Source organism: Chamaea fasciata, unplaced genomic scaffold, assembly GCF_029207755.1.
Source record: "Chamaea fasciata isolate MVZ Bird 193981 ecotype frontalis unplaced genomic scaffold, bChaFas1.0.hap1 SCAF_15, whole genome shotgun sequence".
Classification (NCBI taxonomy): domain Eukaryota; kingdom Metazoa; phylum Chordata; class Aves; order Passeriformes; family Sylviidae; genus Chamaea; species Chamaea fasciata.
Genome location: NW_027094100.1, coordinates 16,550,686 through 16,620,292, shown reverse-complemented (window position 1 = coordinate 16,620,292; position 69,607 = coordinate 16,550,686). Strand labels below are relative to the sequence as shown.

Here is a 69,607-nt window from a genome sequence, read left to right as displayed (position 1 = left end):
CCAGCCCAGCATGCAGGACCCCACAGAGCCCTTCCCTTCCCTTCCCTTCCCTTCCCTTCCCTTCCCTTCCCTTCCCTTCCCTTCCCTTCCCTTCCCTTCCCTTCCCTTCCCTTCCCTTCCCTTCCCTTCCCTTCCCTTCCCTTCCCTTCCCTTCCCTTCCCTTCCCTTCCCTTCCCTTCCCTTCCCTTCCCTTCCCTTCCCTTCCCTTCCCTTCCCTTCCCTTCCCTTCCCTTCCCTTCCCTTCCCTTCCCTTCCCTTCCCTTCCCTTCCCTTCCCTTCCCTTCCCTTCCCTTCCCTTCCCTTCCCTTCCCTTCCCATGGATCCCATCCCATCCTTTCCTGCAGTGGCTCTGCAGGTGCCCCCCGGGCTCACCTCTCCACGTGTGGCTGCTCCTGGCATTGTTTCCCTGCTCCTGTTCCAGCCCGGGCTGCTGAGGGATTGTGGACAAGCCCTCGCTGCTCCTCCCTCTCCACAGCATCCCCTGTGCTCCCCTCGTTCCCAGCCCTTCTCCGCCCCCCCTGTGCCCAGGGCCAGGCCCCTGAGCTGTCCCCAGAGGGGCTGGAGGTCACCTCAGCCCCAGCACTCTCAGCTGTCTCCTGCAAGGTTAAACAAGGGGAGGATTTCTCCCGGAAAAATGTCCCTGCTGCAACACCAACCTGCCCCCACCAACAGGAAAACTGCAGGGGGTGCCCAGCTCCAGGCAGGGAGAGGCTGGATGAAGGGAGTCCAGCTCTGTGTCACTGGTGTTGGCTCGGGCCACTGGAATGGCTGAGATCAGTCTGGAGGCAAAGGACAGGGATGGGGACAGACCTCAGGCCAGGCTCCGGCTGGTGACACGTCCTGTCACCAGGGCTGGGGACACCCTGCCAAGACAACCAGGACATCTCCAGGTGCCAGACAGGCTCTGAGGGTCCCAAGGAGGGGAGGGGATGGGAAGAGGATGGGAGGACAAGCACGAGGGGTGAAAGGCAGAAGGGACAAAGCTGGAGGTGACGTCCCACAGTTCCAGCGTGAGCACTGTGGGATTTGGCGTTTCCTGGTGTGCCCCAGGCAGGTGAGGATCTCAAGGAGTTCACTTTCCCCTGGACAGGGGAAAACCAGCGCCCCAAAAGCTCAGGAGGGGCTGATTTTCCATCACATTTGTGACATGTTTGAGATCCCACCGTGTCCCCAAGGCTACCTGAGGGCCAGTGAAGGTCCCTGTGTTGCCTCCTGCTGCACCAGCCCCGGCTGTGCCAGAGCAGATTCCAGCATCCATCGGCCACAGGCGGAGCCCTGGAACAGTGAGTGGGATTTGATCATCTCCTCATCTCCTGCACATTCGAGTCATGAGCGTAATTCAGCAGCTTCCAGGCTATGGGGAGGCCGGGGAAAACTGCCCCTCCCCGGCTTTTCCTCCTGGGAAATTGCCTGTCCTTCCCCACCCGCCTCACCCCAAGCAAAGACTTTTGGGGTGCAGAGGATGCCCTCACCTTTGGGATGAGCTCGTCCACACAGCGAGGGAGCTGTGCCATGGCAGAGCTACCCTGGCAGCCAGAGAGGCCCTGGGAAAGGTGCTGTCCTCTCCAGCAAGCTGGGAAAGGGCTGGGATGTGCAGAGATTTCCCAGGAAAGGATTGTCCTGCCCTGACACAAATTGGTGCTTATATAAATCCTGCAGGACCCACACATGGGTCTGCTCTCAGGGAGCTGGGGGAGCTGGGATCTGTGTGTGGGTGGCGGACCCGGACTTACCACGGTCCCAGAGAACCAGAAGAGCAGGGCAGTGACTGGGATGGGCTGGAGAGCACGGGGAAGGATTTAGGGATGAGGAGGGGAAGAACGCTCCTTCCCTCCTGACACTTTCCCCGTGCTCCCCCACAGCCCTGCCCTGCACACCGGCCCTTCCCAGTGCTTTGCAGATCCATCTCCACTCTCCTGGCTCCATTACAGCCAAGTCTCTCTGGCACAGAGCCCTCTGCTTCCTTCCAGGCTTTCCTTGAAGGCTTTGTGTTCCTTTTTGCTGGCCTCATATCTGGAGCACCCAGGATGCTCAGGGTGCTTGGCCAGGCTAAGGTGGCCTCTGTTGTCCATTCCCCAGGGATGCACATCCTCCTTTGGCAACCCGCTGCTCTGTTTGGGCAGAAAGAACTGAATTTTAGGGCTTTTCCTGGATTTGTGGGCGTTTTTTGTTGGAGTTCTCCTGGGTGAAAGAGGTGCCACTGGCATGTGGTGCCACCATGCAGGCAAAGAGTTGTGAGTGGGCAGAGCAGCCCTTCCTGATGGATCCTCCAGATCAGATCCATGCAGGGAAACTGAGGAATGATTCAAGCCACTTGATTCCAGAGCTATTTCCCAAAGACCACACAAAGCCCTGGGACCACTTCCAGCTCTGTCTCATTCCACAGGATCAGAGAACATGGAATGATTTGGAGGCAACCTTAAAAATCAGTTTGTTCTACCCCCTGCCATGCCCAGGGACCCCTCCCACTGTCCCAGGCTGCTTCAAGCCCCAGTGTCCAACCTGGCCTTGGACACTGCCAGGGATCCAGGGGCAGCCACAGCTGCTCTGGGCACCCTGTGCCCGGGCCTGCCCACCCTCCCAGGGAACAATTCCTGCCCAACATCCCACGTGTGGCAGTGCCAGAGAAACAGAAATCTCTGTCCTGTGCTTGCAGGATATCACCACAGTGGGTTATGGGGCATTCCTCGATGTTATTACAACACTAATTAATCACTGGGCCCGGTAGTTTTCCCCTGGGATCCTCCCCGTGCTTCCCAAACTGAGCCTCACGGGTCTGCAGAGCATCCCTGCAGCGCTGGAGCTGCGACAAGACTGCTGCAAAGAGGGAGCTGATGAGAGCTTGGATGTCCAACCCCTTTTAAAACCTCCTTTTTAAAGGCTTTGGGAAAGAATGTTCTTTCTCTGGGGTCAAACTTTGCAATCTGAGGCCGTTTCAGGAGCGCAGGGGGGACTCAGCTGTGTCCGTAACGAGATCAGAGCGGCGGGATGGGCTCAGGGAGCCGGGAGATCGCATCCATCGCAGGCGTTAATTTGGAGTTTCCCAAAGCTGCCTTTCCCCAGGAATGTGGGTGCTGGGATGTGATTGGCACCTGCGGGGCTGATGGACGGGCGGGGAGGGAGCCGGGGAGGGAGGGCAGGCACAGTTCCCTCTGCCGGCTCCCATTGCCGCTAATCCCATTAGGGCCGCTCGCACTAAGCCCCCGGAGCCCCGCCTGCCCCAGGAGCGGCTGGGCAGGGACGGGGACAGGCTGGGGAGAGAGATCTGGGGATGGGGACACGGGGACATTGTGGGGAGAGGGCTCTGGGGGTGAGGGCACGGGGACAGCAGTGTGGGGGATGATCTGCCGGCCATGGAGACTCTCCCTGTGTTGGAGGATGACAATTCCCCGCTGGCAGAGGAGCAGAGCTCCTGCCCGTGATTAGCTGCTGGTGGCAGCACCCCAGCCTTGTCCCCATCAATCTGCCTGTGGGAATGAGCGGAGCCGTGCGTTCTGCTGGGGCTCCAGCTCCGGAGCCCCCCGGAGAGGGGGCTGGGCTGCCTCTAAATCTCCTAATCCCCTTCATCAGAGTGCCAGACAAGCAGAGACACCGAGCAAACTGCCTGGGGCTGGGCCCCCTGCCTCCTCTGAGCTGCTGCAAATCCCAATCATCCTGCGGGCGATTACAGGGGCTTCTCCTGGAGCACAATATCCAATCTCCCCCAGAGGCCACCACAACATATGCAGGGCCAGGCTCCGCGGCCACCGCGGACTTGTCTCTCGCTCATCCTATTACCGGAGTGCCTGGCAGGGATGTGCGGGGCCGGCCACCTCCCGGGGCCAGCGGGGGAAGGAGGGAGAGGCTCCCCTGAGCCGTGGTCCCGCTCCTCCGGCGCTCCGGGCTCTGTTCCCAGCCCCGATCGGGCCGCTGCAGCTTCTCCCTGCCCTCTCCATGGTCCTGCTCGGAGGTTTCACAGCTGCCCGTGGGAATGATGGAATAAAACACATCTCGTGATAAAAAAAAAAAAAAAGGTGGTGTCAGCTCTTTGGTTCTTTTGGAACCTCTGCCCTGAGCACTAGGCTGGCTCAGTGGTGATCCAGAGCCCTGCTTCCATGCCAGGAGAGATTTGTGGCCATCATCACAGCAGAAAGAGCTGTCCCATCCCTCATCCAAGGAAAAGTCCACCCTGCTGGGCACTCCCTGCTCAGGCAGCTCTGGGCAGGGTCTGCTTGGCCCAGGAACCACCTCAGCATCTTTGAAATTCTTCAAGGATTCAGTGAGGATAGATCAGGCTGTTCTGAGGTTCCACCTGGCTCCGTTCCCAGCTGCCAGGAATGCCCATTGCTCTGGGAGCGAGGAACTTGGAGAAGGGAACACCAAAGCACAGATGGTGATGGGGGTGGGGAGGCCCTGAGGGTTCCCAGAGCAGCTGTGGCTGCCCCTGGATCCCTGGAAGTGTCCAAGGCCAGGCTGGACAGGGCTTGGAGCAGCCTGGGATGGTGGAAGATGTCCCTGCCATTGCAGGTGTGGAACTGGATTAAGTTCCAAGGTCCCTTCCAACCCAAACCCTCCTGTGCTTCTGTGATCCTCTGGCCACTGAAAACACAGCTTTAAACCTCCCAGTGCTTGGGGCTGAGCAAAGTCCTGCTGGGAAAACCCTCAGGAAAGGCAGGCTGGGAGGAAATGGTGCCACTGCACTGCTGGAGCCAGCCAGAGATCCCAAACCTCATCCCCATTATCATGCGAGCCCTGGGAATGACCCTGCCAGGTCTGCGCAGGCAGCTGGACAGCTGGGGCTGCAGGGTCAGGCCCTGGGCCAGCACAGGAATTATATTTCCCATCAAAATGGATGTCCCTGGCCTGGCATATTCCCAGCTCCTGCTGTAAGCCAGGACCCAATTAAACCAGATGTACCTGGAAAAGGCAGGTCACAACAGAGCCCTGGCACCAGCCCAGCCCATCACGTCCCCTGTCACATGCTGCCCCCACCAGCCACCCCTCACCCCTCTCTGCAGTGCCCCAACACCAGGGGAGCCACCATCTCCTCCAGCTCCAGCCAGGAATGAATCCCCACGGCCCGAGCAGGGACACATCACCCCACCCCAGGGAGCCCAGGCAGGTGGGACAATCCTGGGGTGGAACATTCCCATTTCCCACCCCTGCAGGGCTCCCTGGGCACCAGATCCCATGGCCAGGGTGGTGCTGATGGGATCCCTGTGCCCCGAGCCCGCCGTGCTGGGCAGCTGCAGCACCGGCAGCATCGGCAGGCCCCTTCCCAGCCGGTAATTGATGTGTGCTGCCATGGAAACTGGAGGGTTCCAGCCCGGCTGGATGCGAGCTCAGGGCTGTGCCGGAGGAGCGGGAAGGCTCCGTGTGCCGATGTGGGGTGAGGGGAGAGCACAGGAACGGGGAGGAGAGGCAAGGGGGGGACGAGGAGGGGAGGGAGCGGGTGGGATGGGTGGGAAAGGGCCAGCAGAGAGGGGCAGGTGGCACAGATGGAGTCAGCGAGTGATCTGGAGAGGCTGAGGAGGAGTGTGAGGAGCATGGAATGTTCAGGAAGGACAGGGAGGGCCTGGGACTGTCTCTGCTCAGGAAAACACCCTTTGGTCACCTGTCCTGGGGGCAGGAGAGTGCTGGCAGCTCTGCCCTCTGTGCTAGCTGAGCCAGCCCGGCACCACCCTCAGCATCCCAATCCTCCTTCCTTGGGATGGCAGCGAAGGGCACTGGGCTCCCCAGGATGCCTGGAGACACCTCCCTGCTCCCAGCTGGCCTGGGCTGCCCAAGGGACAGCTGGGACCCGCCAGCCCTCACCACGAAGGGAGATCCCTCAGGAATGGGGCCGTCGGATCTCCTCTCATGGCCCTGCAGAGCCCTGGGCAGGGGATGGCTCCAGGGAAGTCTCTGCAAAGGGGATGGGAGGCTGAGCTTTGTCTTCACATGGGAACTCTTCCTTCCTGGAGTCTTCCAAGCTGGGAAGGAGTCTTTGCCTGGTGGTCCCACCACAGCAAGCCCAGAGCTGAGCAGGAACAGGTGCAAGGCTGTGTGTGAGGCCAGCACAGCCCAGATGTGCCACACCTGGATGGAACCCACCAGAGAGGGGAGCAACTCTACCCCAAGGCAGGAAACCTCGGGATCATGGGATCCTGTGCAAAGGCAGGCAGGGAAACCCCACAGCCATGGCTGGAGGAGCTCCCTGCAGCTGGGGTGGGAAGAGCCACATATGTGCCCTGGTCTGGAGTGGCCCAGATGTTTCCAGAGGGTCTGAAAGACCCAAAAACCCGCAGCCATGCCTGGGAAAGGAGATGGTGAAGTGGTGGGAACGGGAGCAAGTCTCCAGGGAGAGGTGGTGGAGGTGGGAGGGGATCTGGAGAGCTTTGGTGGGATTTTCCCTGATTCCCACCTTGGCTGGTGACAGGCAGGTGGCCTTGGGGCTGGAGGTGTTTTTTGTTGAAATATTTGGGTTTCAACCATAGAATCAGTCACAAAATAATGAAATGGCGCGGCTTGGAAGGGGCCTGGAAGCTCATCCAGCTCCCACCAGCTGCCATGGACAGGAACACCTTCCCCTGGATGATCCAAACCCCCATCCAACCTGGCCTTGAAGGAGTCTGGCCTGTGGGAAAGTGCTCTGAGGGCTTATCCTCCTTGTCCCTGTGCAGGAACATCCTCAGGCTGCAAAACAGGGAGCCAAGAGCGGGGCAGGACGGCAGGCAGATCCCAAAGCCTTCCCCAGCCCTTTCCTCCCCTGAGGATGCTCAGAGGGATGGCAGGCAGATCCCAAAGCCTCCCCAGCCCTTTCCTCCCCTGAGGATGCTCAGAGGGTCGGCAGGCAGATCCCAAAGCCTCCCCAGCCCTTTCCTCCCCTGAGGATGCCCAGAGGGTCGGCAGGCAGATCCCAAAGACTCCCCAGCCCTTTCCTCCCCCGAGGATGGTCAGAGGGATGGCAGGCAGATCCCAAAGCCTCCCCAGCCCTTTCCTCCCCCGAGGATGCTCAGAGGGATGGCAGGCAGATCCCAAAGCCTTCCCCAGCCCTTTCCTTCCCTGAGGATGCTCAGAGGGTCGGCAGGCAGATCCCAAAGCCTCCCCAGCCCTTTCCTCCCCCGAGGATGGTCAGAGGGATGGCAGGCAGATCCCAAAGCCTCCCCAGCCCTTTCCTTCCCTGAGGATGCCCAGAGGATGCCTGGGAAGAAGCAGGCAGGCCCAGGCAGCCGGGTTTTCACACTTTTATTGTAAAGCTTTAGGAAGGGCTAATTACAATGGACTTGGTCATCTTGACAGCTCAGCAAACGAACGGAACAGGGGAGAACGGAAAGGGGCTCACGACGGTGTCATGCTCACGGCTCCGAACAGAAAGAGTTACAAGGGAATCAATTGTGCTCACAGCGCCCGGGGAAAACCAAGCCCAAGGCCCAGGGGCTTCCCCGCACAGGGAAATGCATCACACATTGAGCAGTACAACCTTAGCAAGAGGCGTCGCCTTAGACATAGGGCACCATCTGAAAAATAGTGGGGGTACTTTACTCTGCCATAGGATTTCTCCTTTTAGAAAAGCTACACCTGCATGTACATAAAACTGTACAAAAAACAAGGCATCACAAGCAAGGAAATGAAATCTCGTATAAATAGAACCAACACTGAAGAGCTACAAAGGGGTCGCTTAGATCCTTCCCACGCAGCCCGCCTGCTCCCTGGCTCCCACCTTTGGTTTTCCCCCTGGCTTGTCCTAGTGCAGTGTGAGATACAGTGAACCCTCCTCCTCCCTGTGCTTGTCTAGACCGGAGCCCGTGGGGAGCTGTCCTCCCCCCACGTGCACAGAGGCTTGATCCTTCTGGCTTATAATTGTGCAAATGAGCTTCTTCTTCCCACAGCACCTCTTCCTCGCCCTCCCCCAGGACTGATCCCCAGCGACACTGGCAGCTTCCCCCCGGGACAAATCCCCTCAAACCCCTCTCCCAGGACTGATGCCCAGCGCCCTCTGCCCCCCAGGGACCCATCCCCCTGCACCCCTGGCACCCCACTGAGGCCCCACCGTCCCCTCTGGCCTTCCCCACACATCTACCCAGTGCCCCGAGACCCCCAAGCCCTCTGCACCCCCCAACACCCAACCCTGGCCCCACCGTGCTCCCCTTCAACCCCTCACCAGCCCTCTGTGGGCACCCCCACCCCCAAAGCCACCCCCAAATCCCTCCCCACCCCCATCCCTGGGGGACCCCTCTGCACTCCCCCCTCCCCCCGCACCGTGCTCGCACTGAGGACATCGCCAGGTGCTCCAGGAGACAACACAGCAATTCCAGCCACAGGAATTCCAGCCTCGGCATCCCTCCGGAGACCCCGGCACAAAGCAGGGACCCCACCCGCCGGAATAAGGTGGTCTTGGACAAGCCCCCCTCGCACGTGGCTCTCCCGGGGGTCCCCAGGAGGGGCACTGGACACTGCCACTGCCTGAGCCCAGGGGAGGCGTGAGCAGCCGAGTTGGCAGTGGAGTCAAAGATCGTGGCCAGCACGGCCAAATTGCACATTCTGCCCAGTTTGGCCCTGAAACTACAGAGCTACAATAAAAACAGGTCAGGAGCGGCACCTGCTCCGGCAGCCAGGCCCGGGGGACGCGGCCCCGCAGGGCAGAGCAGGAATCCCGGCCGACATCCACCGGGAGCATCCCGCCCGCCTGCAGGGACGCCCGGCCGGGCCGGAGCAGCAGCGGGAGGCCGGGAGGAGGGTCCTGCCTCCTCCGGGGGGCACCGCCGGGTGCCGGGGCCATGCGGGGTGGCAGCGGTGCCACCCGGGGAAGGCAGGGCTGGGGCACGGGGGACACGGGGGACACGAGCAGCGGGAGCGAGCAGGCGCCTTCTGCCGCTCTTCCTTTGCCGCCCGGGCTCGGCTGGCACCGCGTCCCCTCCGGGGAGGGGGCTGCGTCCTGCCACCGCCCCACGAGAGGGAGAGGAGCTGCTCAGGGCGGGGAGGAGGCTGGGCAGGGGGTCCCGACAGGCACTACAGCTATGGCCTGGCCCCGCGGGGTCCCCGTGGCCCCGGAGCCCGGCACAGCCCCGCGCCAGCCCCGCGGGGACGGGCCGTGCGCTCCGGGGATGCGCCGCCGCAGGACACGCATCCTGCCGGCCTCGCTCCCTGGGGAAGATGCCAGAGCTGGAGACGGGAAGCACAAGGGTGCAGCACGGCCCCTCCCGCAGCCCGGCGGGCGAGGACTGGGAAGGGCTACCCAGGAATGAGGCGCGAGTGGCCCGGAGCCCTCCTGCCAGGGCTGCACCCCAAAGCCAGGAGCGTGCCCCAGCTGCCGAGGGAACAGGGACAGAGCCAGGGGACCCCTCTGGGGAGCCCTGGGAGGGGCAGGGGCTCCTCTCCCCTCTGCACGGGAGCTGAGGACGCCGGGGCAGCGGGGACGTGCCGGGGAGGCCGGTGGACCTTTGACAATGGAAGAGAAAGCTGGACCCCGCGAGAGTGGCCCTGGGGCCTAAGGGCAGCGGAGTCCAGCGGGCAGGGGCTCGGCGGCCCCCGGTGTGACCCTGAGACAAAGCTCCTCCTCACAAAGGCAATGGTGGCTTTACAGGCGGATGGACGGAGGTGGAGGGCACGGCACAGCCCGGCCTCGTGGGCATCCCCTGCCCCGGAGGAGGCCCGAGGCGATGGGCCGAGAGCCGGAGCCGCTGCCGACCTCCCTGCCGGCAGAGGCGGACTGAGGGCTTCTCCGGACCCAGCCGGTCCCTTCCTGGGGACATCCCCTCCCCGGACCCAGCCGGTCCCTTGACTGGGGGCTTCCCCAGCCCTCCTCCACCCGCCAGGCGCAGGGCCACCACCGGGGACCCCCCCGCCCCCCCAGAGCAGCCCCCACCTATGGCACCGGGCAGTCCCTAGGGACCCTGCAGCTTGTGGGCACAGTGACAACGTTCAGAAAGAGATCCGGGCTGAAAAATAGCGAAGTCCCTACCGTCCAGCCAGGATGCTGCCCCTCTCCTCCAGCTCCCCAGCTGCTGTTTCAGGGACTGATCACATCTCTATTTACAATATAGAACATGAGTGCGGGCTGGACGCTGCGCTCCCAGGGGCTCTTCCACGCAGGAAACCATTCAAAGCTGGAACTTGCTCCCTGTGGTTTGTTTTTTTTTTTGTGTGTTTTGTTTTTTTTTTCTCTCTCTCTTTTTTTTTTTGTTTTGTTTTTCCTCTTTTTTTGTCTAGTTTTTTTTTTTTTTCATTTTGCTTTGTTTTGTTTTCTCTTTAAACGTCTTTTTTGTTTTGTTTTGTTTTGTTTCAAGGACAATAAAAAGTTGCGATCAGGCAGGACTTGAATGTCATTCCTATAAGATTCGTATTTACAGGAGTCTACAGCAAAGAGACAGGCAGCTGGCTCCCCGTGCTCGGGGACACTCCTCGTCCTATGCCCCAGGAACTCCACCAGCTCTGCGTGGACCTTTGGTACGTAAGCCCTTCTCTCCCTTCTCCGTGCCCTCCGCACCTGGAGCCTGCCCAGCCCTCCCCGGCAGCAGTTCGGGATGCTCGGCAATCAGGGTCGGGATGCTTTTCATCCTCCCCACCCACCCCCGGCCCCGGGCAACACGGGGTTAAAAAGGCGCTCCTCTCATCCCTGCCTCGCCTTGCCCTGCTCCCCGCAGAGCGCCCAGCCTGGAGAAGCGGCCGGAGCCATAAAGCATCGAAGTGGGAAACGTTCCTCTGGCCTCTGCTCCCTGCCCCTCACGCCCAGCCTCACAGGTAGATCTCCCTCTTGGTGGTCTGGGCCGAGGGGGTGGTGGCCGGCTGGAAGTCCGAGGTCTGGGTGAGAGGAATTTCCTCCATGGGAGAGTCCTTGCAGGGCTCATGGCTACTATTGGAGAAGGCACTGTACGTGGGGAGCAGGCGGAGGTTGGCCATTTTGGTGCTGCGCTCTTCCGACAGTCTGGGGCTGCCGTTCCCGACTTGCTCTTGGCTCCCTCGGTCTTGGTAAGGCACAAAAGTGGAGAGTTTGAGGGCGTTCTTGGGCCTGCGGCTGGGGGAGGACTGCCCAGGCATCCAGCAGGTGTCGGAGTGGCCGAACTCTGTGCACTCCCGGGTGCAGGTCCCAGTCATGGCTACATCGGGCAGAGGCCGGAGATCTGCGGGGAACAAGGGACAGCGGCGTCACCCCGGGAACCGCCTCGGGATGGGCATGGAGCGCAGGGAGCAGCGGCAGGGACTGGACAGCTCTGTCCTGCCCACACTGGGAGGGACAGCTGGACCCACAGACACTCTGGGAGCAGGACCCACGGACAGCCAGGGAGCCACACCCATGGACACCTTGGGACCAGACCCACGGAGAGCCAGGGAGCTGCACCCATGGACAACCCTGGGATCAGACCCACGGACAGCCAGGGAGCTGCACCATGGACACCCTGGGACCAGACCCATGGACAGCCAGGGAGCTGCACCATGGACACCCTGGGACCAGACCCATGGACAGCCAGGGAGCTGCACCATGGACACCCTGGGAGCTGGGCCCATGGACAGCCAGGGAGCAAAGCAGAGCTGGGAGGAAAACCCAAAGCCACAGAGAGACAGGAGGCAGAGCACGGGGCAGAGCTCCCTGAGCCCCTTTGGAGACCAGGACTGCACAGGGAGGCTCCACAGCTTGCATTTGCACAGCAGCACACACGCTGCCACACCAGGCTTGTGATCCCAGAATTTTGAGCACCACCTGGAACCTGCTAAGCTCCAGGAATTCCCACTGGGCACCACCGATGGCTTCACAGAGACAGAACTGCCCTGGACTCAGCCCCGAGGCACAGCCATGTGTCCTGGGCAGCATCCTCGGGCATCCCTGCCCCGCTCCCACCAGGCATCCCAGGCCACATTCCAGCCTCCCCTGGCACCCTCAGCAGGAGCCACGAGCCCAGCCAGAAGTCCTGGTCTCCTGTGGAGCCTGAAATCCCTGAGCACATGGAGGCACAGCCATGCCTCCCTCCAGAGAGACTGGAGATGCCGGGGGTGCCCTGTGGAGATGCCGGGGTGTCCTGTGCACCAAACCCCTGCCTCTGAGGGAGCCCAGCACCCGAGGGCACCACAGCTCCCCACACAGCTGGGACACTGAGCACCAGTTAGACCAGTCCACACCCTGGTGTCCTCACACACCAGCCGCCCCCTGCCCCAGGTGTCCCTGAGCCTTGGCCAGGTGTCCTCGGCACAGGCAGCACCTGTCATGAGGCTACTGTGGCCGGAATTTGGCACTTCCACGCAGAGCTGAATGTCCCTCCCAGAGTCATCCCAGTCACGAGCCATTCCTTGATTTCTGCCCCAGTGTGGGACACCATGTGGTGTTGATGCTGCTCATGACCTTGAGGCTGCTCAGACTTCCAGATGTCCCGGTGGTTCCCAAAAATCCTTCCCATGCCTCCACCACCGTGGAGCTCTCTCCACTGACAGACCGATGGAGGGAGATGCTAAGGAGCTCTGGGGGCCTGAGACGTGTGGGGCACCCCTTTCCCACTGGGGACACACTGGTGCACACAATTCCCTCATCCCAAAAGCAGGGCAGACCCACGGGCAGTGCCTGAGCCCTGGGCAGAAGCAAACCTGGTGGGGTTTCTGCCCTGGCCAACGCTCCCTCCTGCCACCAGTCTGGGGCCGCCACACACCCGAGTCACCCTGGCACAGCTCTCACACACAGGATGCAGGAGAAGGCTTCAGACAATGCTGGGAATGCTTGACACCGGCATGGATGAAGGGGCAAAGTCAGCAGCCAACCACTGTGTGAGCACATCTTGCCCTAAAACAGCCCCCAGTGACTGTCTCCGGAGGCAGCCCCATTTCCCCCTGGGGTCTGTGCCCGCGTTCCATCCCTGGCACCCACAGGAGCTCCCCTTGGAAGCTGGGATACCCTGGCAGGAGGCACACGGACATACCTGCTGGCAGCCCCCCTTCACAGCCTGCTCCGCTCAGGGGACTCTGATGAGGGGCAGAAAAAGGACGACAGCGTCACGTCAGTGCACAGCCCCGGCCTCCACACCCCCTTCAGCCTCTGCCACCCCTGTCCCCACGCTCCCCACTGCCTCCTCAGCCCTTCCTGGGCCTGTCCAGCCTCCTGGAGGCCGCTCGGCCACCGCTGCTCCTCCCTCACTCCCTGCTCCAGCCTCACCCTGATCCCTGATCCTGATCCCTGGAGCCCGGCGGCCTTCACGGGACCCACACGGGGACACTCAGAGCCACCTGGGTGGTGACAGCAGAAGCTGAGGGGTTGGGGCTGTGCACAGGGGACACACACAGGGACACACACATGGACACTCACGTGGATGCACACACGGATACATCCCAGCAGGATGCCGAGCCATGCTCACACCGCGGGGACAAAAAGCAGCAGCACAGAAGCAGCTCAGGGGACACGGCCGTGGCACGGGCAGCACGAGAGCACAGCTTGGCAGGGCACGTCCCTGGGGCTGGCCGTGCACCAGCTGCCCTGCCGCCCTGGGGAACTGCCTCGATTCTCTCTCCCATGTGAGATACAAAACCAGAGGCACAACAGCTCCGTTTTCATCTCTGCTCTGGGCAAGTCCAAGCAGAGAATGGAATGTGAATCCAAGAGGATCCATCAGGTTTTCCTCTCAGGAGCACAGGACGCTCCAGTGGCCACGCAATGGCTTGGTCACTTTGAGGTCCAAGAGGAATTATTGCCATCCTTTCCTGCTTTCCTCCTGGCCATCCTTTCCTCTCCCAGAAAGGCCCTGGTGCTCTGTGCTCCCAGGGGGTGGATGGGAGCCATCCCCTCTTCCTGGGGCAGGAGGAGCTTTGCCGAGCCCACAGAGGGGACTGGCAGGGCTGAAATAAAATCCACCTCTGCAGGGAACAAAGCGACGGAGATCTCCTCGTGCCAGCAGCGGCTTGGGAATGGCAGGATCAAGCAGGAACGCTGTGTTCAGGGTCTTTTATTCTGCTTTACCCATTGTCTGCTCCTGGCACTGAAGCCTTTTTCCAGCATTGTCCCCTCGCTCGCAGAGCCACTGAGCAGCGGATTCTGTGCCATGAGCCCGGAACGGGGCAGGGTGGAATTCCTGAATAGCTGGGACTGAGGGAAAACACGACCCCATGGCCTAATTCCCAGCACACGCTGGTGCCTCAGGGACTCCCAAGTGCCACCAGACGAGCACAAATCCCTCTTTGATGGGAGTTTTGCCCATCGGTTTTCCCCAGTTGTGTGGGGTGCTGAGGAGGCAGGCCCACACCTCGGGGTGCACTAAGGGGACTTAGGATTTCGGATCCCTCCTCCGCCCAAAATGCACTCCTGTGCCTCTGCGGCCCTGGAATGTGACAGCATTCCCAGGGCATGGAGAGGATGGCCACGCCCTCTGGGCTATCAGGGTGTCCTGGGCACGCCAAGTAAAGCTTTGTGCAGTTGCCGTGTTTTCCTGAGCTTTGGCCCATCCCGGTTATTCCAGGCCCCCTGACTGTGCTCCCCAGGCAGGGAAGTGGTGGCTTGGGCATTCACAGCCCTCACATCCTCCTGGCTGCCCCCTTCCTGCAGCTTTGCCTCTCTCTGGCATCCCCTTGTCAGCTGCCTCGGGGCTCTCCTCCTTAGGGATGAACCCGGCGCTGGACAAGTTGGATCCCTTTGGCTTCTTGAGGGGCACGGTTGGGGTTTTACACCAGGATTTTTACACCCTCAGAGATGCCAGGTTGGCTCCTCTGGGAAGAGGCACTAGTTGGTGCTGCTGCTAATTATTCCTGTCTCACCCCCTCCCCACCCGGGGCAGGAGCTCATCCCATCACAGGGCTCCTCCAAAACCTTCCTGGAGATTCCAGCAAAGCTCTGGGGCACTTTGGGAACGAGACAAAAGCAGCAGCCCCAGCCAGCAGCGCTTCCCTCGCCCTCTGCAAGCCTGGGAGCTCCAAACAGAGGCTGAGCCAGCCCCCAGCACGTTCTATATGCTGCCTTCTGCCACATCCCCGGGCTGGTTTGGTCCTGTTGTGTCTTCCACTTGTGTCAGTGCAGGGAGAGCAGGGATGGATGATGCAGCACAGAAGTCCGGGAAGGGAGGGGATGTGCTGGAGCAGCTCTGGGAGGGGAGGCAGTGGGGCTGTGACAGAGCAGAGCGTGGCAGAGGATGCAGAGAAGCCCAGGAAAGGGGAGGAGGGAAGCACAGCATGCCAGGAGGGGCTGGAGAGGCTCGGTGGTGTGGGGAGATGGGGAATGGGAGTGTGGGGAGAGCAGCTGGGAGGAAAACCAGGTGCTTTCCCAAAGCTGGGATCAGAAAGAGCCTTCTTCCCTCCCTGGGGAGAACTCATCCCAGCCAGCTGCCCCAAAAGCAGAGCCCCAGAGCCCTGACCTGTGCTGGGCCTGGGGACAGAGGGACAGAGCAGGGCCCACGCTGCACCCTGGGGTGCCAGGCATCCCAAAGGTCAGTCCTCAGCCAGGGAAAGGGGCAGTGCTCCCAGGAGAGGCAGCTCGGCCTCTGTGCTCTGGACACCTGGAAATGCCCTTCTCCCATTCCAGGCCCTCAGGGCTCTGCAGGCCCCTCTGGGATGTCCCTGACAGTGGTGGCCTCCCACGCCATCCCCTCCCAGCAGCACTGTCCCCCCTCCCTGTGCCACAAGGGCTCCCTTCCTGCCCCACAGCTCCTGGCAGCCGGCACCATTCTCTATTCCAGCATTCCTGGCGCCATTCTCCTGCACCATTGCTCCTCCAGGAGCCATTCCCAGGAATCCTGCTCCCCTCCACCCAGGGCAGAGCTGCTGGCAGGTCCCATCCTGCCATGTCAGTGTTCTCCACAGGCGCCAATTTCCCGCAGGGCCACTCCCCACGGGTGTGTCCCCCACGGGGGTGTCCCCCACAGGGGTGTCCCCACAGGTGTGTCCCCCACAGGTGTGTCCCCCACGGGTGTGTCCCCACAGGGCTGTCCCCATGGCGCACTCCCCAAGGTAAGGCTCTCCCACGGCGCTGCTCCCTCCAGGTGCCGTTTCCCGCAGCGCCGTTCCCGGGAAACGCCGTCCCCCACGGTGCCGCTGCCTCCAGGTACGGCTCCCCCACGGTGCCACGTCCTGCAGGTGCCACGTTCTGTGCTGCTGCCGCCTCCAGGTGCTGCCTCCCCCCGCTGCTGCCTTCCCTGCAGGCAGCGCTGCTGCAGTGCAGCCATTTCCTCCAGGTGCCATGTTTTACAGCGCTGCTCCCTCCAGATACCACTTCCCTGCCGAGCTGCTTCCTCCAGGCGCCTGTGCTGCTGCTCCCCTCCCTCCTCAGACACCCTAAGGAGCAGCTGGGATTGTGCAGCCCAACATCCCATGGTCTTACATTGGTTCCGTTCCTTTCCTATCCTATCCTATCCTATCCTATCCTATCCTATCCTATCCTATCCTATCCTATCCTATCCTATCCTATCCTATCCTATCCTATCCTATCCTATCCTATCCTATCCTATCCTATCCTATCCTATCCTATCCTATCCTATCCTATCCCATCCCATCCCATCCCATCCCATCCCATCCCATCCCATCCCATCCCATCCCATCCCATCCCATCCTGCACACCTGTGAATGAATGTCCTGCATTATCCCACCCCTTCAGTCCCACGTCTCCATACGAGGCCCCAGTCGCCTGGAGAAGTCCCCCACACTGGCACAAGAGATGCTCATCATCCCAGCCCAGCCCATCTCAGCCCATCCCATCTCATCCCATCCCAGCTCAGGAGGAGCTCCCTGCAGGGAACGGGAGCTCTGTGGCTCATTCCCACCGCGTTTTCCCCTTGCCAGGGCTGTTGGGAGAGGAGAGCTGTGCTGCAGGTGGCTCTGGAGCCGAGATCTCCTTCACAAGGCTAAGAGACAAGGTTCCCCTTCACAGTCCCCAAATGAGGGGGGCACAGGCAGTGCAATATCCCAGCAGGGAATCATGGAATATCCTGAGCTGAAGGGACCCCAAAGGATCATCCAGTCCCACCCGTGGCCCTGCTGACACCCCAACAATCCCCCCGTCCATCCCTGGAGCGCTGTCCAAAGGCTCCTGGAGCTCTGGCAGCCTCGGGGCCGTGCCCATTCCCTGGGGAGCCTGGGCAGTGCCAGCACCTCTGGGGGAAGAGCCTTTCCCGGCTCTCCATCCCAAACCTCCCCCTCCAGCCGTCCCCTCCTTCCCTGAGCTCTGCCCTCAGCTCCTCCTGCAGCTGAACCAGCCCAGTGCCCTCAGCCGCTCCTCGGGTGGCCCCTCCAGACCCTTCCCCAGCCCCGGCTCCCTCCTTCGGACACTCGGGAGCAGCTTTGGATCTCTCTGATCGTGTGGCACCCAAACCGCCCCAGCACTGGAGGTGAGGCTGCCCCAGCCCAGAGCAGAGTGGGACAATCCCTCCCTGGGTGATCCCCCAGGACACCCTTTGGATCCTCACCCATTCCTGGCCCATATTCCCACGTGGACAACCCAGAGCTCACCGACGTCCCTGCGGGAGCTGCTGAGCCCGGCCCGTGCCCTCGGCGCTGCTGCAGGGATGGACGGGCACGGGAAGCCTGGGAGGGGGGAGCACAGGCACGGAGCTCCCCGCAGCCCCCGGCAGCCCCAGCTTTTCCCGGCCGCGGCTCCCTCAGCCCCTCCCCGCTCGCAGACGGTTTGCAGGACCATTCCTAGCACTACAACACCCAGCCAGACGGCTGCGGGACCAATTCTAGCACTACAACACCCAGACAGATGGCTCCCCAAACTTCCCACCCTCGCTCCAGATGGCTCCCGGTATCGGAGCCCGACCCGGCACTGCCCACCGAGGTGCTGACTGCGGCTCCGAGCCACACCTCCGGCTCCCGGGGCAAGAACGAGCAACACCCGCTCTTCTAGCGCATCCCCAGGGCTCCCCAGGCTGCGGCACAGACGGGTTTCTCCCGGGCTCCGGGGATGGAGCACACCCCCGGCGTCTCCCCCGGCCCCTCCAGCCCCGCTGGATCTGCAGAACAGCAGCAGCCCCGAGCAGCACAGACAGCCCGCCCTCAAGTGCCCGGGCCGGCAGCCCCTGCAGGATATCCCAACACTCCACAACTGTACGTGCCTTCCCAGCTCCTCCGAGGGGATCCCAGCACAGCCCAGGAATGGATGGGGACAGATGCACCCACCGGGCTCAGCAAAGCCGGCACAGCTGGGGCTGGAGTGCTTCGCCTGGCTCCCAGGGGGTGTGTTCTTCCCTTCTGGCTCCCAGGAGATGTGTTTTCCCTTCTCCCATCTCCCAGGAGATGTGTTTTCCCTTGCCCACTCCCACGGGATCTCTTCTTCCCTTGCCCAGCTCCCAGGGAGTGTGTTCCTCCCTTCTGCCTCCCAGGAAATGTGTTTTCCCTTTCCTCACTCCCAGGGGATGTGTTTTTCCCTTTCCCAGCTCCCAGGGGATGTGTTTTCCCTTTCCCCATGTCCCAGGGGATGTGTTTTCCCTTTCCCCATCTCCCAGTGGATGCGTTTTCCCCTTTCCCAGCTCCCAGGGGATCTGTTTTCCCTTTCTCCATGTCCCAGGGGATGTGTTCTTCCCTTCTGGCTCCCAGGAGATGTGTTTTCCCTTGCCCACTCCCAGGGGATCTCTTCTTCCAGGGAGTGTGTTCCTCCCTTCTGCCTCCCAGGGGATGTGTTTTCCCTTTCCTCACACCCAGGGGATCTGTTTTCCCTTTCCCCACGTCCCAGGGGATGTGTTTTCCCTTTCCCCACGTCCCAGGGGATGTGTTTTCCCTTTTCCCATCTCCCAGGGGATGTGTTTTCCCTTTTCCCGGCTCCCAGGGGATCTGTTTTCCCCCTTTTCCCATCTCTCAGGGGATGTGTTTTCCTGTGTGTGCCAGAGGAGCCGCCTCCATGCTGCGGTCACCCCACGGGCACCGTGTGACAGCGGCCACATCGCCACAGCAACGGTAGGCAGAGCACCCAGATGGATGTTCCCGGACACTGAGCGTGTCCCTGCAGGGCTCAGCAACACACTGAGCGCTCCCAAAATCCCCCTCACCCCAGAGCCTCCTTGTGATACCCAGGGAACAAATTCCACCCCCCTAGAACAGATTTTGTGCTCGTAGTGCCACCCCCATGATCCCCTACCCTGGCACAGAGGGGCTTCAACCTCCACTGGACTATAAAAGGCAGAATTATTACATTAAACTACTGAATAATTGTGTTAAGAAGCACCTTAATAGGATTACAGGGTTCAAAGGTTAGGAAATGCCAAAATTAGGATTGTCCAGGCAGCCTTAATTGTCCTCCTGAAAGTGCTTTGTGATGCAGACCAGAGTCACACTCTGGTGGGAAATATTTCCCCTGGGGTCCCTTTGTGGCTTCCAGGGAGAGCACAGAACCACCCGGGAGGTTTAACAGGGAAGGAGCTGCCTTGCCAGTGAGACTCTGCCCCAGAGGCTGCAGAAACTGGGGAAGGTACAAGGAAAGGCTCGAGAGATCACAGAAAATTCCTCCTCTAAAAAGGAGATGGAGAATGGGGGGCGTGATGCTCTCCTAATGAGAAAAGACAGCAATTTTCTCCCGTCCTTCAGGAAATAAAATATCTGTGCACGTTTCACTGGCACTTCTCAAAACATTTTGTACCTGGCACATGCCCTGTATGAAAAATCGGGTCCTTGCAGCTAAAACCCACAGCAGACAAAAGCAAAGGCAAGGAATGAGCATTGCTGGGCAATCCTCCTCCCTCACGTTGCATAAAACAACCCAATCCAGCTCCAGAATGAAATCCTGGATCCATTAATATCCCAGCATTATCCTCTGGCCGTCCTACAGACGAAAGACTCCACAAATATCCACCAGAAAGGCTGAGGAGTCCAAATCAATCCACGGAATCACCAAACCCTCTTCCCGGCGTTCGCTCCTGCAGCATCCAGGTGAGCAACAACGCCTGAGGTTCCTTTAGGAGTGCACAAAGATCCTAAACCCATGGAATTTCGGGCAGTGGAGCTGCCCTCCTTCCTTCCCTGCCCCAGGAGCTGGGACAGGTGGGAACACAGGGCTCGGCACGGTCTAATGATGGTTATGTAAATCCCGCGGGAGCGCGGCACCACCTGCCATCCCCGGGGGCTGCCGGCTCATGCATGCCTCGGATGCGCATTCCTGCTGCCCAAATTCCTCCGCGATGGCTCCTGCCCGCATCCTGCATTCCCACCTCGGCTCTGCCGATGGATGCACGGGATTCCGCCCCTGGGGGGCTCAGGGGATGGCCTGCCCCCCCTCCAGGCAGAGGCTCACTAGAAACATGGGAATGGCCATCCCAGAGCTCCCTGGGGACTCGGGAATGGCCATCCCAGAGCTCCTTGGGGACAAGGGAATGACCATCCCAGAGCTTCCTGGGGACACGGGAATGGCCATCCCAGAGCTGGGAATGCCCAACCCAGAGCTCCCTGGCACACTCTGGGTACCCTGTGCCACCAGCCAGTGTGACCACAAGGGGCCAGGCCACCAGGAGCAGTGTCACCAGTGCCACTCTGACCACCCACTGACCTGGTGACACAGGGCCCACAGCCCAGGTGCCCTCCCCAGCCCTCTCAGCTGGACCTGGGTGAGGGACAGGTGGTGGCACTGGTGGCACCAGGTCCTGGGGAGCTTCCAGTCCATATTTTCATGGGTTGATGACACAGAGTCACTCTTACCCCGTGTCCCCAAGTCCCCAGCACACAGAGCATCACTGCTCGTGGTTCCAGAGGGGCTGGAGACCTGAGCCATGGCAGGATTGTGCCCTGTGGGGCTGGGAATGCTTCTCCCAGGAGGAACCTGAGCACATAATCCTTGAGCTCTGCCTTGTGCCTGAGCCTGGGAAGGGCCAGGTCTGATCCTCCCTGACCTGTCCCCTCTGCCCCGAGCTGGGGGGGGGGGGACACAGAGGGTCCCCTGCAGCCCCATCCCACCCAAACCACGGCATTGCACCATGGCACCCCTGGGGCTGGCCTGGGCACCCTCCTCCCGCTGCATCCCAGCGCTCGTGCGGCACCTGCAAGGGTTAATCTGCCTCTCCAGAGCTTCTCAGAGCTAATTAGAAAGAGCCTGGGCAAGTGTGGTGGCAGACACCAGTGCACTTATCTCCCCACTTCCGGGGCTCTGCCCTTATCATTTAATTAAAGCTGCAGCCCTGCTCCCCTGGCTGGCAGCAGCTCATCACGGAGGGCACTGGAGCTTGAGGCAGCCTCTGCCAGCTCGCCAGGAAGGGCAGGAGAAGGGAGGGAACAGGCCCCAGGAAGGACAATCAAAGGCAGAAGAAGATAAAGGAAGAATCCCTTTGTGCTGGCTGAGGACAGCGAAGGCAGCGAGTGACCCCAGTGTGCCACCCCTGTGCCACGTGTGGGGGGACTTGGGGACAGCTCTGCTCCAGGGGGACCTGGAAGAGGTCACAGCATGGAATGAGCCAAGGAAAGGCCTTGGTGGGAGGCACTTCAGGCTGGCTCCATCTCCCAGAACCCCCAAAGCAGCTCTCTCACAGAATCCCAGGATCACTGAGGCTGGAAAAGTTCTCCGAGGTCATCCAGTCCCAGCTGTGCCCCATCCCCACCTTGTCCCCAGCCCAGAGCACTCAGTGCCACCTCCAGCCCTTCCTTGGACACCTCCAGGGATGGGCACTCCAAACCTCCCTGGGTAGTTCCCATCCCTGAGCACCCTTTTCATGGGGAAATTCCTGCTGCTGTCCACCCTGAGCCTCCCCTGGCCCAGCCTGAGGCCGTTCCTTCTCCTCCTGTCCCTGTTCCCTGGGAGCAGAGCCCGACCCCCCCGGCTGTCCCCTCCTGTCAGGGAGTTGTGCAGAGCCACCAGGTCCCCCCTGAGCCTCCTTTTCTCCAGGCTCAGCCCCTTTCCCAGCTCCCTCAGCCTCTCCTGGGGCTCCAGCCCCTTCCCAGCTCCGTTCCCTGCCCTGGACACGCTCCAGCCCCTCCAGGTCTCTCTGGCCAGGAGGGCCCCGAACAGGACACAGCCCTCGAGGTCCCCCAGCAGTGCCAGCACAGGGGACAGGCCCTGCCCTGGTCCTGCTGTCACACTGGCTTTGATCCAGGCCAGGTGCCCATGGTCCCCTTGCCCACCTGGGCACACACCTGGGCTCCCAGCAAGGCATCCTCAGGTGCACCCTGACGCCAGAGTCCCAGAGCAGAGCCAGCCATGCTCAACCCTCCCAGAGGAAAAGGACAATCCCTGCCATGCTGTACCCAGCATTCCAAAGAAAACTGGGGAGCACAGAGCACTGTGAAATGTCCAGAAGGGAGGCCACCAAGCAACCGGATGGATGTAAATCAAGGAACAGGACAGATGTAAATCAAGGAACAGGATGGATATCCATGAAGCAATGGCAGCAAACCTTGCTGGTGTCCAAAAGAGAACATGGATCACAGGATCATGGAATCACAGAATAGTTTGGGATGGAAGGAACCTCAAAGCTCATCTTGTTCCCTGCCATGGGCAGGGACACCTTTTACTCTCCCAGGCTGCTCCAAGCCCTCCAAGCCTGGCCTTGGACACTGCCAGGGATCCAGGGGCAGCCATAGCTTCTCTGGGCAACCTCAGGGCCTCACCACCCTCAGAGGAAAAGATTTTTTTTTCCTGATATCCAGTCTAAACCTCCTCTCTGTCAGTCGGAATCCATTTCCCCATGGAAGAACTCTGGGAATGCTGTTGTGTGAGGGCCACCCAGGGCAGTGTGGGCGCAGCCCCCCAGGGATGTGTTCTGCTCCACATTTAGAGCACATTTTGGGACAAGCAGCCCCCAGCCGCTGCTGGCAGCTCCCATGCCAAATTCCACACCTCCCTCTCAAAGCGTGGTTAAGCTAATGGGTCTTGAAAGGAAATTTTCATAATCACTTTGTTAGCAGGGCTGAGGCAGCACGGCATGTTCTCCAAAACCAGCTGAAACAGCTCCGCTAAAATTTAGGGAAAACAGAAAAAAGAAATCAACCTGAGGGAAACCCAGCATGGAAAATTGAAGCCTGGTGGTGCCTGAAAGCAGCTGAGGCGATCAGCGATGGGAGAGGAGCCCGAGCAGTACGAAATGTCAGAGCCTGAGGCTGGGCAGGGCAGGGAATGATCCTCACTGCAGGCTCAGAGCTGCTCCCAAGACACAGCCAGCCTGGAGCAGCCCGGGAATGGGAACACCGTCCTGGGGAGCAGCTGGGAAAGGGGCTCAGCTGCAGAAAAGGAGGTTCAGGGGGCTCTTTGTGGCTCTGCACATGTCCCTGCCAGGACAGGGCAGACAGGGGAAATCAGGAGCTGCTCCCAGGGGACAAGGATAGGATGAGTGGCCTCAAGTTGCACCAGGAGAGGTTCAAGTTGGACATCAGGGAAAATTTCTTCCCACAAGGATGGTCAAGGCCTGGCAGAGCTGTCAGGGCAGTGGTGGAGTCACCCTGGAGCCATGTGGATGGCTTTGTCACCCCCAAAGCCACATGGATGTGGCACTTGGGGACAGGGGTTAGTGGTGGCCTTGGCAGTGCTGGGGGAATGGTTGGACTGGATGATCTCTGAGGTTTTTTCCAACCTTAATTCCATGATTCTGTGCAAAGGGTGGTCTTCTCCCGCTCCCTGCTCATGCCCTAATCACACAAGCCAGGGTTAACGGGCAATATTTGGATTATTTTTAATTACTTTTCAGCGGGGCCAGTTCTCTCACCTCACCTACAGCCACGGGGCGCACTCCAAGGAGCACCAGTTCATGTGCACAGGGATTTGGGAACACCGGCCTGGCTTTGTGAATCCTCTCCAGTGTTTGCTCCTTGGTGGCTGCCTCTCATTGTTCCCGGGTATTAAAGCTCTTGTGTCAAGGAGAAAAGAAGTGGCATTCGCATGTCTGCCTTTGAACAAAACCATTGTTCAGCTCCATCAACAATTTAATAATCCTTCCCCGGCAGGACAATGGCTGGGGGGAAATCGTTGGTGCAGGGGGGCCGGGAGCCACAGAGCCAAGGGCTGTTCCCGGCCTTTGAAGTCAGGGAGGTGTTTAAGTGACAAAAGAAACCACAAGTTTATGAAAAGGGCTCGTCTCAAGGAGGGGATCTGCAAACAAAGGGAACCGAGACCACTCGGAGGGAAGCAGAGCAGGGAGAAGGAAGAGCCCTTGGAAGAGAGTCAAGCCAAACCCCAAGGAAACCGGGAGAGGAAATGACAGTATGGATTTGCATGTGGACGCTTTGTTTCCTTGCCACGGATCTTTCCTGGGCTGCTTCCGAGGAAAGGGAGCACCCTCACATCATTCCAGCTCTTTTACAGCCTGTCCTGAGTCCGCCTGAGCTGTCCTGCAGACACCGAGGGGGAAGAGGCAGATCCGTGCTGGAATTTGTGGTGGCTGTGAGAAGGATCAGGGGACGGGCGCTAAATGCAGGGTGAGGCTCTTGAGCTGTGCTGAGCGGGAAATGTCTGTCCCCGATGGAGACACACAGAGCCCTGGATCCCAAACCCAGCCCTAGGGAACAAAACCCGCCTGAAATCCAACATACAGCAGTCCTGGGAGCGTTAGGGCAGCGACACAGCCAGGGAACTGTGCAGGAAGGGTCCCACAGCAAACGGGGCCGTTTCCCTGCTGATTGCTCGGAGACGCAGAGCCCGAGCCCCTGGACTGCCGAGCCCCTTTCTCTGCAGTGCAGCCGTGCCACAAAGCAGCTGAAAACGCTCCTTATTGACGCCTCCAACGCCCACAGACTGCCAGGCAGAAAATCTGCAGTGGGAGCGCCACGGGGAGAGGTTTTGTGGCTGGCACGTGGCAGGAGCAGCGCCGGTCACATCCTCCCGTGGTGCAGGCAAAATTCACCCCAAGAAATCAAGCCTGCTGCTGGAATTGGACCATCTGCCTTCCTGCTGTGATTCCTCACCAAGCACTTAAAGGATCTGCCGCCCTGATGGCCAGGACTGGGGAGAAATCCCCAATCCTGGAAAAGCGGGAGGGATCAGCACCAAGGCTGAAGGAGCAAACACGGGATATGGGGAAGTTTAGGAACGGGGCAGCTTGCTGATGGTTCGTTTGGCAAAAAAAAAAAACAAAAAAAACCCACAAACAACACAATCCTGATGAATTTTGCTGTGCCCTGTGTTTGTTTTTAGGATGGCAGCAAGAAGCCCTCGCAGGAAAGCAGGGAAAAGACGGCTAATCGCTTCCGATAGGGAATATCAACTTCCAGCAACCCCTGGGTGCTGCAGTTTACAGGCTGCTGGAGGAGAGATGCAATAAAGTTTGTACCACTCGAGGGAGGCCTGCCAGAGGCAGTCCTAAAGGCTGCCATGAATAAAACACACTTTAAAGGGCCAGCGAGGATTACAAAATCCTAAAATCCAGGCGGGACAACTGGGATACATCATGCCCCCCCCCTCACACATCAGAGGCAGGTTGGCAAAGGGGATTTGCCCGGAGCACAGCACCAGGGAGCAGCAGGATGATCACGAGAAGATTTGGATTTCACGGTCCAACAGAGATGGATGCAAATTCCCAGAATCGGTCCAAGGGCATCGTTTTTAGCAGTTATTTTTCCAAAGGGAGGAGACTGGCAAGAGCAGGTCTGCTCCTCATGCGAGGGAAAATCCGTGTGCAGCACGGAGGAGTCTGTGCCCAGGTAGGGAGCTCCGAGGGATCCGCGACTGGAGAGGTCCAGGCCAGCAATTGACCCTTTGAAGGAAGCCGTACATCATCATTAAAGAGCTTCGCGTCCCGGGGGAGCCGGAGGCAAAACAACCCCGGCGCTGCTGTCCCGGTGCGGGAGAAAGCAGGGCTCTGGGAATGACAAATGGAATGCGCGTGGGCGGCGGGGTTTACCTGGAGCCCCGAGCACGGGAAAGGCTCGGGATCTGCTCCTCAGGGAAGCTGATAGGGGAACAATAGCCTGCAAGTGGTATTGTTTGCAGGAAAGGCGAGATATTTGCCTTTTCTCACTGATGTTGCTGCATCTCTGTGGGGGCCCCTTCCTGCGTGGCTAATAAGCAGCAAGACGCCAGACGTGGAATACAAAAAATTCCTTTGGCTTTGATTCGTTTTCTTTCTGGATGGAGTCAGCCTTACTTTTGTCAAGATCCCTGTTGTCTGGGTAATTTCATCTAGAGATCCTCAAGGAGCAGAGATCTCTGCATCACTCCAAGCTTAATATCTCAGTTTGAGCTGGCATATATTCCAGCAATAATTTATACAGCTGAAGAAGGGGGAGAAGAAAAAATTACTTCTGTCTAATTGGCATTACACTAATTACCAGCAAAATACATCAGGCAAATATCACATCTCCTCAGTCTCTGTCATTTTGCATTCCCTGCTCCATTTTCTCTTTCCTCGGCAGCGATAAAACAACACAAACGCCATTCCGACATCCCTGAGCAGGGATCACATCCTGACCCCCTCCTCCTTTTCCTGCTGCCTCCTTGTTTCCTCACGGCCAGGCAGGTTGTTCTAACCCAGACACACACAGCTGACAGAGAACTGCTGCTCCCTGGAACCTGGGCATTCCAGCACCCTGCTCTTCCCTGCTGGACCCCTTCCCCACCCTCTCCCAGGTTCCTTGTTCAGAGGGTTCATCCCTGGAAGAGCATTTTATATCTGAGTAATACAGAACACAGACTGCAGCAGAGTCTCACCCATGGGCCACTTGAGCTGGTTTATTCCTGATTCACAGCATCCCTACCAGCCTACCTCAAATTATTGGAAAAACGTTATTTTAGCCTGACAGCACCAGTCTCATGCTGGAGTAAAGGTGCCAAATGTAAATCCAAGCATGTCCAAGACCTACCACGAGCAGAGTCCTCCTCATCCAGCTCATTCTGGAGCTCCCTGCCAGACAAGAGCCCTGGAACAGAGCACTGTGGAGGGATTCTTCCCTGTTCTTGTCCTCCAAGCCCAGGAACGAGGTCTGCATGTTTGTTTTTAGGGATACGGCCCTGGAAGGAACATCCAGGCAGGACTCGGTGTCCATGACACCCTGGGAGGTTTCCATGCTCCCACCAGTGAGGTTCAGCCCTCCTTTTCCACAAGGTCTGAGGCTGAAATGCCTCACAGTGATCGTTTGGGAACCTTATACCCCATTCAGAGGCACAAACCCCTCTCCATCCCACTGGTGACAACACACACAGACAATGTCCCTGCGTGTCTCTCCTGGGAGAACGGAGCCGTCCAGCCACCAACACAGCAGCTTCCCCCATTCCTGCTTCTTGGAAGCTTCTTGTCCTCTCAGAGGTGCTGGAAAGGGAGCCCAGCTCTGGCCACACTGGCCAAGGAACGAGGACTGAGCCCCATGTGGCTGCTGAAGTGTCCCTGAGAGAAGGGAAATGAGCCCTGGATGCTGGCAGGGAGCTGAGCTCTCGGAAAGGAGAGGCAAACGCAGGGGCTGCCACGGTTTGATAACCTCTGAGGCACGGCAGCCTATCCCTGGGATGGCTCGCCACATCCATGACTAATGGGAGATTTATGGAGTGTCCTCTCCGCCGGGGAAGCGCAGCGCCGGCGTTCCAGCCACTTAACGGAGGGGACTTCAAATCAGGATGGATGAGAGCCCGAGGGAAGGAGACAGGAAGAGAGATTCTTTAATGGTGAGAGCACAAAGGATCAAATCCCGGGGAAGAGCCAACAACTGAGACTGACACCTGACCTGTCTCAACAGCAAAGCTGCCATTGATTTCACCGGGGACAGGGATGAATCCCTTATCCTCCATCTCCTGCCGGCGAGAGGGATTTTCCATGTGAGGGATCCACACCTGACCGATCCTTCAAACTCAGCCACCTGCTATTTTTATGAGAAAGAAACTGCGGTGTGGAGTCCACAGCAAGCTCAAATGGGAGACTTTGTAAGCTCCTCTGGCATTAAGTTTAAATCCCACACTAATGCAGGTCCCTTGCACGGGCAGAGGCAGGCAGGTTTATGGAGACATTCCCGAGCATTGGGAGGCAGATAAAGGGGGAATAACTGCGGTAGATCACACAGGAGCTGGAAATGGCACGTCAAATTACTTCAAAAGGAGCTTTCTAAGGAAGCAGGTCTTTGAAAACAACAAATAGTCTGGGGCTGCTGAGGGATCCTGCCTGTCTGTTGCTTTTACACTCGGTGGCTTTTTCTGGTTTAGACGTGTTCTAAAGCTGAATGCCAAGCTCAGAATCCCTGCCTCCTGCAGAATCCCGGCTTCCTGCAAGTTCAGCTCTTTGTGGAGCCACGGAGCAGGCAGGGTGGGAAAACTGCTCTGTCTGGAGAGCAAAAATGGCCAAAAAATGTGACCCAGCAAAACCTCAGCCTGGTCACTCCCCTGTCCAGTTGGCCATGGAGCTGTGCTGGGACAGCAGGATGGCACAGGAACAGGGGTGAGCCAACCCAGAGGGAGAAGAGGGACCTTCCTATTCTGCTCCCAAAACACACAGTGTTGTGGCTCAAGAGAAATCATCATTTCCACTCCTGGCTGTCCCCCACCTGTCCAAAAGAACTGCAGTGGGTCCCAAGTTCAAGTGTGTATTTTAAAATGAGCTGGGAAACACAAAAGAAGAGCCTGAAGCAGCTTCACCCAACCCCTCAGTCCGAGGAAATGTCGTCCCTGGAGAGGAACGTGGGACAAGCAAAGACGGGACCCACCCTCCCGTTCCCATTGCGGATCTAATTCGGAAAACTCTTCCTGGAACTGGGTTTAACGAACTCGAGCTGAAGCCATGAATAGTTGGAGGCTGATGTAAACTATTTTTGGGAAATCGACTTTCTACCAAAGAAGGGATGTTGAGATTTGGCCCAGAGATAAGAATAGCTGTGCACGACCATTTGCATGGGCATTTGCATCAGAATTTGCAACCATTGCCAGGGAAAAGGAAAATGCCAAGTCCTGTGTGGGTTGGGTTCCCTGTTTTAATGTCACTGGGGTCGTGTTCTGCCAGGTGAGAACCCTTTCCCAGGCCTGCTGAGGTAGAATGTGATGGAAAATGTTCCTGCCTTGGACTGGAGGAGTTCCATGACACAGCTGGGCCTCCCTTGTCAGGGAGATGGGAAATATTCCCTTCCCTGGGACAGCAGAATTTGCCTTCCCTCAAGGAGCTCATTTATAATTCCTAGCTAAAAACTTCCATATTCCCATCTGTTTGTAGCTGATTCCCCTAAGGAAAGTCTCAAAGTTTGCCATGGAGCTGCCCGAGCCCAAGAGTGGTTCCAAGGAGCGGGGTGAGTTTGGGGTCAGCAGCTCCCAGCGTGTTCCCCAGGCCCGGGGGCTCTGCAGGATTGCACAGCGAGGGCAGGGTCAGCTCCCCGAGCTGTGCACTCACCATGCACAGGGACAGCACTATCCTGTGGAGCGCTTCCAGAGGGAAAGAGGAATGAAGATCAGGAAAAAGGATAGAATTCTCTCCACCCAGTAAATTCAGGGCAGGATGAATGTGAAGGACATACCACAAGCGAGAGGGCGTTGGCGGATTTCCACCGGCTGGCCACAGACAGCAAGAGGGAATGAAAGAGATCCCAGCCCAGGATTGCAAAAACCAGCAGAAAACTCCCCAAATCCAATCCTGAATAGAGCAGGTACACACAGAACCACGGGGACCTAGATGTTCTCCGAGAGAAGGCACCTTCCCACTGAAATACGGAGTTTTTGTCTCTTGGGCGTTGACTCTGAGTGACTGCACTGCCTGGACCTTTCACAATCACACCACGTGGGCTCAGGGACAGAAAGGGGGAAAAAAACAACCAGAATCCAACAGGGAAATTTGGGTTCTTCAAATAACTCCTCTAAAGATGTCCAGGATCCGCCAAGGATCTTTGGAAACCTAGAGAACAACCTTCTGTGTGCGCTACCACATAATCCTGTGAGGCAAGAGAGGCAGATACATTATAACGGCTATTTTGGACACTGTCTGAAGCGAGGAGCAGCCTTCTTAGAAGGTCTTGAGAGGATTAAAGGCACTCTCTGGAGCTGGGAGCAATGTGCTTGTTCCTGGGGCAGGGGAGCAGCCGTCCCCTGTTTACCCCGGGCTCCTGGGGACAATTAAGGAAGGTGACCTGGCTGGCGTGGCAGGACAACTGCCCTGCCCTGGGCAGCTCTGGCGTAAGAGTTTGCCCAGACACGGCTGCTGGAAAACATGGAAAATAAGGAAATAGGGCTGGAATTACAGCTCAGGCAGAAATGTTGAAACCGGGATGGGGTAATCCAGGGCCATTTGCAATCTGCTGGATGTTGTCTGTCCTGATAAAAATCGTTTCCCAGCAGTGATTAAGCAAATCAGGAGCAAGTTTTGTGGATGAACCAACTTTAAGTGTGGAAAGGAGAGAAGATCCCAATTTCTGAAGAAATGCAGGTGCTGAGGATCACTGAGGGACCCAGAGAGAATTTCCAGAGGCAGATGAGGAGGAGAACGTGGTCACAAAGAATGTGGACACCCTAAATGCAGCCAGGAGTGGGAGCTACTGCAGGACAAAAGGAATTCCAGCCCTGAAGTGTTAAAAAGGGCTGACGATCAGTTACAAAAACCCCAAACCCACAATGTCTATGCTAGAGAGGAGTCCAAGCAGCTGCCAGACCTCAGCTCAGCTGGGCAGATGTGTGACCTGCTGGATCCCAGTCAGCAAAGACCAAGAATGGCATGGATCTAGCTGGAATCCCACATCCCAGACAAAGCCCACTCCAAAGCATTCCTCTGCCTCTGCAATAAAGCAGAAGTGCTGCATGGTACATTTGAAACAAACAAACAAAAAACAACTCCACAGACTGCAAATGTGCCTGGAACTCTTTTCTGCAAGACAAAAGGGACATTTAAAGACAATGTAGGAAAAAGAGAATAGGTTTTAAGATCTAGAGGAGTCTCTGCCAGGGAAGGAGACAGAATGTAATTTTTTTGTCCCATCTGTTGGCTGGGAGGAATTGAACAACAATCGCAGTGAGAACCTTAAAAAGCAGCTCATGACTGGCACTAAAGAAGAGGCAGGAGGCAGTGACTGCCCAGGGCTGCAAATCCATCCTCGTGGTGAGCAGGAAAAGAGGATGGTTGGCTCAGGAATACTCTGAGCCTTCCACCTTCTAACGGAGCTCAGAGCTGGGAGTGCCCAGCACTGAGAAAACTCCAGAGAGAGCTCAGAGCCCCTGCCAGGGCCTGAAGGGGCTCCAGGAAAGCTGGAGAGGGACTAGGGACAAGGGCTGGAGGGACAGGACACAGGGAATGGCTTCCCACTGCCAGAGGGCAGGGCTGGATGGGAGATTGGGCAGGAATTGTTCCCTGGGAGGGTGGGCAGGCCCTGGCACAGGGTGCCCAGAGCAGCTGTGGCTGCCCCTGGATCCCTGGAAGTGTCCAAGGCCAGGCTGGAGCACTCTGGGATAGGGGAAAGGTGTCCTTGCCCCTGGCAGGGGGTGGGACTGGATGGGTTCTAATGTCCTTTCCAAGCCAAACCATTCCATGATCCCACGGCCCTGCAGGGTGCACACACAGCCAGGTGCAGCCACATTTCCATGCCACGGTCACACTGTGAACACAAACACTCCCAGACACATCATCCCTGCACCTGGAGCTGCTGTGGATGTCACCAAGTGCTGCTGGGGGGCTGTGGGACATCACCTGGACACATCCAGCCCAGCAAAAGCTTGTGGGCAAATTGGAGACCATGCAGAGAGGAATATGAGCTGGAGGAACGGAAGGCTTGAACTATAATCAGAAGTTAGCAAAGAGGAGGAGGGAAACTTCTCCCCAGACTGCCTCTGCAAGGGTTGCCAAAAAGCACCACACACATCCAAGATGTGCCAGATGTTGCTGCTGCCCAGGAATGAGGCTGCAGGTCTGTGGTGGTGGCAGGAGCAGATGGCAATGGCTGGGAGGAGCGCGAGGAAGGGTGGGAGGAGAGGAAGAGAGACCCAGCTGCCAAAATCTCTTGCCTTGGCTCTGCTCACAGGGAGGGACTTGACTCAGTTTTCTTTCAAAGAGATCTTTAAATGTTGAGTTGCCTGAATGGGATCTCTGAGTACACACTAGGAAAGGGAATTCTGGTGTTGTGGGACTCAGGGAAGAAAAGGGAGGAGCTGAAGCAGAGTTGAAGTATAGACTGGTGAACCTGGGAGCAGAGAGGACCTTCCACTGGCAGGGCTCACGTGGGGTCTCACACACTGTGTAACAAAGTGGGAAATTCCTGAAGGGATGCTCCCAGCAGAAATCATGGGCTGGGATTTCATGGCTGTGTCACACACGGGTAAGACAAGCTGCTCTTTCTGGCTTTGCATTGCATCCCCCTAAATCTTCCCTGAAACAAAGGAAAACCTGGACTGGCGGGGTTTTATGGAGTCCAGCAGCCAAACCCGGGAAGTGACACCCCCATCCATCCACTTCCGCCGTGCCGAGGGGTTGGGAGGGCTGGGACAGCTCCGGGAAATGCTGGGCTTGGCAAAGCCCCTGTGAGGAGCCAGGCAGGAGGGTTTGAAACCAGCTTTGCCACAAAGTCCCAAAGCCAAGCTCTGCTCCCACTTCATACCTCAGCAGCAGCCTCCAGGCTGCTGGGAGCAGCTGGATTCCTGCCTCTGGAGCACCAGGATCCCGACAGGGCAGAGGGAGGAGCTGCAGCTCATCCAGGGTTACCCAGAGCAAGCAGCCATCTCGAAAAAATGCAAATTGCCATTTCCTATTTCATTCCCCACCTATGGCGGAGTTTCTTCCCTGGAACTGTGAAGATAAACTCATGAACATCTGGGAAGTGCAGATCCTACGGCACTGAGAGTGTTGGGAAAGCTCATGAGGTGTTGTTAATTCCGTACTCTGATCAGGGTTGTAACTGCATGCATTAAAAATGGCATGGGGTCTCCACTTTAAATAACAGCCATGAAACAGATTTTGGGGGTGGAAAAACACGAATCAGGAATGCCTCATCCAATAAATCACCATCTCAGACACATTTGCACCACACAGGCACAGAGGGAAAACAGGCTCAATGTAACAATTCCTAGATTGCTCACACTCAGTCCCGAAATCCTGTTAAATTCCCTTGATGGCTGATGGAGAGTGACTGGCACTGCCCCTAGCCAAGCCCTGCGTGCACTATGGCAGCAGGGCAGAACCTCCATGGAGCACCAGCACTCCCAGGCTCCTTCCAACCAAAGCAAATCTGGGATCCGGGGGGAACAGATGTCTTTGGGAAAAGCACCGGATGGCCAAGCGGGAGACTGAGCTTCATTCTCAGCTCAGCGTGCCCCACCAAAGTGGGGAACAGCGCAGGGAAATGTTGGGGAGGAAACAGTGGGCAGCGAGGGAAAATAGCAGGGATGACAAACGCCTGGGATGACTGAGGAGCTGCCACGTCAGTGCCAAGCTCCTGGAGAAGTCTTCACCAGAACCAGCATAATTCCTCCTGCAAAGGGCCTGGCTCAGCCCCTGCAATACAGCATTTTACTGCAGTCTGCACAGCAGAAAGGGTCCAAAAAAGGAGGACACTGAGATGTGTGTTAATCAAGTGAAGAACCATCTACAAAGAAAAGGCATGGATCTGTCTTCCAGTTGAAAAGCTATAAATAGCCTTGCATACTTGCTTATCAGATTGGTTCGGCTGCAGGGATAATCTCCTGGAGAAAGCAATGGAAGCCCTGTTATGTTGGATATTTATAACCAGATGAAAGCTGAGAAAATGCACAGTCGTGTCAGCCTGGCGCTCGTGCCGCGGGATGGGGGAGCGGGATCCAGCGCTGCTCCACGGTTTAACACAAGGTCAAGAACGGCTTAGTCTGCCCAAAATCCAAGATCTGATCTCTTTGAGGGGCTGGTGCTGCTGATGAAGCCAGGGCAAGGACATGGTGGGACAGTCCCCAAAAGGTCATGATGGCCCCACATGACTGGAGAGGCTTTGCAGGACACAAGTCATGATCTTCCTCTGGACAAACAAAGTCTGGTTGGAAGCATGGACGTGGATGTGCCACACCTCAGGCAGGGGACGGAGCAAACACAACTCTGGTGAGCTGATCTAACACCCCCAGCGCCTCCTAATCCCCCAATCACCTGTCCCAGTGCCAGGGTTCCCTCACAGTCTGCTTAGAGGATCACGACCCTGACCCCAGCTCCTCAGGTCCCCTCTGAAGTGCCGTGCCAGATTATCCGCAGAGCACCAAGAACAGCTCGGGATAATGCTGCTGGATTCCCAAGAGCCTTGACCTGCCATGGCCTCTGCACCCAATACAGGTCAGGACAGATGCTGGAGCCACTGGTGCCCAATTCCCAACCACTGCCATGGGAACAGAGCCAAGACAGGACATTCTGGGGATGGAGAGAGGGGCAGGGTTGTGGTTATGCTCTGGGAGCCTCCACCGTGTCTGTACCACACATGGATCTGTGGATCCATGGATCTGGGCGGGGGGTGATTCCTGCTCTCCTGGGAGGTGAACACACACAGGGCACCTTGTGCCAGGACAGGGAGCTGGTTTATAGGGCAGCTTCATGATGCTGTGGGCAGGGAGACATTCCTGGGGGCTCCAGGTAGTTTCCCTTGGCCTTCCTCAGCTCCGTTCATCCCCGTCAGGCACACAACGAACATTCCAAGGAATATCCCAAGACACCCCTCTCTGCCCTCCACCTTCCAGGTGCTCCTCTCTCTTCCCTCTTTCTACTTTTAGCCCTGCTCCTTCCTCATCATCTCCGAGTCTCCTGTCACATTCCAGGGCTCAACCTTTCCTCTTCCAGGTCCATCACTCCCACTACCTCGCCGTATCCATCAGCCCATCCATGGGGCATCTCCTTGCTCACCACCCTTCCAGCCTCTCTTCCAAGTACTCAGGGAAGCCCAGTAGTGTTACCCTGTGCCAGGGCTCCAGGAACTGCTCCAAACTGCTCTTCCCAGGTGACTGACAGCCACTTTCGGGGAGAACATAATCTGCACAACACTCGTGGACAGGAGGGTGCAACAGATGGACTTGGGAACTCCACCACGCTTTGCTCCAATGGTTGTAACACAGAGAACTCCACTGTCACTCCAGGAATAACCTGGCGATTGGGAAGAGATGTTCCACTAGACCTGTCCACTTCCACAACAGGGACCCAGCAGGTTTGCAGTTCCCTAAAAACCAGCTGAACACACGCTCAGCCATCTTCCCACCACACACACACACCTGTCCCAAAGTCATGGATGCTCCCAGAAACACGAGGAGACTTCAGGAGAACCCTCTGCCACCTCCTCCTCTTCCCTCCCAGAAGTTTCTTTGGCCCTGCCACCTCCACAGCCACCTCCCCTGGGGACATGAGCATAGAAGGCAGCAGGTACAGGAGCGAAGATGTTATGTGCACAGCCAGAGCCAAATCCAAGGAAGCAACGGGAGCTGGCTGGAGAAGACAGCTGGGGGGGGTGGGCTGCAGCCAGGCAGGGCAGCACAGAGGCAGCACAAGCAGCACGACCGCGGGTGCCATCGGGGCAGGGGGAAGCAGCTCTCTGGCCGTGACCCCACAGACACCTCCAGGGGCTCTCAGGGGGAGCTGCACCCCACCGGGAGGTGACCTGAGGGGCACAGTGAAGGACACGTCGCTCTGGGGTTTGCCACCACCACCATCACGCTCCATGAGCCTCCACTCCGTGGATCTCCCAGCCCAGCCTGTGCCACTAATCCTGCTCTGCCCCCTGCCCACAGCTCTGACCCCAAACACACCTGGGGAGCTCCAGCACACCCCAACCCCCCTGAGGAGGGGATGGGCACCCATGGGACCCCTGAGTGTGGCACACGAGCTCCCCACGGGCTGGGATACAGCCCCTCTGCTCACCCCTGTGCTGCCATCTCGGACCACCCTGCCGGTGGTCATTCTCTCTCTGGTCATTCCAAACCCACCTGTCCCTGCCACACCCACCTGCTTCCTGCCATGCCTGCTTCCTGCCACACCCACCTGCTTCCTGTCACACCCATCTCCTGCCACACCCACCTGTCTCCTTGACTCTTCCCATCCCACAACTTGCCCAGACCTCCCCTCCCTCACCCACCTGTCCCCTCCCCACCACTCCTTGCTGCTCTCTTGCCTCACCTCTTCTCTATCCTCCCATGCCCACCAAGCCAAGCGTGTCCCAGCCGAACTCCACGTCACCCACAGTGGGGACATGGATCATGGAGGACCAAGAGCCTCGGGGACAGGTCCCAGGGGAGGGGACAGGCGCGAGGGGCGGGCACGTACCATTCTCAGGGTGCTCCATCTCCCCGATGCTGCCATCGGGCGTGGTGCGCTCGTAGTGGTCCTCGGGCAGGGCCAGGGGCCCGATGCGGGGCCCTGATGAAGACTTGCTGCTGGGGGTCTCGGATTCCTCCAGCCCACTGTCATAGTAGCTGTGCTGGGAGGGGTCCTGCAGGTCCTGAGCCTGGCTGGCTGCAGAGAACGTCACTCGGCGATGAGGTAACTGCAGACAAGAGAGAAGCTGTTGCATCACCCACCCGGCAGGTGAAGGCAAAGCGTAGGGACAACTGACCTGACCCCATCCTCAGCCCCCAGAGCCCTCCTGACAGACTCAGCACCAGGCTCCATCCCAGCCAAGAGCTCCCCATCACATGTAGGGACACACTTTGCACGGTCCCTGTGCTCCCCCCAACCCATCACTCCCTCCATGGCTTTATCCTGGCCTCTTCCATCACCCAGATGTCCCCTCCCATGGCAGGACAGCTCTGGAAAGGTTCCCCCATCAGCACAGCCTCCTGAATCATTGTCCCCACTCGGCAGGTTCCCAGCACAACCCCAGAGCCTCGCATGGCCAAAGCCACCCCAAAGCCTCTCTGATGGCATCACTGCCAACACAGAGCAACAGTGACATCCTCCCTCCCCTGCCGGCCCCTGGCCTGACCCCAGCTCCATACTCAGGGTTCTCCACTCAGGGTCACCACCAGCGCTGCTTTGGTGTGCTCGTTAAGCATTTCAAGGACCCCAGTTCACACTTTTCCTCCCCAGCTCTGCCTCACGCTCCAAGCAGCTCCCTGCCAGCAGCCATTAAGCCACATCATTATCCCGCTCCAAATCCTTCCACCAAATCCTTCCTTGGCGTGATTACCAAGGAGTGGAGAGGGCAGCACGAGTTCAAGGGGCAAGAGCAGGGAATGAAACGCAACCAGCGAGAGCAAAAAAAAAGCCACCACAATATTTCTCCACCAGAAAGGCAGGAAGAAGCCCAAGACAGGAATTATTTGGTGGCGATCTGAAGGTGATGAAGCGAGAGAGGAGCCAACACATGGTTTAGGCTGAATACCTTTTTTTGTGCTAGTGTCTTTACTACAAATCAGTGGCAATCAGGCGTCCCACACACAGCGAGCTCCGGCCAGGAAGGGGAAGGAATTGAGACGAGCAGAGGGAAGGAACACAGAGGGAGCATTTAGATGAGCTGCTTTAAGGTTGGTTGGACCTGATTAAATTCACCACAGATGCTTAGAGACCTGATTTAAGTAACTTCAGAGCTGTTAGGGCTGCTGCTTTTTTTTTTTTTCCCCAAGACTTTTTTTTTTTTTTCCTGAAGAATTTGTAGAGAATCAGGGAGCTTCCAGAAGACTGGAAGCAAGCTAAAATAGCGCCTGTCTTTAATGATGAGAAAAAAGAAGAGCTGGAGAATTATAAAACAGTTAGCTTAATTTCAGTTCCTGGAAAAATACTGAAGCAGATAAAAGAACTCTTTGTAAGTACCTACAAGATAACAAGGAAATGAGTAACAGCCACTGTAGGTTTGTCACAAACAAACATGTCAAGCCATTGAACTCCTTCCTTTGAAAAGACAGCAGGCCTCGTGGAGGGAGGAGGAGCAGTAAATGTTCTAGCTCGACTTGAGGAAGTTTGTTTTTTTTTTTTTTTTTGACACTGTTTCAGTTGATTTTCTCATAAGAGATGCAAGCAAACAGTGGAGGTGCAGCACGGTACATCCCTGCCTGGGTAATGTGGGTGCAAATAATTTGGAATCATGGAAATCATGGAAATGAAAGGCAAATCATTTGGCATCATGAAGTCATGGAAAGTGTTATTCCCAAAGGAATTACTGCAGACAGCCTCTTCAGCTGGGATCATGGATCAAATTAAAGCTCTGGGTTGTGCCCTGAGCCCATTGCTGGGCTGTGTTCTCATTAACTGCTGGCATGACAGATGTGGGATGGATCTGCCACATCTGTACCCTCGTGAGGAGTAATCACAGCTGGCTGATCTCATCCCACCCCTGCATGGGCAGGCACCTTCCACTACCCCAGGTGGCTCCAAGCCCTGTCCAGCCTGGCCTTGGACACTTCCAGGATGGGGCACAGGCACCCCGCGCCAGTGGGTTGCCAGAGCAGAGGGTGCAACCCCTGTCACTAAGGCACAGCCAAGCCCCTGTCGGAGGGCTCTGGAGGAGCTGAGGACAAGGCAGCGCTTCCCAGGTGACAACGACCCTCTGGAGTCCCTTCCCAGCTCCCAGGGATGGTGTAAAGCCTGGCACTGCCCTCCCCCTGCACCCTGCCCACCCTGCTGAACCCAACTTCCTGCCTTGCCATGGCCCATCCCGAGCTCCTGTTTTCCCTCTGTGCTCGCACCAGCCCGGGCAGACGGGCTGGGCTGCTTGGGATGCTGCGAGAACAGGAATAAACAACCTCCCAAAGCCAGCCTGTGACAGCCACCACCCCCCTGCCCGGGGGGCTCCATCCCAACTGCAGCGCTTTTACCTGAAAAAAACCTCCTCTAAATGTCACCTCCTGCCAGGCAGTCCTCGAAAGGGCTCCTCTCACTGCGGGGCTCCCAAGCCCTGTCCCCTGCAGCCCCACAGGGCACTGGCACGGAGAGTGCCCCCTCCCTCTGTGCTCAGCCCCACCAGCGAGTAGCCTGGGAAGCTCTTCCCACACAATCCAGCTCTGCAATCATGGAAAGGCACGGAATCGATGTGTCTGCGCCTGGCAGAAATTGGGTTTGGTGTGACCTTTCCGGGGGAGGTTAAAGAGCCTCTGAGCAGGCAGCAGCCCCTGCACAAGGAGCTGCCTGTGCAGTGCAATTGAGGCAGGCCAGGGCCTCCTGTTTGAGGGGTCAAACACAGCAGGTCCAAGTCACAACCTGCAAACAGCAAATCTGTTTTGGGGCCCTCATCTTTGCTTGGCCCAGTTTTTCCCTATTCCTCATCAGAGGCGACCTTTGCAAGTGCCATCTCACCACGGCTTCCTCCAGCGCCTTCCTGCCCCTCCAACCTCGCAGGTTTTTCCACCTGAGGTCTGTGCCAGCCTCTTAACCCTGAACTACTCATGCAGCGTGACCCTTGGATCCATTTTAAAGTCAGCACTTCCCAGGACATCAGCCAGCACTCCCTGGTTCTCCGCACACAGCTTCACGCCGGGCTGCGTTAAAATGCACTTTGTTTAAAAGGGCCCAGTTTACCAGGCAATCTGGATTGCTCTGCATGACTGCTCCGTGCTCAGCACCCTCTCCCACTCCACCAATCTCCGTGGCAGCCACAGGTTTATCAGCAGTGATTTCAGATTTCCTTCCAGCCCATTGATTACGGCGGTGAATGGCAGCGGGCACGGCGCTGCTGCCGAGGAGCAGCTCCAGGAGACCCTCGCTCCACGAGGAATCCCAGCCAAGCTTCCGTTCTCTAAGCTCTGGATAAACCAGATCTGCCTCACGATGCTGTGCTGAGGATCCCAGAATGTCAGGTGGGAAAAGCCCTCCAAGGTCACTGAGCCCAAACTGTGCCCCATCCCAGCCCAGAGCACCAAGTGGCACATCCAGGTGTTCCTAGGACACCTCCAGGGATGGGCACTCCAAACCTCCCTGGGCAGCTCCTCCCAATCCCTGACCACCCTTTCCATGGAGAAATCCCTGCTGGTGTCCAACCTCAGAGCAGCGTTCATGCAAAATAATCAAAATAATAATGATAATGATAAAATCCCCATGATATACTGAGCACATCCATCAGTCTCCAGCTGCTCTGTACCCAACACAAACCAGCTCTGCCTCTCCAGCCCCGCAGGAACGCCTGGAGCAGCCCTTGTTCCTCACGGAGGCCAAGACCATGCCTAAGGAAAGGTTTAAAAGCCAGACCTGTCACGTAATGCCAGTGCCCAGTGTCCCCTGCCATCAGGCACAGTGACTGACGTCAGTGCTATTTCCATCAGCCGTTCCCTGCTTTAGCCATTAATCCAGTTGTTCCCTGGGGCTGCTGAGGACAGTGAGCACTGCACAGCCCCAGCCAGCTCCTCCAGCTGCTCATGGCATCACTGCCCTCCCAGTCCTGCCCATCCCGGGCTCCCCAGCTCCATGGGCACCTCTGCAGCAGAGACATTCCCACTCTTTGGTACTAATTATTCCATCCAATTATGTCAAATATCTCTATTTTGAATGCCTTTGCTGGTTCCCAACACATGGGCAGGTCCCACATCCTACGTTGTTATGTCTCAGCCCAAATTGCTCCAACTATTTAGTCAATACTTTTGCATTTTTCTCCATAATTAGCAATTCTGCAATCTCCACTTGGAGTTGACAGTTCCTGAATTCCACCTCTTCCCAGCGCATTTTTTAAAGTACTTATTGTGTTGACTTTGTAATAATTGATTTTCCCCCAATGTCTTTGGCTTTGCTTGTTAATTTTCTACACTCCAGAACGACTCATTTCTCCTAATTGCTGTAACTCCCTCCTTTTACCCCCAGTATTTATTGGTTTCCTACCTCCAACTGCTGCCACTGTGCTGGAATGGGATTTGGGGCAGAGCTGTCTATTTTCTCAGCTGAGAAATTGTGGCTTTGGATTAAAAAAAACACATTTTCACAGCTCCCCAGTGCTTGCTGTGATATTCCTGATGGGGACACCTGTGTCAGCTCCACATCTGAGGGACGGACAGAGCCCCTGTCCCCTCTTCCCACAGGGATGCTCTGATAGGGATGTTCATCCCCCAGAAAATCCTGCAGGTTCTGTGCTGCCGCAGCTCAGGGATTTTTCCTGAGGAGGAATCACTGGCAGCTCTCCCTCTGGTGACCCCCATCTTCTGTGAAGTGCTCTCCTGCTTTTTGAGCCCGTGCCTGCTCCGGCCTCTGTGGATTCTGGCAGCAATGAACTCCCGGCCCATGTGCTCGCTGCAAAAGCTCTTCCCTTTGCTCCTGCCTCTGCTGCCTGCTCACTTTGCCTTGAACTTCTCCTCCCTGCAGGGTTGTGAAGGAACAGCAGTAATTGCTCTTCACTCTACCCCTTTCCAATTCCACAAATCCGGGCTGCATCCTGCTCTGCCAGGTCCTCCTGCAGACACCAGGCAGGTCTGGCCAGCTCTGCTGCCCTTCCCTGTCTCCTTTCCCTCCTGCCCTTCCCTATGCTCCTTCCAGCTCTGCTGCTCTTCCCTGTCCCCTTTCCTTCCTGCCCTTCCCTGTGCCCCTTCCAGCTCTTCCTCAGTTTTCCAGCACCAGGGAAGCCAGGCTCAAACCCACGGCTCCAGTTTTGGGGCTCGTCTGGCAGTAGCAGGAACCCCATTTGGTGAGGAGCCTGACCTGCCTGGCCCTGGCTGCACAGCCCAAACCCCCAACACCAATCCCTGACTGTGCTGATTCTTTCTGCATTGAGGGTAAGTTAGGAAAAATTATATTGGGAGACATTTCTTCATGGAAAGGGTGGTCAGGCACTGGAAGGAGGGTGGTGGAATCACCATCCCTGGAGGTGTTCAAGGAATGACTGGAGGTGGCACTCAGCGCTCTGGGCTGGGTGACACCAAATCCCAAATCTTGATGATCTTTTTCAACCTTAATGGTTCCATGAGGATTGCCACTCCTGGATGCTGGATGGGGCTAAGGGGACCCCACACTCCTCAGCCCCTCTGATCCCTCCTGCCCCTTCCTTCCCTCATTCAAACATCTCCAGCTCCCACAGGACCAGCACCAGGCTGATTGTCCTTGCTAAACCCAGGGAAAACAAACTCAGGCCAAGTGATAGCGGTGCCAGGAGGGAATGGGATATCACCACGTCCCCACAAACCCACGGCGTCACCGCCTGTGTAGAGGGCAGGGACCGAGCAGCAGGAGAAATTCCATTGTTCACAAAGGAAACCATAAACTCTGCCCTAGGCACCCTTTTCCTGCTGGCAGGGATGAAGGGGAGCCACCCTGCTCCCCCCTCCCCGAGCACAGTGGGGAAAATCCAACCCTTGTTAACCGGCTCGCTGCTGATCCCAAAGCGGGATCTGCGGCTCCTCTGGCAGCTCCTGTGCCTCCCCACACACCAGAAGCTCCTTTCAGGCAGCTGCCAAAGGAGCTGCTTCCCCAAGAGCTGCCACAATGCAGCAACTCACAGGGCCGGGAGTGAAAGGCAATGTCAGAGCCAGCACCCGGAATATCAAAATAAGTGACAAGGGGGCCATTGTGGCGCCGGAGTTACTCAACTTCAGATGGATTCATGAACCCCTCTCCTTTACAAACCAACCTGGGGCCATGCAACATCCCTGGACAGGGAGAGAAAGAGACAAAGATAATCCCAGGGACTGTGCCCGGAACGACCCAGAGCCAGCTTTCCACGGGTGGAGGATTGGGAATTATTTGCTTTGCCTGGCGAGGAGCGGGGCTCTGGTGCAGTGCAGCACAGCCCTCGGAGCAGGAGGCTGAGGGGAATATTATGTCCATGGAAACCAGGGCAGGCCTCGAGGAAAGCTGAATTGCCAAAACCACCCAGGGCAATGCTCAAGCTCCAGGAAACAGGACACAGGCTCAGCTCATCCCTGAGCCGACCATTTCACAGCTCATCTGGGCCACAGGAGCTTCTGCTGTTGTGCCGGGGTGAAGATGAAGCTGAGACAGCTCTTCCCATCCTTTTCTATGACCCTCCAGCAGCACACTGTGCAGCCACTGCAGTGATTTTTGGAGGAGAAGCCCCCCAAGAGCCCTCCCTGCTCGCTCTGCACTCACCCTGCAGGTGATGGGAAGAGCTCAGGGTGTTTCCTGGGACAGCAGCACCCTGAGGGACAGGGACAAGGGACAAGGCAAGCACTGCCCTGACTTGGTGTCACCTCCTGGCATCTACAGTTCCCCTCTGCTCCTGCCCTTGGTGGCCTGAGGGTCCTGTGTGCCCCAAGGGTCCCTCCCCGCCCTGCCCCAGCATCTCCAGGTGCTCAGATGGTTAAGCAGACCCAGCTGCATTCCCAGGGTTGCTCCCTGTTTGCACAACACGAAGGAATTGAGGGAAGGGCTGCTGCTGAGCAGGGATCAGGTCCCAGGGGCTCTGCCTGCTTTGGACAAGGGAGGGAGATGGATGGGCCCATCTCTAAGCCAGGACGTGGTCTGTGCACACCTGTGACACCCATCCTTTTATTCAAAACACTCACTCAGGCCCTCCCAAGATTCTATCCCTGAGGGTGGTGTCTCCCAAAGAACCTTGGCTGTCCTGGAGCACAGTTAAAGGCCCAAATCTGTGACCTACAGTCTGACTTTACTGGGGTCACCTCCGGCACAGCCCTGGTCCCACAGGGCACAGCAGCCATGGGGTGACAGCTCTGGCCCGTGATGCTCACGGGCTCTCCTGTGGTGGCTGCGTCTGCCCCCACAAATCCCTGTGTCCATCCCCAGTTCCCAACAACCCTTCAGCTCTTTCACTGTTGGCAAACCAGAGAAAGAATCCACAACCAGAGGAAAACCACGCAGGAATCCATGGAATCTCACCTCCCAAACCCAGGTATTATCCCAAAAAAGCACCTGCTCCCCCTCCCGAGTGGCCGCTCAGCTGACAATTAGCGAGTGCTGACCTTGCAGTCAGCAGAGCCAGTCTCCAAGTCCTGCCGAAATAATGATAGCAGAGCAGCCAGCCTCAAATGGACATCAGCTCCCGAGGCACTATTTAATGAATAAATCCAGGGAAAATGCAGGCTGACTCCACATAGGTGCCCTGAAGCCTCCTGAAATTTGCATGATGCTCAAAGAAGCCGCCAAAGCCCGGTGCCAACCTGCCTGGTCAGATCGAATTTATCTAACTCAGAGCAAGATCTAACGCAATTAGAAACCCATTTAGGCAGCCTGGGGACAGAGCCTGCCTAACCTCAGCCTATCCCAGCTCTGAGCCCATCCAGGAGGTGCCATTTGGCTTTTCTTTGGGTGAAATGAAGATGGGCAAGGGAAATACAGAAATAAATCATCAGAAAGGCGAGCGGTAAAATCGAAAGGGGTCATTATCTTTGTGGAATGATGTCTAAATTGGCCTGGCCGTGCTGTCCTGGAATGCCTGTCACCATCCAGCTGATAATGGAGCTATTCTGGAGATGGTTGGTGTGGAGTGGAAATTGCCCTGGACGCAGCAGGAGGCCTCATAATCACATTAAAACCATCTGAAGATCCCAGGGAGAAAAAGCTTCCGGAACCAGGGGCAACACTTGAATAAAACCCTCGAGGAATCCAACAGCTGCAGAGTGGAAAAATAATGCTGGGAAAATAATGAGCTAATCTGGCTCCCAGTTGCACCCAGTGGAGCTGACAGGGAGGGTTGAAGGCTCTGGGGAGAGCAGGGGGTCCGAAGCTGTAGACTCAGGACTCTATTAAAAAAAAAAGGGAGATAACCAGGAATGCTTCCATGGAAGCCTTTCCACGGAAAACCTGTCAATTTGCTGAAACCAGATCATTATTCAAGCGAGCTCCTTGTTTCAGGGTTGGGGCGTGGGGGGAGATCTTTGCTGACACGTGAAAATGAAAAAATGATGCTCTTGCAAAGGTACCTTTCACTTCAGGACTCCAGCCAAGTATTAATTATGGAGCTCAACTCAAAAAGGTCAGGCAGAGTCATGCCTTTAGAAATCACTAGAAAAAAAAAATTGTATATAATATGTATTCTGATTGACTTGGGAAATAGGGGGAAGAACTGTCAATTCTTCCTGATTTGCTTTCAAATTGAAAATTTTCCTGAGGGCAAACTTGTTTTGCAACCGGCTCGATTTCCACAGTCGAAGGGCAGCAGCTTTTCCTGTTTGCCCAAGGAATTGCACCTGTCCCAGAGGCCTGGGCACCCACACACTGCAGAGATGGGCACAGCCCTCACCTTAGTGGTCTGCACCTCCTGATGAATGGTGATACCGGGTGAGACAAACCTTCCTTTGGAGACATCAAACAGGTAAGACAAGTCGTAGGAAGGCTTCTTAGGGCCACTTATCTTGCCTGCACTGCTCCAATTCCCATTCCCACTGGCAGGGACCCCTGGGATAGATGAGCTCCTCAAATCCCAGGATTGCAGTCACATCCTTGGCCAAACCAGACCCTGGCTCCAGACAAATTTCCAGCACATAGCAAAGCTTTCTGAGCTCTCTGGGCAAGAGACACCCTGCTACTCCCTAATAAACTGTGATCCACTTGAAATCCTTGGAAAAAAAAAACCCACCCAAGCTCCTCCAGGCACTTGCAGGGCCTGGAATCACAACACCCCAAAAGGTCTTGCCCAGCCTGAATGAGAACAAAGGGCTCTTCAATCACCCGAAACACGGGTTTTGCTTCCACGGGGCTCAAATGCTTTTGATGAACGAGCCGGAGGATGAATGGATGAGTGTGAGAGGAGCATCACCCATCGCTCCAGCAGGACACTTCCAGCAGGACCTCAGTCCAGAGCTCAGCCACGAGGTCCCCCCCAGCAGGGCCAGATCTCAGGTGGCTGTTCCCGAGCCCAAGGAGCTGGGAGGATGTGGAAACCAGGGAGGATGTGGAAACCAGGCCATGTGGGAGCAGGATAGCTGCAGGCTTTCAGGTTGCTCGGGCCTTTCAAGATGTCTCCGAGGAGCTGAATCAGGGCACGCTGCTCCGACAGCTCTGGAGTGGGATCAGCTCCCAGGGAGAGAGGTGGGGATTCGCTGCCCTCCCCAAAGGACACCTCTGAACTTGGATGGAACGCGCCAGGATCCCTGTGCCGTGTGCAGATAGGAGATCAGAGTGGGTGTTTTGCGAGCTCGGGAGGATGTTTACATCCTGGGGAAGGGGCGTTTTCAGGGATCTCTGGGCAGGACCCACAAGGCCTGGCTGTGAGTGCCAGAAGGATGGGAATGATGAGGTGCTGGAGCTTCCTCCTGCTCTCCTGGCAGGTCACAGCCCACGCTCCCACCACAAACCCACCCACGCTTCCCTGCAAGCAGCTGAAGGGCTGAGGCAGTAAACAGCTTCCACCACACAAGGCATTGATGCAAAACAACCAGGAATGTTTTGTAAGGGATCTGGGGGAGTTGTTTTCTTTCTGGTCCTCTGCCTGACCTTCTCTTCCTCTTGAGAGAGGGTTGGGTTGGGAATCACACTGGGAAAGGAAGCCTTTACTACAGGTAGGGTATGGAAAACAGGTCCTCAAGGGTGCAGAGACCTCCAGAAAAGTTCAGAAAGTCAGAGAATAGAATCATGGAATGGTTTGAGTTGGAAGGAGCCTTAAAGCCCATCCAGTGCCACCCCCTGCCATGGGCAGTGACACCTTCCACTGTCCCAGGCTGCTCCAAGGCCTGAACAGCCTGGCCTCAGACACTGCCACGGATCCAGGGGCAGCCACAGCTGCTCTGGGCACCCTGTCCCAGGGCCTGCCCACCCTCCCAGGGAACAATTCCTTCCCAGTATCACATCTAAATCTCTCCTCTTTTAGTTTAAAAGAGTTTCCCTTGTCCTATCACTCTCTGTCTGTGTAAAATCTCTCTCCATCTTTTTTGTGGCTCTCCTTGAAGTACAGAAAGGGTCAGGACAAAAGTCAAGGTCATGGAAGGACTTGTTGGGGGAAAGCTGAGTGAGTCTGAGTCGCAGATCTGACTCCAGAGGTGAAGCCAAGGCTGAGCTTCACCCAGGTGGACTGGTGGGTGCTACAGGCACAGCCAGAGGTGACAAGAAAAGGGGCACCAAGACGCCAGGGGTGACCTCCTTACCCCTGTTCAGTCCTCCTGTGCCCCAGCTGAGTTCTCTGTGCTTTCTGGGGTGCTGAAGGATCGGGGCACTGCAGGAAGAGTCTCCTTTGGAATAATCTCCCCTGACCATCTTGGTTTCTCCCAGGAGCAGGGGTGGGTTGTGCAATGGCAGCACAGCCGTGCCCTGGGGATGGGCCGTGCCCAGGGCTCCTGGCAGGTGCTCTCACAGGACAGGGGTGTGGGGAGGAGGGCGGAGGGGCAGGAAGGTGATTCTGGCCTGGCACGGGGCTCAGCATTCCAAAGGATGTGCCAACCAGAGGGAGAGTTGCCAGGGCGCCACAAGGGCTGAGTGTCCAACACCCCACACACCACAGAGGGACTCTCTGGGAGCTGCCCGGGCATGGCCCCACACAGGGGGGCCATTCACTCTGGGGGTCCCAGCTGGCCAGCAGCTCCAGGGACACCAGAACACAGCAGGCACCCCTTTGCTGCTGTCCCACGGCTGCCAGGGCAGCCCTCCCCAGCCCTGACACAATTCCAGCCACTCTGTGCCCTTTGCTCCAGGCATTCCTTAGCCCTTGTTCCCTCCACAACACCCTCCCTGGCCTGTCCTACATCCTGCACCCTCTCATTACTCCAACCTCCTTCCATCCCATCCCAGAACATCCCAGAACAACCCAGCTCTGCCCTCACCCGGGAACACCCCACCCTCCACCCCCTCCAGCTGCATCCCACCCTCTGTGCTTCACCCCACCCACAGCCTCTGGGTGCTCCATGGGCTGAGGGGCCACAGAGTGCCTGGGGGCATGCAGGGACCACGGGGACACACCGGGACCACGGGGACACACCCTGTGACAGCCCTGGGTTCTGCCCCAGGATTTGGGTGTCGGGTGAAGCAGCCTGCAGGGCTGGGCCCCACTCCAGGGAACAGCACTGCAGCTGAGAGCCCGGCCGAGCGGGCAGAGCAGTGCTGGGAATATCAATCAGGGAGGCTTGGAGCGGGCGGCTGCACACACAGCCAGGGCTTTCATCCCCCAGGATCCACAGCTCGGCCGGCAGAGCCAGCCAGGGGCTCAGCCCTGCGCTGGGAGGGCTCAGCATCCCTCTGTACTGGGGCCAGCACGGTCAAGAGAGGCTGGGGAAAGCCAGGGTGTAGGGAGAGATCAGGAGAGAGGGTGGAGAGGAGCAGACACAGCTGTGAAAGAAGTGGGAAGATTTGGGGTGGGGGGGGATAAAGGAGGAGTTCCCCAGATCCAAGCTAGGAAAGGCCAACGCTGGCTCCAAGGGCATCGGGCAGGGGAGAGGCTGAGGCTGTGGGAAGGAAGAGGAGGGCAGGGAGGAATGGCAAGAGGGGAACGGGGCAGTGCTGTCAGCCAGCCCCATGTGGGGAGCCCCAGGCAAGGAGCACAAGCTGGGTGAGCCTTCAAGAGAGAAAGGATGAGGTCCTCAGCACTGGTGGGGCCGGGCCCTGCCAGGCAGGAAAGACCTGATGGCCTCCCTGATGGGGTAGGACAGTAAGTGCCACTGTCTCTTTGCAGACACTGCTCACAGAGTTGTCATCTGGCCAAGGCTGCCCACCCTGCTGTGACCTGTTGTCACTGTCCACCCCACTGCCACCCTCCACAGAGCACAGCCCCCCTCTCCCTGGGGCTGTGCACCCCCTGTGCCACCTCCTACCACAGTCCAGGCTGCACAGTCCCCACTGCCACCTCCTTGGGGACAGGGCTTGTACCCTGTCCTGTGCCACCTCCCCCCGGGGAGACCCTGGCTGCATCCCCTGCATTCCCTACCCCTGACACACAGTGTGTCCCTGCCCCTCCTTGTTACAGAAACCGTGCTCCCCTCCGTGCCACCTGCACAGGGTGCTGGCAGCGAGCATCCCGCTGTCACCTCCCACGCAGGGGCGCAGGCTGGGTACACCCCGCTGTCACCTCCCCCCGCAGCGCAGCCTGCGCACGCCCACGCTGCTCTGGCTGCACACCCAGCCTGTACCCGGGGCTTGCTCTTCTTCCGTGGCTGAAGCTCCTCATTTTGAGGTCCCAAATACCCCACGGTGCTCTCACTCCCTGCCATCAACCCATGTCCCCAGCACAGACGTGCCAGGAGCCACCACACCTTCCTGCCTTGCCCGTGGTGCCCTCAGCATCCTCACCAATGCCCCAGCACGGTGCACGACCCACCCCCCACCCCGTCCTGTGCTCCTCCAGCACCCCTAGGCACCCCAGTGATGCTCACAAGCTGCTGTGCTTTGACACAGCCAATTCTCCCAGCAGATCCAGGGATCTGCAGCCCCTCAACGACACCTCTCTCATTCGATCTCAGCCCAGCAGAGCCAAATCTGACCCCAGCCCGGTCGATCCCAGGAGCAGGAGCTGATTCACAGAGTGGAGGAGCTGCTCCCAGCACAGCGTGTCTCTGAAACTGGGGAAAAGCAGGGCAGGTCCCCCATGAACCCTCAGCTCCATCTGCAGCTCCTTGCTGGATCCATTTATCAGCTCATTCCACGTGAACGACCTTGAGAAAACCCACTGACCCAGGACAGTGGGAGACTTTCCCAGACATCTGCCAGCACCTAAACCTGCAATTTATGGAGACTCTGAGCTAAATTCTCAAACAAGATGATTTCATTTCTGTCCATTACAGCTACAATGTTCCTCTCCTCCCCTCCCGCGGAGAGTAATTAATGCTGCACCGTGCTCCCAGCCCGCGGGCAGGTGTAGGAACCTCCGCTGAGCTCGCTGAAGTTCACACCACTCCAGTCACCTTCCCGGGTGGTGGGGGGCTGTAAGGACCCGGGCTAGTTCTCGGGAAAGGATGTAGAATATCCCCTCCCGGTAAAAAAGGATGAAGCCTGGGAGCCAGGCAGAAAAAAGAGCCCCTCCCCACGCCAGCACCTGAGTTCTCACCCCAGGTTCATCAAAGAGCTGCTGAGGACAAGGAAGGAAGGGAAACTTCTCTCAGAAAGTTCCCAAAGGGAAGCAGATAGCAGGGCTGAGCCAAGCCCCCAGACTGCCCTGCCCAGCCCTGCGGGGAGCACTTATTGAGGTGGTTGCTGGTGTCTCCTTTCCTCCTCTGCAGCCATCACATCTCCCCGCGGGTCCCAGCCCTGCCTGCCCAGGAGGCCCAGACACTTCCTGGATGGTTCAAGATAAAACCTTATGCTGTTAGCAAAACAAACGAGGAGGCTGTGAGAGCCAAGGCTGGCACAGGGCTCAAACCACCGAAGCCAGAACCACTGGTTTCCCCAGCTGATCTAATCTCTCCCAGCGCCAGGGCTCCTCGGGCCCGGCAGCCTGGCGAGGCCACTGGAGGCCCTGGGGAAGAGGTGAACTGGTGTGACAGGAGCAGGGATGGGTGCCCTAGTTCGGAAGAAAAACCAGGAGAAACAAGAATGGGTGGCCAGGGAGGGGGTCCCTGAGATGGGCTACTGGGATAGTGGGAGAGGGGTCTTGGACTGTTCCTGCCTACCAGGATCCATCTTTTCTCCAAGCAGCTGGAGACAAGACCCTGAGCGAGCCCCGTGGCATTGGCATCACTCCCACCCATCCCGCCAGGAGATCCCATACAGGGCAGAGCCATCTGCGTGGGGAGCAGGACCACTCCAGCAAGCCTTTCTGAGAGGATCTCTGCTTCCCATCACCTCGTGGGGTGGGGGAGCGCCAGGATCCAGCACTGCTGACACGCCAAGGCTCCATCTGCAACCGCGTGCGCCCTCATTGCAGCACTGCGGCGCGCGGAGCCGGCGGCTGCCAGCCCGTGCCGGCGGGATTTGGGTCAGGCTAGCCAGGCACAGGGATCTGCTCCGCACGCTCGGGCTGTGGGACGTGGCTGTGGCTCAAGATGATGTGGGGGTCCACCAAGAGAAGCTTTGAGGGAGGAGGTTGGCGTGAAATGAAATGAAAGCTGGGCGAGCTGGGCCGTGGTTCAGACTGCGTCCACATCCACGCATTTGTGTGTGTGTGTGTGTGTGTGTGTGTGTGTGTGTGTGTGCAGGTGTTGGGAGCCCTGTCCTGAGGGAACATTTTCAGAGGGCCAGGTAGTGACTGGACATGGGACATGTCAACCTGGCGATGACGGGTCAGCATCATGGACTGATGTGCTGGAGGGTTTGTGGAGATGGCCGACCCACATGAGCATCACTTCTGGCGTCCACAGGGCCTGAGTGCTCCGGTGGCCAAGGACATGGGAAATATGCCTGGGAAATTGCTGGGAGTGAGAGCCTCCTCAGGGGCAGCAGGGAAAATAAGGCACAACCGGTCAAAAATAGAAAACTTTATTGAAGTCAAATCCAACAGGGCAGCTGAGCTCAGCCCCACGGCAGGAGCCCAGCCTGCCGCTCACTGGGGTACAAAGAAAGGGGCAGGGATCTCATGGGGCACAGGGGGTACAGCACGGGGGGGAGTGGGTGGTCCTCACCCATGGGGCCCCAGGAAGAAGGCAAAGCCACAGGCACTCGCTCCCCCTCTCCCTCCCTGGCTGGTTAAGGACAGAAGTGCCAAAGCAGAAACGTAGTGCAAGCTCCTAAGTGGCCAGACAGCCCGAGAAGGAGGGTCCTGCAAGCTCTGCGCTCAGCCCACGACCTCGTGGCTCAGCTCCAAGCTCCAGTGCACACCAGCGAGCAGCCAAGACCTGCCTCCGCCCTGCCCCGCACGCAGAGAACCCCCCGGTGACACCAAGAGCAGTGACCCGACCGCAGCAGGGACCCCAGTGCCCCTCTCCCCCGGCCCCCAGCACAGCCCCAGCCCCACCACACGGATGGGCCATTTCCGTGTCACCAGGACCTGCGGACCCTCTCCCGCAGAGCCACAGCTCCAGGCCCGGTGCTCATGCTAAGGGAAGCCTGGATTTCACCGCACCGGCTGTGGCAGAGGGCCCGTGCCTGGGGGAAGCCGGAGCCTGAGCCTGGGAAAAAGGCAGAGTTTTGCTCCTCCACCCAGCCCCACCTGCCCAGGCAGCCGCAGCGGGCGCAGAGCTCCCTTTGAGGCGCCCTGGTGCAGGGATGGTGGCAGGTTCAGCCACACCAGCAGAGCCGGGCTGGCAACAGTGAGGCCAGAGCCTTCCCAACTGCTCCCTGGAGCAGGGCAGGGCTGGAACCCAGCTGTGGCAGGAGCAGGACCAGTCCCTCCTCCCCATGAGCCAGCCCAAGCGGAGGGAGGGATGGGAGGGTGGGCATCGCCCTCCTTGGTGCTGTTAGAGTGGTCCCCAAAGGGGACGCAGGTGGGTGGCATTCCCTGCCCGGAGCCCCACATGCAGAGCCACACGCATGCAAGTGCCCTTCGCATCACCATCACCCAGGCAGCGCCACCAGGACCCAGCCCCGGGAGCTCTGACAAGGGCTCGGACAGTTTTTGGCCTCTCCCGCACCATCCCCATCCCCTCCCCGCACCACGCCCAGGCTCTGTGGCTCGGCTCCGGGGTAGTCCAACGCCAGCCCCCTGGGCCACACATGCAGGGCTGGGGGCGAGTCCACACTCACTCCCACACCTCTGTCCAGATGGCTCCCCGGTGCAGCGGGGACGCCGCTGCCGGCCTCAGGATGAGCTCTCCTACCTGCTTGTTGGTGTATTTCTGGGGATTGGTGCGGTAGCTGTAGTCCGAGTACTGCTCGGAGCCCGTCGAGTTGTTGTCCCCGGTGCCAACAAAGGTGTTGGTGGCCGGCAGGTCCTGCACCACTTGGTGCTTCTTGGAGGCGGACGGTGACTGAGGCTGCAGCTGGATGGAGGGCAGCGGCGAGTTGGAGCGGTAGTGGCGGCCCAGGTCCGGGCTGCCCGGAGGGTAGTTCAGGGGCAGGTGGATCCGGGGGCTGTCGCTGACAGAGTCGTTCATGAGGTTGAACTTGAGCGATTTCTGCAGCCCCGTCTCCTCCTCATCTTCCGTGGGTTTGGGTGGCTTGGGAGACTTGCTCTTCTTCACCTTGCTCTTGCTCTTCCCACTCTTGCTGGCTTGCTTGGGCGCGTACAGGTCCTTGGTCTCCTTCTTGCCCGCCTGGTAGCCGCTTTTGGCCTCGCGCTGCCGGCAGTAGCGCACCAGGACCACCAGCACGATGACCAGGGTGACGGCCACGATGCCGGCGATGACCCCGAAGAGGATGTTGCTCCGCTGCTTGCTGCGCTCGTACTCAGGGTCGCCGGCAATGTCGATGTCCAGAGGGGTGTCCAGGCTGTGCCCCACCAGCGTGTCCAGCAGCGTGCGGTTGGCCAGCGTCTCGTTGACGTAGAAGTGCACCAGGGCCGTGCCATGCCGCGAGGGCTTGCCCTTGTCGTTGACGCGCACGACCAGGCGGTGCAGGCCGTGGTGCTTGCGCAGGATCTCCTTCTCCAGGGTGATGTCTCCGCTCTGCGGGGAGATCTGGAAGAGCTCGAAGGGGTTTCCTCCTGTGATGCTGTAGATCAGCTCGGCGTTGATGCCGGAGTCGATGTCCTCCGCCTTGACCTTGCTCACCTGTTGGCCGGGGCTGGTGTGGGGCAGGATGTGCTTGTAGGTGGCGTTGGAGGGGGAAGTGATGAAGGGGGCGTTGTCATTCTCATCCAAGACGTTGATGGTCACCCCCACGTAGGCAGACCTGGGGGGATCCCCACCGTCCACCGCCTTGAGTCGGAAGGTGTAGGTGCTCTGCTGCTCCCGGTCAAAAGAGATGCTGGAGAGGATGGTGCCAGTGCCATTTTGGATGACAAAATCCCCGTTGTCTTGCTCCACCGACAGCTGGATCCGGGCGTTTTCTCCTTTGTCAGCATCGATGACCGTCACCATGCCCACGGGGCTGAGTGGCGGCATGTTCTCCATCACCGAGAAGTTGTAGCCGCTCAGCATGAACTTGGGGTCATTGTCATTCCTGTCCATGACGTTGATGGCCACAGACGCTGTGCCCTGCTTGCTGGGGCTGCCCTTATCTTCCGCCACCACCAAGAACTCGTAGCGTTCCCGCTGCTCTCGGTCCAGCACCGCCTTCACCCGGATCTCCCCGGAGTCAGGGTCAATGGTGAAGGCGCCCTTGGAGGAGGGGTCTGTCACCAGGGAATAAACCAGCTTGGCGTTGGAGCCGCTGTCAGCATCAGTGGCACTCACCTCCATGACCAGCTCATCAGGCTCATTGTTCTCAGGGAAGGCCACCTCAGTGAAGCTCTGGCTGAAGACAGGGGCGTTGTCATTGACGTCCATCACCTGCACCTTCAAGGAGTTGGTGCTGGAGAGGGGCGGGTTCCCCGAGTCCACGGCCACAATCTCAATCGTGTACTCCTTCACCGACTCGTAGTCCAGCGGCGTGGTGGTCTGCAGGAAATATTTCTTCTTGCTGTCACTCCCTGTCTCACTGGCCTGGCGCAGCTGGAACGGGACATCACCGGCCACCACGCAGGTCACCACGGAGTTTTCACCCTCATCTCGGTCAGACACCTGCACCAGAGCCACTGCTGTCTCTACTGGCACGTCCTCCGAGATATTGGCCATGCCATCCTGGTGGGTGACCAACCCTATGCCCCGGATCTCTATGGAGGGTGCGTTGTCGTTCATGTCCTTGATGGTGACCACCACCTGTGTGCGGGCGCTCTTGGGGTTGGCGCCCTTGTCTTTGGCCATGACAGAGAATTTGAGGGTGCCGATGTCCTCGCGGTCGATGGGGCCCTGCACGGTGATGAGCCCCGTGGCGCGGTCCAGGCGCAGCAGCCGCCGCACCATGTCCGAGGCCTGGTGGAAGGAGTAGTCGATCTCAGCGTTGGCGCCCTGATCCGAATCGTTGGCTTTCACCTGGGGGACAGAGGGACAACCGGTGAGCAAAATGGGGGCACGACGGAACGAGCCCCGCTGCTAACCGCCACGGCCTTCCCTGGGGACAGCCAGGGGGAAAAACCAGGATTTCCTCTTCTGGGGCCAAGGACTGTGGGGCAAAGACCCTGGGACCGGCAGAGCAGCTGGGAGCCGCCCTCAGGCACGGAGGCTTTGCCTCGCTCTTCCGGAGAAACCGGCTGGGCCGGTTGGCTGTGCTCCCCTCCCGGCTGGCTCCGGCATGCAGGGAATCCTCCGGAGCCATGGAAGTGCTGCTGAGACCCAGCCAGCAGCAGGGAGGGACAGCTCCAGCTGTGCCCCCGAGGAGGGGCTGGAGCAGCTGCCTGGCTCAGGTGAGGGCAAGGAGGGAGGCAGCGATGTGCGGAGCTGCAGCAGCTCCATCGCGGCATCCGGCGATGCGGCCAAGCAGGGACTGGGGCTGCCTGGGCCCTGCACAGCACTGTACATCCCTGCCTGCTCGCCAGGAGCCCTGCATCCCCATAAACCTGCCTCCATGCCTATTATTTGCTTTCTAAAGAAGATGAGGTTTGTCTAACATTTGCCTCCCTAATCGGCTCTCTGAGCAGCCTCTTCTCTGCACCATTTGCTGCTCTGCCGTTATCTTGCTCAGCAGATTTGGATGGAGAACGAAAGTTGTTAAATGTAAATTCCACCTTTTACCTCCACTCACAAAACAGGCGGAAGTCATTTTCCCCCTGAAAGATAAAAGCTGAGCAATGGCAGCAGCGGCGTCTCAGCCCATTCTCCTCCCGGCCATGCAGCTCCCTTATCTGCTTCCAACTCCCATTCTCTTAACAGTGAAAAATGAATTCTTAAAAAATTCACATCAGAATTAGCAGGCAGATGAGAGCTGGCCGCGCTCCGCTTATTAAGATGGCAGCTGCAGATAAACAGATGTCAACTACTATCATCTCAATGCCCCCTCCAAGCCAAATCCACCAAGATCCAGCCCCTTGGGCTCTCCAGGCCAGTTTGCAGTGCTGCCCATGACGAGGCAGAGCCCCCGCTCCCTGCAGACAGCAGGGCACCTCTGGAGCCATGGCCGGCCCTGTGCATGGGCAGCACAGATGCTCCCCATCCCCACCTCCTGAGTTTCCATGGAGTGGCCAAGGGAATGCAACTTATGAAAGGGTCTATGTCTTGTCTGCAGGCATCACTGAGACCACCCTGGCCTCAAGACAGATTCCTGGTGACCCTCAGGTCCCAGCTCTCCCAATAACCCAGTACCCTGCTCCCTGCAGCCCTGCTGCTGCCCCTCAGCCGTGTCCCGCAGCCGCATTCCAGCTGTGCCTTCCTGGGTGTCCTCTCCAACCTCGTTTGAGCAGACATCAAAGGGACCTGCCTGCCCGCTGGCCCCGGATGACACTGTGGGCTCCTCCATCCAACCCTCCCTCCTCCCTGGTGGAACCACGGCCATGTGGATGCTCCTGGGTTGTCCCTGCAGCCAGGCAGGAGGAGAAACAGAAAAGAGAAGAGTCCCCTGCACTCACCTGGAGGACAGAGTGCCCCACAGGGCTGTTTTCGGAGAGCTCTGCCTCGTACAGGGCCTTCTCGAACTTGGGCGCGTTGTCGTTCATGTCCAGTATGGTGATGCGGAGCAGGGCACTGCTGGCCCGCGGGGGGTTCCCCCCATCCTGCACCTTGATGGTCAGATCGTAGGAGTCCCACTGCTCCCGGTCCAGGTTCCCCATGACGATCAGCTGAGGCTGCTTCTCATCCTGGTCCTCGGCCACCTGCAGCCCAAAGAGCTCCTGCGCTTCCCGACCAGCCATCAGCTCATAGGAGGCAACGCCGTTGGGGCCCGAGTCCCGGTCCATGGCCAGGGGGATGGGGAAGAGCGTCCCGATGTTGGTGTTCTCGGGGATGGAGAGGGTGAGGACGGGCGAGGCGAAGTTGGGGGTGTTGTCATTGATATCGAGCACCTCGATCTTCCCCTCGAGCAGGCGCGGACTGCTGTTGGCGTTCAGGTTAGTGATGGACACCTCAAACTCCAGGAAGCAGGGCTCTCCGGGCAGCAGGTGCTGGCACTCCCGCAGGTTCTCCCGGTCGATGGAGGTCTCAGTGGTGTAGATGTCCCCAGTCTTGCCATCCACACGGAGGTACGGGGCCCCCACCTCCAGCTTGTAGAGGTGCCCCATGTCCGGTAAGCCGTAGTCGGAGGCCAGGCTCCCTATGAGGCTGTTGGGGGGTTGTTCCTCCTGCACTTTGTAGACCACACGTGTCCCCGAGGCCAGGGCAGGGAGCTGGCAGAGGAGCCACAGGCCCAGGCAGGATGCCAGCGGGTTCATCCTGCGCTGCAGGGGAGCTGGAGGAGACACAGACACCGGAGGTTAGGGACCAGCCCACTTCCCTGGCTTATCCCACTGTGCCATGTGGGGCTGCACATGGTCCTGGCACAGTTCCCAAAGGGAAGGGGCTGCTGGGGCTGGCTCCTGGCAGCCTCCAGGGCCCCAGAGGACCCGTCCCAGCTTGCAAAGTTCCTCCAACGCCCTGCTGGAGTGAGTAACCCTGTCATTGAAACCTCAGCCCTGTCACTTGCAGGAAGCCACTCCTGCCACTGTCCACCCTCTTCGTCACCACACCAACTGTAATTAGACCCAACGAGGCACAGTAACAGGGTGGACTGCAGGCAGCCTGCTGCCAACAACCCGATGGGAGCCGGCCAGACTCCGAGACAGCTTCTCACCACCCAAACACAGGAGCATTGTGTGCCACCAATGCAGGGGCACTGCCTGCCATGCACAGCAGGGACACGCGGGCTCTGCACGCAGCTGCCAGCACCGCAGAAACGGGAGCACCAAACAGGGAGTTCTGCCTGCCCTGCAGGGATGTGGGGCTGACACCCATCCAGCACTGCAGGGATGTGGGGCTGACACCTGTCTGGTGTTGCAGGGACATGGGACACTGAAGGAATACAGGGATGACACCCACCCAGCGACACAGGGCACTGCAGGGATGCAGGGCTGCCACCCACACAGGGATGGAGGGCCATGGCTCGCTGCAGGGATGCAGGGCTGCCATGCACCCAGCACTGCAGGGACATGGGGCACTGCCAGCATACAGCTCCCTCCCATCCATCACTGCCTGTGCTGCAGGAACAGCAGCAGCCATCACTTTGGGGACACAGGACGCTGCAGGAATGCAGGACTGCTGCCCATCCAGCACTGCAGGAACACGAGGCGCTCCAGGGATGCCGCCTGTCCGGCACTGCAGGGCTGTAGGGCACTGCAGGGCCACAGGGCACTGCGGAGATGCAGGGCTGCCACTCGTCCAGCACTGCAGGGCCGTGGGGCTCCGCTGTGGCAGGAAAAGAGCAGCACTGCCCTTGCTGCACTGCCAGCACAGTGGCACTGCCAGCCTCGCACTGCGAGGTACAGAGGCACCACCCACCCGGCACTGCAGGGATGCAGGGGCCCTGAGCATCATCCCTCCTGCACTGCCTGTGGAGCACTGCCACCCCCGGTGCTCCTGGCAGTCAGAGGGACACCGGGACCCTGCCCAGGCTGTGCTGCAGTGCAGGAACGCCCCTGGGCAGCCCTCGGCAGTGCCCAGCCCCAGCACACTGCAACGGCAGCACAGCATCCCCCTCGCTGCACAGTCACTAGGCAACCCCACACCCTGCGCCAGCAGCTCCTGTTCCCTTCCTCACTGCAGACACACTGTTCCTTCCCATTCCCTCCCACTCCAGTCTGGGACATGGCACGCACTGGGTGCCCACTCTGTGCCAGTGCCCACCCCACTGCTGCAGCGGCAGTGCCCGGAGTGCTGCCCCACTGCATTGCAGAGACACCCCTGCACTGCTGCACCCCTGCACCGCTGCCCCTGCCGTGGCACCTCTTTCCTGTGCCCACACACTGCCCAGGCCATGCCAGGCACACTGCCAGCCCCACAGACTGACCCCTCTAAGCCTCATGCCCAGCTACCAAGCCCCTGTCTGATGCCGTGGTTGGCCACCAGCTTTCCCATTCCCTGGTTTCCATTCTGGGAACACGCTTTCTTCCTCCAGGGTCCAGGAGCACCCACACAGCTTCTGCTGAGCCGTGAGCATAAAGGGGTTCAACGCAGCTCAGTGGCATCCAAAAACCCACGGATTGGATGCCCTAAAATTAACAGCCACAAACATCTGCCAAGGCCCACAGCATCACCCTGCTCCCATCGCTCCCTCTCTCCATACTCTATACCCAAGGATAAGAAAATGCTCCATGGGCAAGCCCTCCATCACCATCCCCCTCCGTGGTGCCACACAGCAAGTGCCCAGTTCCCAGTTAGCCTGGCACTGTACGGACCATCAGCAAGTGGAACACCCTGCACTGTCCTCCTTGGAACTGCCCACGAGCCAACAGCTTCCCGTCCCTCCACCCCTCTGCTTCCCCATGGACATGCGACACGGAAGAGATGAGCTCTGCCTCCACAGTGAAAATATATCTCCGTGCCTGGAGAGGAGACTGTGGCCCTGAAGTCAAGCTTGCCTCTGCTCTCTTGTCCTGCCACTTCCTTCGTGTGCAGAGCAGAGCCATTCCCAGCTGGCTGGGGCTCTGCAGAACTGCTCACACTGGCACCGGGATGTGTGATTCCAGGAGGAAGGGATGAGGACAGCAAGACCTCTTTCATCCCTGGACCAGGCTGAGGATGGAGGAGGTCAGGAGCCGAGCAGAAACACAACAGATCTCTGCACCAGCACAGGCAGTGTTTGCACACGTGTGTGTGTGTTTGTGTTTGTGTTTGTGTTTGTGTTTGTGTGTGTGTGTGTGTGTGTGTGTGTGTGTGTGTGTGTGTGTGTGTGTGTGTGTGCTGGGTGTGCACTATGAGCACTCCAGGGGTGTGCACCTGCCCAGAGCACAGCTGTGTGTCCGTAGGGAAAGGCACACACATCACACCTGTGCCCCAGCAGGGTGTGCAGGTGTGTCAAACGGGGCAAGGAGCACATCCCTGCCTGCCCTGGGCCCGTGCCCCAGGTGTGACCTGCACACACCCTGCATGTGCGTGTGCCCCCACGGTGCGTGTGCCCCCACGGTGTGTGTGTCCCCACGGTGTGTGTGCCCCCACGGTGTGTGTGTGTCCCCACGGTGTGTGCACCCCCACGGTGTGTGTGCCCCCCATGGTGTGTGTGCCCCCACCCTGTGTGTGCCCCCATGGTGCGTGTGCCCACGTGTGCGCATGCCCCTGGCACCGCCGCCCGTGGATGTGTGTGATGTCACCGTGCGGGGGCACTGGCACCTGGGTCACGCTCGTGTCTAACACACCCCCGGGGTGTGCTCACTCCAGACCCCCCACATCCAGCTGCCTCCCCAGGGTGCACCTACCCCGGCTCCGTCAGCCCTGCACTCTCACTGGGGACGGCTGTGAGTGGGGTCAGGGAAGATGGCCAGCTCCAGCTGCTGGGAAAGAGCTCCCGGAGGATGCCCAGGCTGGGAGAGGCACCGTGCCCGCTGCTGGGATGTTTGCTCTGGGCTGTTTGCCCTGGGCTGGGCCCTGGCTGCCGGTGACGTAGCCACGTCCTGACTAAACCCTGGTGCGAGGTGAAAGATCACAGGGAAAGGGGAAAGTCTCCAGGCAGTGCTGATGCCTCACACGGCTCAGGGAGCTGGGAAGGGAGGGCCCAGCAGCTGGAAGCCCTGTGCCAGCCTGGAGGAGGAAGGGTGTCACTCAAAGGTGCCCAGCACCCAGGATTTCTGCTCCAAAACCAGGGCTGGAGTCTGAACCCATTCCTGCAGGTGAAGGAAGGAACCCTGCAGAGCAGGAGAGCAGGAGGAGGAGAGGGGCTGAGAGCCTGAGGGGCAGTGCTGGAAGGCACGAGGGGCCCTGGGCTCGGCAGGATAAGGAATCAGCAGGGTCAGGAATCCTGCTGAGCACCCAGGGGTGCAAATGACACATCACAGACGTGAGAGCCCAGAGCTGGGCGTGAGGAGGAGGAGGAAGAGGAGGAGGAGGAGGAGGAGGAAGCCTCCACAAGCACGTCTGTGCAGGAGACACAGGCTTCCCAGGGACCAGTCCAAGGCACCAGGCTATTTTCCCATGGGATCTAAGGACCATCCCACACTTTCTTCTCTGGTGCCAGGCACCTTTTTCCAACCTGCTGGCAAAGCACAGAGCATTTAAAAATAAAAACCCCTCCCAAAACAACTGTTCCTCCACAAACACAATTCTCCCTACGGGGAGAGTGTGAGAGAGACTGAACCACATGAGAGAGGCGTTAGTCACGCTGCTTAATGCATGACTGGGAAGCTCTCGGAGGACAGTGGCATGCAAAATCCGACAGAATTCAGCCATCCACACCAAAAAAAAAAAACAAGCCTTAATGAGAGAGAGGTTATAAAGCGCCGCGAATTTAAGCAACTGCTTGAACAAGCCTGTGCTCCCTGTGATTCCCACAGCCTCCTGGCCCCGTTCCACGGGAGGCAGCACCGCTTCGGGAATGGGCACCAAAGTCCAGCCTCTCCTTGCTCCCAACGGCTGATTGCGTGGCTCGCAGCCACGGCTTACAAGTCTGTCCAAACCCTGCGCTGAGCACACAAGTGCTAATCCCCCGCCCCACGCACCCCCCAGCCCTGCTCCGACACCCGGAGCTGGAGCAACATCCCAGCAAGCGGCAAACAGCTCATGCCAGCTCCACGCGGAGATGAGGGATCGCGTTAGCCGAGAGAACGGCCGCTGATGGTCAGTCCTGCGCCGAAAGCACGGCTGGGCTGAATCCTGGGTATTCCGTAGCACGTCCCAGGATTTGCTCCAGCTCCGGCTGCCACTGCGGCTGCTCGGCGTTTCTGCAGGCTGGGCCCGAGCGCCCGGAGCCAGAGCACCCCGCGAGGAGGAACCCCACTGGCCTGGCAACAGCGTCACCCCAGAATCATTCCTGAGGAGCTGGGCAGTGATGAAACGCCGGCAAAGCCCAGGGCCCTCCCTCCTCTTGCTGCCTTCTCCACATCCCTTCCAACTCTGGCAGCCAGCGAGGCAGAGAGACCTGTCAGAGCCTCCCTGGAGTGGCACCCGCCATCCTCCCACCCGTGGGTCCCCCACAGCCACTCCGGGCTCCTGTCCCCTCCCGCTGCCATCCCACCCTCCACCCCGGCTGGAGAGGGGCCCTGGGGGAAGACAAAAATGTCGCGGGCCTGAAACACCCCGGCAGGGCCGCTGGGAGCTGGGCACAGCGGGAGCGGCTCTGCCCCGGGGAAGCAGCCGGGAGGGCTGGGGGACCGTAGGGACGGGGGACAGGGTCCCCTCGGCCTCGCAGCGCGCCGGGGGAGCCGCTGCTGCCGGCCGCGGGGGCCGGGAGGGAGCATGGAGGCCGGGCTCCGCTGCCGGCGGCCGAGGCTCCCCGGTCCCCGCGGCGCTGCCCGGGCTGAGGCTCCGGCTGCCGCCGGCTCCGGCTGCGGGCGCGGAGGGTAGCGGAGCCCCCGCTCCCCCGGGCGGCTCCACCAGCCCCGCGCACACGCACAGAGACACGGACACACGCACGGACACACGCACGGACACACACACGGACACGCGCAGACACCCGTGAATAAACCACGGGAGCCGCTCTGCCGGCGCCGGCTTCGCGCTCAGCCTCGCGTATCGGGAAACAGAGATCCTCCGCGGCGCAGGCACGCACAGCCCGCTGACACACGCGGAGCCCGCTGACACACTCAGAGCCGGCTGACACACTCAGAGCCGGCGGACACACTCAGAGCCCGCTGACACACTCACCCGCACGCTCAGAGCCGGCTGACACGCTCACACGCACACACACCGCCCGCTGACACACTCACTCGCACGCACACCCCGTCACAAGCGCACAGCTCCGCACATAGACAGGCGCACCCCACTCGTGTCCCCGCAGCCCGGTGTCGCACGCACCCCACGCGGACACCCCGGCGCGCGCCCCCGCCAGCCCCCCGCGCCCGCCGCTCCGGCTCACGCACAGCCCCGCTCCCAGCCGGCTCCCGGCTCACCCGCAACTTCTGCGGCTCCCACGCAGCCGCGCACCCCGCGGGCGCACACACCCAGGGCTGGACGAGGGACACACACCCAGGGCCACCCCCACGCGGAAAAATAAACACCCCGAAACACGCGCGCACCCCCCGCCACAGCCGCCCTCCCGCAACCACCGCCCGCCCTGCGCTGCGCGGGGCTGCGCGGGGCTGGCCGCGCTCCCCTCCGCTCCGCTCCGCACAACAAGTGGCAGCGCCGGGCGGGACCGGGGACAAGCGGGAGCCGCCCCGCTGGCCGCGGAGTCCCGCGCAGCGCGGCGCGGAGGGGAGCGGAGGGATGCGGGATGCTCGGGAGCGGGATGCTCGCCAGCGCCGCTCCCGCCGCCGCCCGGCCCCGCGCTCCCGCACGGCGCCGAGCTCCGGCGCGGGGCATCCCGCACCCCCCCCCCGCCGCCCGCGGCTCTGCCTGGCTGCGGGCGGGGGTCCCGGCCCCGCCGCAGCTCTTACTTGGATGGTGCCGGCGCTGCGCTCCGTGCCGAGCCCCTGCGCGCTGGTCCCGCGCCGTCTCCATCGCCTCCTTCCCGCCGGGACCGGGCTCCCCCCACCCCCCCCGGCTCCTCTCGAGCGTTATCCACGGATGAAAACCAAATGGAAAAAAAAAAATTTAAAAAAAAAAATTTAAAAAAAAAAAAAAAAAAAAGAAAAAAGGGGGGAGGGGGGGCAAAAAATATATAAATGTCCCGTGGGAACCGCCCCCCTCCCCGGGCCGGGGCTGCGGCTCCTCCGGCGGAGCGGCGGCTCAGGCTGGAGGCAGCCCCGGTGGGCAGCTCGGTCCGTGCCCGCCTCCGTCCCTCGGTGTGTGTGAGGATGTGCAGGGGAAGCGCAGCGCAGGCACGGCCCCTTCCCCCCCCGCCCGCCGCTGCCTCCGCCTCTCGCCGCCACCACCATGGGGAGGTGGAGCTCCGGCTCCTTATCAGATCCCGAGCGCGGCCGGGCTGCCGGGCAGAGCCGCCCGGTCCCGGGCTGCCGGCACCGCGCCCAGCGCCGTTCCCCTGCAAAACGGGGGTCCCCGGCGCCCCCCGGGCCCCCTCAGCCTGGGGACCCCTCCGCTCCCTGCCCGCAAACGTGCGGCTCGGGTCTTCCTTTTCACTCTCCTCTCGGTGCTCTTAATAATTAATTCGCTCATTTATTCTTCCAGCCGGCGCTTCACAGCCCCACAACCCCCCTGCACAGGGCCAGGGACCCGGGCCGGCGCAGCCGGGAGGGTCCGTGCGTGGCACTGAGCTCCCCGGGGGCTGTGCCCACCCCTCGGCAGCTCCCCAGCCCGGCAGGGCTACGGGCGGGCTGCACAGCTCCTGTGCCGGCTGCGGTGGTGGGGCTGGAGCGGCCGCTGTGCCCTGCCGTCACACCTCGGTGAATCACGCGTTTATTTATTGCGGGGTGTCGGGGCGCAGCAGGCACGGAGCACCTGCGACTCCCAAAGCACCCGCGGGCTCCCAGCGCCCTTGTGATGCCTTCACAAGCTGTTCTCCCACAGCTGGCTCCTCACCCGGCACCTGGCCTGGCCGGGCAAAGTCCCCCGGGGGCTTGGGGACAGCGCGTTCCAGGGCTGCCCCTTCCCTCGCTGCCTCCGCCGCCTCCGTGCTCCTGCAAGGAGCGGCCTCGCCCCCTGCCAGGGGCTGGAGCTGCAGCCCGACCCTGCCAAAACCCCCGGCGCCCTCCGAGGGTCGCGCAGCCCGTGGCGCTGCCCCTCACCCGCCTTCCGGGCCGCTTGCGGCGCGGATTTCTCGCCAGGATGGTGGAAAGTCCTTCCCGCTCCGCCGCAGCGAGGATGGGAGCGCGTCTCCCCGCTGAGCTACGCCAACCTGTTGCGCAGCGCCCTTCGCTGCACACATGCTCAGCTCGGCTGCATGACTGCACCATCTAGAGGCTGCGCCTGCCTGCTCGGAGCAGCCCGGCTCCATCTCACCCCCTAAATCACCCCCTTTCCCCCCAAATTGCCGTGCTTTTCTCCCAAATCTCCCCGCTTTCCCCCGGCAACAAGCGGGTTCGGCCCGTGGCAGGGCTGCGTCCCGCTAGGCAGGACAAGGGGGCTGGAGAGTCATCCCTCAGGATGGAAAGCCCAGCTCTCTCCTCCCAGACTTTCGGCTCCTCCGTGTCCGTGTGCGGGTTTTTTTTTTTTTTTTCCGAGTGTCAATTCACATGAAGCCGATTTAGCAGAAGATGTGAAGTGAGAAGCCAGGGAAGGTCACAGCCCACCTTTGGGGCAGGGAGAGGAGCTGTGGGGTTTGTCAGCCTGTGCCCTGCTGATCCAGCCTGAGCTGGGCAGGGAGAGGGAGTGGAATTCTCTGGAGACAAGGGGAGATTTGATGGATCAGTAACTGGCAGCCCTCCTCGGAGGGACGGAGAGCTGGAGCAAAGGGAGAATGCAAGGGAGTGACCCCGTGGATCCAAGGCTGCCCATGAAGCAGGGACAGCAAACTTTAGAGATTGCCGGGGACCAAAGGTTTGCATTTCACAAGAGTCACGGGGCAGCCGATCGGGGGCGGCACAGGGAGTGCCGGGGATCACTGGATGCCGCTGATTTGTGGGACACTGGTGACTGTCACCTCAGCCTGTGCTCAGACACGTTTCTGAGGGACAGGTGCAGGCTCTAGGAATGCAGGGGAGAAGTGTCCTGGCACCAGGAACCACCCCTGAGCAGCCCAGAGGAGCAGCCTGGCAGAGCCCTCCGCAGTGCCAGCAGCACCTGTGGCCTGGGGGGACACCATGTCCAGGCCACCACTGGCCTGGCATCCCAGGGCTGCCTCATCCATCTCTGCCTTCCTCCTCCACCCCACTGCCTTTGAAAGCCCCTCCCAGAGTGCTCCTTGCCCTCTGACAACACAGGAAGCTTTGCCATTCCCTGTACTTCCTTCTCCTGGGCGTTATTGTAGAGTCGCAGAACGGTTTGGTTGGAAAGGACCTCAAAGACCATCTCATTCCACCCTTATCTGGCAGGGACACCTTGCACCATCACAGGGTGCTCCAAGCCCTGTCCAACCTTGCCCTACACATTTCCAGGGATGGAACATCCACAGCATCTCTGGGCAACCTGTGTCTCACCATCCTCACAGGGAAGAATATTCCATCCTGATATGTACCAGTTCCAGATGAGTCACCCATCCTCACCTTGTCTTCACCATTCCCAGAAAGCAGAGCCAGTCTGAGCAACAAGAAACCCTCAGGCTGAAGCTCTGTCTGCAGAGTTATTCCGTGAGACCCTCCAGGGCTGGCAGTGCCACCACTCCTGGAGCTGCTGCTGGAGGCTCTGGCTCACCCCAAGCTCTGGGTCCCCTGTGCTGGGCTGCTCCAGGTATTCCGTGCTGGGCTGCTCCAGGTACCTGTGCTGGGCTGCTCCAGCAGAACACGGAGGCAGCTGCTTCGTGGTGCCGGTGGGGCCTTGTCAGAAGAACAAAGCCTGCGAGGGAAGAGCATCCAGCTAAATCTCTGGGAAAGCGAGAAGAAAGGGAAACACAGAGAGCAAATGAACCTTACAAGAGAATAAATACCCCCTCCCCAACACACACACGCAGCAACCTGGCTGCCGTCTGCTGCTAGGAGTTCAAAGGCTCCTCTGTTCTCTCTCTCATCAGCTCTGGGCTCCGCAGGAGAAGCAGCAGCTCGGATTTGGGCAGCAAATGCTAATAACACAGATGTTCTGACAATCCGCTTGTTTCTACAATTAAAAACAAAAAGATCCTCAAAACCCAAATGCGAGGAAATGAGCACATTAAAGAACTTCTCCTCCGCTCGCCTCCTGCGTCACCGAGGGCTGCAGGTTTGCGGGGGAAGGAGCCGGGTGGGCGCAGCCCCATCCGGAGCGTCGGTGGGATGGTGTGGGAGCAGCACATCCCTCGGCCCACGGCCCCGCTCGGACCACGGGCTGCGGGCGGCCAGCCCCGGCCGGGATCCACCGAGGAGCTGCGGGGCTCGGCCCTTCGCCGCCTGCCTTGCCTGTGGGATGCTCGCTGCCAAATTATTGGGAGATTGTTTTTATTACTGTTTTAACTCTTTTTTTAACCTTGTTTTTCTCTTGGCTGCTCTTTCACTCACTCATTAATTTTGGTATTTTTCTCACGGTATATAACCCCTGTCACGGCTGCCATGGCAACAGGAGGGAATGTGCTCAGCGCTAAAATATCCTCTCAAAAATAACAAAAATAAGACAACAGAGGCAGCTTCTGTGGGCTGCTGCAAATGCAGATCTGGCCTGGCTTTGTGGTGACGGAGGATGAAAGATCCTGCAAGCTGGGGAAGCCCCTGAGCCCTGGGCCTCCCACAGCGCTCGGCCCACCCCACATCCCAGGGCACGCGGGCTGGGAGCTCCTCCTGGGATGGACACTGGGGCTGAGCATCTCTAATCTCATCCGGCCCTGAAGGCTCTTCCCCATCCTCAGGATCACTGTCCCTTGTCCCTCAAGGCCGCACGAGCGCCACCATTGCCACACGGGAAGCTCCTCCTGGGATGGACCTTGGGACTGAGCGTCACAGAAAGCGGCTCCTGTTCCTCGGGGAGCACCATTCCCCAGATAATGAGGAGGAAAGGTGGGTCCAGGCTTGGAGAAGGTGGTGAGGGCATTGCTGAGGGGGGGTTGCTGGTGTCCCCTGGGTTTCCACCCACACGTGGACCCCTGGGACAAGTCCCACCTGGTGATGTGATGTCCCCAGGCTTGGGAGCTGCAGCCAGCGTTGGTGGCAGGGCCAGCAGGGTTATCACCCAGAGCTGTTGTCTCTGTGTGACAGGATCACGGGGCTGGGGGAGAGAGGCACTTGTGTTGATAGAGCACACTCGGATCTCCCCGAGGCATTTGACTTCCTTCCACCTGACATTTTGATTAAAACTTGCATTAGAAGGAATTAACAGGGCACAGATGAAATGGATTCAAACTGCTTCCCTGGCAGATCTCCGAGGGGGCTGCTAATGGGGAGAGAGCAGAAAGAAGCATTATTCCCACCTCCCTCCCCCAGGGCCCCACGCTTCGTCCGCTGCTGTGAAACATTTTTATCAATGATGGAGATGAAGAGATGAAATCTTTGCTGGGAAAGCTGGAAAATGACACCCGGAGTGATGAGACAAAAAGGGAAGAGGATGTTTTCACCTGGTTAAATGGTCAGGGGGTATTTGACTGCAGATATCCGGAATATGTCTGGGACTGAAGTTTGGGTTTGAAGCCCTCAGGCTGGATCTTGGAATGTAGTGACTCTGGACAAGCCCATACAGGCTGGGCTGAGGAACCCTGGCTTTTAACCAGCAACCAAGGGAGCTGTGAGTTAAAGCCCCCCAGGAATATCTGCCTGGTCCAGTGATGCAGATTTGTCTGTGAAGGAGTAATTAGGCATCATTGTGCACTGGTGTGTGGGGGCTGAAATCAGTGAATAGCACCCTGCTGGAGCTCTTTGTCTGGCACCCACACTCAGGGATGTCAGGGGAGCGCCAGGAGAGCTGGAAGGAGCACCACAGACCCGACCACAGGCTGGAAAAGCCAGGCCTAGGGGTGTGATGCTGCTTAAACTCTGTTATCAGGTGATCTGAGCAGCTGGCCTGTGTCCTCCCACGTGGAAAACAGAGCAGGGAACCCTTAAATCCCACAGCAAGGAGTTACAAGAGCAGGGCTGGAGCTGAAGAGAGGCAGATTCAGCCTTGGATTGAAATCCAGCATCCAAGTGGTGAGAGCATTTGAAGGCTGGAGGAGCTTTTCTCGGGGAGATGATGGGCTCACAGCACTGCTGCAGCTTTTGTCACCAGATTAGATCTCTCTTTAAAAAAGAAACCGTTTAATCCTGGGAGCAGCTCTGAGGCTGAGGCGAGGACGGGCTGGGGTGAGTGACCTCCCTGGCCAGATCCTCCACCTCATCCCTTCTCTCCCCAGGCCGTTGGGAGCAGAATGTCTGCAGTGCCCTGCAATTATTCAAGCACTGATTAATCAATGTCCTGCTCCAGGGTTCAGGAAGGTTTCTCCAGTCCCCACCCACCCTCTGCGGCACCAGAGATCTCCTCAAGAAGATGCAGCAGGGCCCCAGAATGAAACCCTGGTGGCTGATTGAGCTTTGGTGCTCAGTGCCTGAGCTGATCCTGGGATCCAGACTGGAGAGGAGCTTTCCTGGCACTCCCAGGTTGTTGGAAACCTGTGGGATGCTCCAGCAGCTTCCCCAGGTTGGGAGCCACCCCCAAGGGGCAGCTCCTGCTGTTCCCAGCACTGTGCCCATGCCAGTGGTCTGGGCTGTGGTGGCCTCCCTCCCATCCCCTGCCTCTGGCACTCTCTTTATTCCCAAAATACTCTAATTCCTGCTCCTGAGTATAAGGAAGGAGTGAGTGAGGTTGTACATGAGCTATGAGGTCACTGAGTCATGGAGTCACAGCATGGTTTGGGTTGGAAGCAGCCTTAAACCTCATCTCCATCCAAAACCGGGATGTCACCCACTAAATCACATCAGTCAGGTCCCCAGGCCCCCTGGCTGTCCCAAGCCCGGGCTCCCCATGACCTGGCAGGAGCAGGTTTGGGATCAGGCACCCCTGCCGGGACTCTGGTGGCTCCTGTCCCGCTGCTGCCGGAGCTGCCGAGGGCCTGGCAGAGCTGGGGAGCGGCTGGAGGGCAGCGGGAAGAGGGGAGCTCTCGGGAAGCGCGGCCCTGCAAGGAATGAGCTGAGTTTCTCACGTCGCTTTCTGAGCTGGCCTCGCCTCCTCCGGGGATCTGCTATTCATTACTCCTCCAAAGGAGAATTACACCCATTTCCTGCTTTTCTTAGGGTTCAACGGTCTCCTGCCTGAAATCCCACCTCCAGCTGCTGCTGGGAGATGGTCCAGCCCTGGAGACAAGCGAGCAGGCACCGCAGAAGGGAGGGTTCCACATCCTCCCAACAGGAGCTGCCGGGGAGCTGTGACCTCCCTCCACGGGATCCTGCAGTCCAAGGGAGCAGGAGGAGACTCAGGGAGAGACCAGACCAGACCTGCCCTGCCCGTGACTGGCACGGGGATGGGACACACAGAAACCTCTGCTCAGGCTGGGACTTGTCCCTGGAGTCTGGGCTGGGCAGGAGAGGAGCTGCTCCGGGCATGGAGAAAGGGAGAGGCTCATCCCTCATCCATGGCGAGGAGGGACTCGGGACCCACGGCCAGCCGAGTTCTGTAGGGTCCAGGGACAGGAGGGGACCATGGGAGGGTCCTGGGTGACAACAGCAGGTCAGGGACTGTGGTGGGGACAGCCAGGCCTTGCACACGGACAGAGGGTGGAGAGCTCAGGGGGAGCCTGGATTTGGCAGGAGATGGCAGGGACAGACTGAAGGCAGTGCCTGGGGACAG

General features: G+C 58.9%; 1 protein-coding gene across 2 annotated transcripts; it reads right to left on the bottom strand.

The window, feature by feature from the left end:
* Positions 1 to 9,516: 9,516 nt before the first annotated feature.
* PCDH1 (protocadherin 1) lies at positions 9,517 to 62,976 on the bottom strand. 2 transcript variants are annotated; one of them, XM_066197319.1, is made up of 6 exons: positions 62,773 to 62,976; positions 55,849 to 56,663; positions 52,127 to 54,319; positions 35,955 to 36,174; positions 12,864 to 12,906; positions 10,996 to 11,081 (listed from the first exon to the last, which is right to left on the bottom strand). In XM_066197319.1, exons 1-5 carry the CDS (start codon positions 62,834 to 62,836, stop codon positions 12,881 to 12,883), a joined length of 3,318 nt encoding a protein of 1,105 aa, XP_066053416.1. In that variant the 5' UTR covers positions 62,837 to 62,976; the 3' UTR covers positions 10,996 to 11,081; positions 12,864 to 12,880. The 2 variants fall into 2 exon arrangements, with proteins under 2 accessions (XP_066053415.1, XP_066053416.1); XM_066197318.1 differs by lacking the exon at positions 12,864 to 12,906 and having other exon boundaries at positions 9,517 to 11,081.
* Between the last annotated feature and the right edge of the window lie 6,631 nt (positions 62,977 to 69,607).

Bases quoted from the DNA above. Each gene is read 5' to 3' on its own strand.
- PCDH1 (XM_066197318.1), bottom strand. From the start codon at position 62,836: ATGGAGACGGCGCGGGACCAGCGCGCAGGGGCTCGGCACGGAGCGCAG. The intron at 36,175-52,126 runs GTAGGAGAGCTC...TCTTGTCTGCAG, and splicing joins AGAAATACACCAACAAGCAG to TTACCTCATCGCCGAGTGAC. The intron at 11,082-35,954 runs GTACGTGCCCGC...TGTTCCCCGCAG, and splicing joins GATGGAGCACCCTGAGAATG to ATCTCCGGCCTCTGCCCGAT.